The sequence below is a fragment of the Chinchilla lanigera genome, unplaced genomic scaffold (genome assembly GCF_000276665.1).
Source record: "Chinchilla lanigera isolate Chin_1 unplaced genomic scaffold, ChiLan1.0 scaffold00034, whole genome shotgun sequence".
NCBI classification, from domain to species: Eukaryota; Metazoa; Chordata; class Mammalia; order Rodentia; family Chinchillidae; genus Chinchilla; species Chinchilla lanigera.
In genome coordinates, this window is record NW_004955435.1 from 5,679,401 (window position 1) to 5,741,571 (window position 62,171).

The following is a 62,171-nucleotide window of genomic DNA, read 5'->3' on the forward strand; positions in this document are numbered from 1 at the left end:
ATATATATATATATATACTCATATATATATATATATACTCATATATATATATATATGACTCAATCACATTAATATTTATAAGTAAAGGGTGTCATTAATTTTTTTTAAAAATTACAACATCTTTTGTCCACTATAAGTAGTATAGTCTCTTACCATGAGGAAATTCCAAGGATTTAGAGGCCATCTAACAGAAATCAAGGACAAAGTACATCTAATTTTTTTAAGTAATGGAGCCTGAACCCAGAACCTTCAGAGTGAGCTACATCCTCACCTCTGTTTTCATTTTTTTTTATTTGAAACAATCTTACTAAGTTGCTAAGTTTCCAGGGTAGGCTTGAACATATAGTCTCTTGCCTCAGGCTCTCAAAATGCTGGGATTACAGGTGTATGCCACTATGCCTGACTGACAGCCACCTTCTTTATTATACAATCAACAGCTTTGGATCATATAAAATAAAACAGGTGTACATTATGTACATTATGAAGATGTACATTATGTTGATAGTCCAGAATTTTTGTTTGTTGTCTGTTCTAATCATATGAAAGCGTTGAAGAAAACACAGAGAATTTATAATTTGTGTAAACAGAAGTCTGAATAACAATTAAAATTAATTAATAGCCGAAATTTCCACTTGGAAAAGTATTTAGAAGTTGTCCACAACATGGTGCTTCTCAATAGCATAAGTAGTGAATAATCTGGGGCTGGGGATTTAGCTCAGTGGCAAAAGCGCCTGCCTGGCAAGCGCAAGGTCATGAGTTCAGTTCCCAGTACCGGAGAAAAAAGCAAAAAAACCAAAAAACAAAAAAAAAAAAAAAAAAAAAAAGTAGTGAATAATCTCACTGAAAGTGACAACAGATGCTGAATAATATGTATAACTAAACTAACAAATAATTTAAGATACTGAAAAGCCAAATGAATACAGAAATGCAGAAATGTAAGCACCTTTTGTCCTAAGAATATGTACAAAGACTCTTTACCTTTAACTTAGTTCCACAGCTCAAATCACTGAGAAGAGGAAATAGAATAGACTTTAGACTAGAGCCTAACAAAGAATCTAAGACCTCTGTTGTACAGAATTCAAGACCTAAATGGTTGTGTTACCAGTGTAAGAGTGAACTAGAAGTAAAAAGAGGACAGCAAGGAATACTAAAAAAGCCAAAAAACAAAAAAATGAGTTTTCCATAGGTCACAAATTAGGAAATTATCCCTGAGACCAAGTCTGCCAATTGCCTGTTTTTGTACAACCCACAAACTGAGAATAGTTTTTACATTCTTAAGCAGTGGAAAAAATCAGAAGGGTAGTTAATGACACATGAAAATTACATACAAAATTCAAATTTCTATGTCCATAAATAAAGTGTTATGGAATATAATTATACTCATTTGTTTAAGTATTACTGCCTTGTTTAAGTGTTGCTGCCTTCAACTGCTGCAACAGTTTAGCTAAGTGTTGCAACAGACAAAACCTAAAGTCTTTACTAATACTTTACAGAAAAAGGCCACCTTTTAGGTTTAGGAGTTATCATGGTTACAGATTTTTCAAGGTTTGCTCAGGTTCATATTTATAACCCATATGTTACTAAATATTCCTTTGTTTAAGTAATAGATTCAAAGTAAACAGTGGTGGTTCTGTGGTAGAGAACTAAAGTTACTTCAATTTATCCTGTGTGACAATTTTGCCTATATTTGTGCCTAAATTGTAAAAATAGTGCAAATTCAGCAGGAGTAATCCTGAACCTCTGTGAGCCTAGGAAACTTCAGTTAGCTGATCAGGAGGGGAGAAACTCCACCCCTTCCCCTCACCATTGTGGGAACCATGCTGAGCCTGGGTGAACATCAAGAACTTCACTGAACTGCTTGGGAGGGGAGAAACTCTGTCCTTGGCCCCCACCATCACAGCAGCAACAGTGAGCCTTGGGCACCTCCATGGTAGGAGGGGAGAAACCCCACCCACTGCCCCTCTGCCATCCAGGGAGCCTCAGTCTGGAGCAATCTGGGTGCCTGGCCCATACTCCTACACTGTGGGTTGGCCAGCCAGCATAGGAAGCACTTAAGACATGGCAAGTGTCTTTTCCAGAGGAACCCATGGTAAATCCACTCTAACGAAGGGAAACACTTTGCATACAAACTCTTAACTTATGATGGGTTCTCTTATATAATTATAGGCTTTGTTTCTGTGGTCTAAAGTACAATACAAAATCAAGTTACCACAGTGGGTCAGTTTCTAAATTGTGCTTATTACTAATTGTACTACTGGAGCTACAATGTCATATCTGTTGTAATCAGTTGTTCTCCCTTGTGTAACAATATCGGGAAGCTCTGGGGTAATAACCTCACCACAGCCCTACAGCAAAAGAATGGAGACTGAGCCTAACTGAATCCAGCATCTCACAATTAATTCAGAAGGTAGGATCTTGGAACAGACACAAACCAGGAAATTCCTACATACTGGACATATCTCTGAAGTACAGACTATTCCTAGAGAGGCCCTGATGCTAGTGGTATAGCTGCCTACTACTAAAATTCAGAAGGATCACAACAGAAAGCAAAATTTATTTTATTTTATTTTTATTTTTTGGTTTTTCTCCGGTACCGGGAACCGAACTCACAACCTTTCGCTTGCCAGGCAGGCGCTTTTGCCGCTGAGCTAAATCCCCAGCCCCAGAAAGCAAAATTTAAATAGAAAATGTCAAAATGAAGAAATAAAATGCAATCTTACACCTCCAGCCTACCCAGAACAAGTCCAGAAGACATCAACATAAAAGAAATTGGAAGTCACACATTTGAAATTGCTGAAATGATAGTAAGTGAAGTAAAGAAACAACTCCAGGAGGCTATAGAAGAAATCAAATCAGAAACAATCTCTCAGGGGGCTGGAGATTTAGCGGCACAACACCTGCCTGGCAAGTGCAAGGTCATGAGTTCAATTCCCAGTACCAGAAAAAAACCAAAAACAAACAAACAAATAATCTCTCAGTTCAAAAAAATAAATGACAACCATAATGAAAGAATTGCACAGCATATCTAAAGAAGATATAAATTTAAAAAAAATTAGAAGAGAATAGAAAAATGATGGAAACCTTGAATGAATAATAAAGGAAAGAATTTGAATGCATGAAACAGATTCAAAGAGATTCCAGGAAATTAAAAATCCCATTGAAAGCTGGCAAAACTACTTGAATGAAATTGAAGATAGACTTTCAGACCTTGAAGACAGAATTGCGGCTAAGGATCATGAAAGGAAGATCTTCTAAAAACAACAAGGAACCAGGAAATAACAATTCAGTTGCAAGGTGGTACAAAGAAAAACAGTATAAGACATAGGTTTCAACAAAAAAAAATCAGGAGTCAACACAAATGATGTAAAACGACTATTTGCAGAAGTAACAGCGAAAAATTTCCCAGGCATGGGAAAAGAATCTGACATACAGGTAAGTGAGGCATATAGAACTCCCGTTAGCCATAACCAAAATAAATCTACACCCAGACATAAAATAATCAAGATCCCAAAAATTCAGCATAAGTACAGACTGTTAAAAGCTGTTGCAGAAAAGAAACAGACCACTTATAAAGGAAAGCAGATTAGAATTATGGCAGATTTCTTAACACAAACTATCAAGTCAAGAGGAACTTCAGAGTGAAGTAGTTCAGGTCCTGAAAGAAGACAATTTCCGACACAGATTCAGGTACCCTGCAAAAGTATTTTTTAAAATTAATGGAAAAATAAGATACTTCCATGACAAAGAACAACTGAAGAAATTCATGACCACCAACCAACCCAACAAAGAGTACTGAAAGATATTCTAGAGAGAGATAAAGAAGATGACAGTCCCAAGAACAACAATACAAAGGAACTATCAAGCAAGGTAAGCAGTTAAACAGAGGGAAAAATTAGGGAACTGACAGCAGGAAAATAACATGACCAGCATAAGCCAGTACATATCAGTTATAACCATTAGTGTAACCGGCCTCAATTCACAAATCAAAAGAGACAGTCTGGCAGAGTGGATTAAGAAACACAATCCAAAAGGAAGTTCATAGACTGAAAGTCAAGGGATGGAAAACAATACTCTGTTCAACAGGAACTCCCAAAAAACAAGGGGTAGCTATTCTGTTTGCACACAATGTAAATTTCAAGCCGAGAATGATCAAAAGAGATAAAGAAGGTCACTATATACTAGTTAGGAGAAAACTACAAGAAGAAATAACAGTCATAAATATATATGCAACAAATGCAGAAGCACACAATTATATAAGACATTTTAAGAGAAACAAAAAAATAAGCAACAACACAATCATAATGGGGGTCTTAAACACCCCATTGTTGCAAAGAGATCAACTACACGAAAAATCAGCAAAGAAATAACAACTGAACCAAACTTGTGAACAAATGCACTTAGTAGAACTTTACAGAGTGTTCTACTCAACAACATCAGAATACACATTTGTCTCAGGTGCACACAGGATGGTCTCTAAAACAGGCCATATACTAGCACATAGAACATGCTTAAGTAAATGCAGAGGAATTGAGATTATCCCATGCATATTAGCTGACCATATTGCAATGAAATTGGACATTATTGACAAAAGAAGTCACAAAAAGTCCATAAATGCATGGAAATTAAATAACACCCTCCTGAACAACGAATGGATCACAGATAAAAGTAAACAAGAAATTAAACACGATTTACAATCAAATGAAAATGCAGATACAACTTACCAGAACCTGTGAGACACAATGAATGCAGTCCTCAGAGGGAAATTGTAGTGGTCAATTGTTATATCAGAAAAATAGCATGAACACAAATAAACACCTCAAGATTCTAGGAAAAAGGAGTAAGTTAAGCCCAGTGCCCAAACAAGGCAGGAAATTATAAAGACCAGAGCAGAAATTAATGCATCTGAGACAAAGAAACCAATACAAAGAATTAATGAATAGAAGAGTTGGTTCTTTGGGGATTAAGTAAAATTGATAAACCCCTAGTCAACCTTATCAAAAAAGAAAAGAAAAACTCAAATTCATGCAATAAAGAATAAAAAGGGTGAAATCACTACAGATCCTGTAGAAATTCAGAAGATCATCAATACCTTCTTTGAAAATCTTGACTATCATAGGACAAAAACACAGAAGAAATGGAGAGATACATAGACAAATATGAATTATCAAAGCTGAATCAAGAAGATATAAAAATCCTGAGTAACCCAAGACCAGTCAATGAAATTGAAATGTAATTAATAACCTGCCAACAAAGAAAAGCCCAGGTCCTGATGGATTCATAGCTGAATCCTACAAGAAATTTAGAGAAGATTTAATACCAATACTTCTCACATGCTTTAATGAAATTGAAAGGGAAGCAATTCTCCCTAATTCATTCCTGGAGGCAAGTATTTTCCTGCTACCAAAACCAGAGAATGGCCCAACCAAAAAAGAGAACTACATGCCAGTCTCCCTGATGAACATAAATGCAAAAATCTTCAATGAGATACTAGCAAATAGAATGCAGCAAATCATCAAGAAGAGTATACATCATGACCAAGTGGGATTCATCCCAGGAATGCAGGGATGGTTCAATAGACACAAATCAATAAATGTAATACACCATATCAACAGAACCAAAGCAAAAATCACATGATTATCTCAATAAATGCAGAAAAAACTTTTGATAAAGTCCAACACTCATTCATCATAGCAACTCTACAGAAAATTGGAATAGATGGTCTTTACCTCAATCTGAGCAAAACCATCTATGACAAACTGACAGCCAACATCATACTAAATGGGCAAAACCAGAAAGCTTTCACTTTAAAATCAGACACAAGACAAGGATGTCCACTGTCCACTCCTTTTCAATATAGTTCTGGAAATATTAACCAGAGCAATTAGACAAGGGAGAGAAATAAAAGGAACAAACATAGAAGAGGGAGATGTGAGATTATCATTATTCACAGATCACATGATACTCTCCATAGAAGACCCCAATAACTCCACCAAACGGACTTTTATTTTAATTACCAAATACAGTAATGTAGCTGGATACAAAGTTAACACTCAAAAATCAATAGCATTCCTGTAGACAAACAGCAAACTCATTGAGAGAGAAATTAGGGAAACCATACCCTTCACAATAGCATCCAAAAAACTGAAATACTTAGGAATCAATCTAACAAAGAAAGTAAAAGATCTATACAGTGAAAATTATGGTACTCTGAAAAAAGAGATTGAAGAGGATTTCAGAAAATGGAAAGATATTCCAGGCTCATGGATAGGAAGAACCAAGATTGTGAAAATGGTCATACTCCCAAAACTGTTACACACATTCAATACTATCCTAATCAAAGTAACATTATCATACCTCACAAATCTAGAGAAAACATTCCTAAACTTCATCTGGAACCAGAAGAGACCTAGAATAGCAAAGGCAAACCTGGACAACAAAGGCAAAGCAGGAGGCATCACAATCCCTGACTTGAAATTATACTGAAATCTACTGTGATAAAATCAGCATGGTACTGGCAAAAAATAGACCTGAGGATAAGTGGAACAGATTAGAAGATGCAGACATAACTACAAACATACTCAGCCCCCTTATCTTTGACAAAGGGACCAAATATGTTCACTAGAAGAAAGCCTCCTTAAAAATGGTGCTAGAAAAACTGGCTTTCCACATGCTGAAGACTAAAACTAGACCCATGGCTATCACCACGCACTAAACTAAAGTCAAAATGGATCAAAGATCTAAATATTAAAACAGAAACACTAAATCTACTGGAAGAGAATATAGGTAGAAATCTTGAAGACATAGGGGTAGACAGAGAGTTCATGAACAAAAACCAAACTGCACAGGAAATACTTCAAAGAATCAACAACTAGGACCTCATCTCATTGAAAAGTTTTTGCACATCAAAAGAAATCATCAACAGAATAAAAAGAAAACCCATGAATTGGGAAAAATTTTTATTCCACTGTTCCTCAGAGAAAGGACTTCTCTCTAGAATATATAAAGCATTTTAAAAAAATCAGGCCCCCCAAATTCTAAAACCCACTCCAAAAATGGGCATCTGAGATGAATACACACTTCTCAGATGAAGAAATACAAATGGCAAATAAATATATAAAAAATGTTTAACAGCATTGGTCACGTGAGAAATGAAAATTAAAACAACAGTGAGACTCCATCTCACCTCAGAAAGAATGGCTGTTGCTAGCATGGTGGTACACACCTGTAATCTTAGCACTTGGGAGGCTGAGGCAGGAGGATCGTTGCAAGTTGCAAGTTCAAGAACAGCCTGGGCTACAAAGTGAGCTCAATAACAAATGCTGGCAATGCTGTGGGGAGAAAGGAACATTTCCCCACTGTTGGTGGGAGTGTAGACTGGTACAAGCACAGTGAAAATCAGTGTGGAGATTCCTCAACAAACTAAATTAGAAGTCCCATTTGACCCAGCTATTCTCCTTCTGCATATTTTTCCAGAAGAGTTGAAAACATCGTACCACAGCGATACATGTGCACCCATGTTTATAGCAGCACTATTCAGAGCTAAAACTTGGAAACAATGCAAACGCCCATCAAATGAGGACTAGATAGAAACGTGGAATTTTTATACAATGGAGTATTACTCAGCTATAAAGAAAAATACACTTGAGACTTTTATAGGTAAATGGATGCAACTAGAGACAATATTCATAAGTGAAATTAATCAGACCCACATTTGTAAACGTCACATTGTCTCCCTAGTGTAATAAACTGAAAGAGTAACCAAAATCCAAAAAGTACAATAGATATTGTGAAAGGGAAGGAAATTCCTGAAAAAGAAGGAACAACTGGGATGAGGGAAAGGAGAAAAGAAAAGAGAATATATATATATATATAAAAGAGAATATATATATATAAGAGAATATATATATATATATATATATATAGCGCTAAGATAATTGTAATACTAATTTCTATTTAGTGAAAATAACAGTTAATGCTTAACATTTTTTGCTATTGTTTTGACCAGTAGAGCATACTTATATCTAGTAATCTGAACAACTACTTTGAAGGCAACAATATGCAGTATAACAACCATTGTTGATTTCCTGTTATCTTGTTTTGAAATTTTATATTGTATTTAATGTTTTTCAATTTTTATTCTCTTTTAAATTAAAAAATAGTGCAAACTCTGAGATATGATAATTTCCTTGTTGAGAATAAAATTTGTTTTTTTTTTTTCTTTTTGAGACAGAATCTCACTATGTAGTTCTGGCCTTGACCTGGCCTTGAGCTCAAGCTGGCCTCGAACTTGAAACGATCCTCCTGCCTCAGCATCCTAAGTGCTAGGATTACAGGCATGCACCAACACACCCGGCTGAAATTTGTGACAAATGAATTGCCGAATTTTAATAGTTTTATAGTTGAAATAAATTATTTTCCATTAGCTTATTTTTGAAGCTAACAGATTTTTAAATTTTCTTACAGAAGATGGAAAAAAGGACTAATTTTAAAAGAAAAAAATGATAGATTAGATTTCATAAAAATTAAAAATTGCTCAAAATTTTTAATATTAAAAAGCAAAAATCAGACCACACATGGAGCGAAAATATTCAAAATGTGGATATCTATCCAAAAAACCCCTCATACCCAAATAAATAATCTGACTAAATAAAACATCTCAATCTAAAGAAAAATTTGAATGACACTCCACCAAAGAATATTTATTCATGACTAATAAGCACAGGAAAATGTAATCAGCATCATTAATTTAGAAAAATACAAATTAAGGTTACAATATGGTATCACTTTATACATATCAGGATAGCTGAAGTTAAAAACATTACCAAATACTAGAAACGATGAGGAGCACCTGAAACTCTCATACACTGCTGATGCAAAATGATACAGTGCAAAATGATAAAGAATTTAGAGACCTACTGTGAAACATAAACATACCCTGTGACCTCAGCCATTTAACTCCTAGAATTTATCCAGAGAAATTTACACATAAGCTCACCAAAAGCCTTACACGGAGCATTTGTATCAGTTTTACTCACAGTAGCCTCAAAGTGGAAACAATCTAAATGTCCATCGACAACAAGACTACAACGCATTCAGTTTACATTTCTTAATTGGCTTTACTTGCAATTCTGGAACCTGAGAGATTCATTGAGATGGAGTAAAGGTTTCCATAAGCAGGGGAGATTGGCTTTATAGACAGAAAAGAGCTGAATAAAGTGGAAACAACCCAGGGACTGGCTATTTCAGAGTTCCTGTCCTTGTAAAGCGGAGATAAGGAGACAGAAAAAAGGAAAAATAACTTCAGGCTACTTTTTTGGTAATTAAAGCAGAGAGAACTGTATTCATGTCAGTTGAAACCAACCTGTTTGGGGAATTTGATTGTTACCTCTCATGAATTCTCAGGAAATCTGAGAACACCTTAGTTTGGGATTATTGCACTTTAGCCTTGGTGACTCTATTTTGATTTTCATTGTGTTGAATCCTTGTCCAAAACAATGACTTTCTATAATTTTTACTCAACACAATCTAAAGGAGAATGGATTTTTAAAAATCCATTTATGAATAGTCACACAATAAAGTACTATAAGCAATTTAAAAATGAACTAGTGATACACATTGAAAAATGGACGAATATCAGAAACATTGATCAAAAGAAGCCAGACAAAAAGAATACATACTGTTTAGGCCACGTATGTTTCCTTATGCGTGTAATCCCAGCACACAGGAGGCTGAGGCAGGAGGATTGTTGTGAGTTGGAAGCCAGCCCGGGCTACAAAGTGAGTTCAAGGCCAGCCTGAACTGCATAGTGAGACCCTATCTCAAACAAAATAAAACCAAACAAAACACATATTGTTTAATACTGTTTATTTGAAACTAATCTATGGTGGTAGAGTAGCTATTGCCTAAAGGGCATAAGCCTTTCCTAGAAAGTTTTTCTAGAACTTCCTGAAATGATAATTGTGACTGGTTGCTGGTTATATAGGAACATAAACTTGTCTAGACCTATCCAGTTTTACAGTTAAGATCTGTGAATTCCACAACCTGAATTTACTAATTCAGTGTATACAAAAATTACAATCAAAGCATTCCTAAGATTAATTCAACAAATTTCTTGCTCAACATTTTAGTTACTAATAATGCTGTATTCATTATATATTGAATTTAACATATATCACATTTTCTCAAATGATGGGATATGATCAAAAACATTTTTTCCAAGTGGAAATTACTCATGTAAAAATAACTCAACCATTTCCCATCCAATTTACTTTCATCATAAATTCCTATAATTAAATAATGAAAAGTAAAGGATATAGAATTGTCACATCAAAATTAGGATCACAGGAGATCCTAAGAGCCTGTTATTAAGAGTTTTATGTTCATTTTTCAGTTAACTCTTAAAATACTCATAATCCCAGTAAATAGGTTTAAGGTCTTTCACAAATTAGTATGTTGAGGTTTAGAAGGGGTGAAGAAATGAAATCAAGAGCACAAACCTAGTAAGTGGTAGAACCCAGTTTTCTTCTTTTTACTCCAAAACTTAAGCTCTTTCCACAGTACCTGTGTTTCAGAGATCGGTAAGAGATAGATGAAAAAGCAGCTCAAGATTTATAGAGTTAAATACAAAAAGGCCTCTTGGATTATTCACTGCAGTGAGGCCTAGGGCTTTGGCACTTCGGCTGCCCCTTGGAAACACAGGCCTACTTATCATCCCTGTACTTCCTTTGTTTCACTCAGGTACTATGGAAGCCAAGGGCTGGCCCGTTGGTCAGTTCAGTCACATTTCTATCTGTCTTATCCATCGATGCTGAAAACTGGAGATGAACCCAGGAGAAAAGTGAGGGTAAGTCAGTGCAGTACACTCCTCAAAAGCAGGGAAAAGGACCGTGTCCCTGTATTTTGAAGAGTAGCACAGGAAAAAAGTAGAGAAACAAAGGACGACAGAGAAAGTAAACTGAAAGGCAATTGAAATATACTAAAACAAGTATATTTTCCTGGAACGATCAGTGTAAAAGAAAACTGTTCCAGTGAAAAGCAAAGGAAACAATTAGGTTAAGTGCTACCTGTGAGACAGAACTGATGTTTGTGCAGGAAATAGAGAAAATTGTGGCCTTGTAAACCACAATTGTAGTAGAAGTAGTATCAACTAATTAAATTTTTTGAATGCTTGGACTATTATGAAATATATGATAAATATATTAGCATGCTCTCTAAAATGCTTATTTCTCAGAGTAAAGCTTAATTATTCCTGACTTTATTGCTAGCTATATTTATTGGCCTTGGACATTCTTTCAGAGTCTCATGGTTATGTATTAAATGAGAGGTTTAGATGAAATGTTCCATTAAAAATAATCAGTAGCATTTCTGGTTGTCTTCCATAGACTCTGGTATCTTGGTTCACATACTTAATTCGTTCCGCAAGCCTGGAAAAGATGACCACTTTTACGTTTGTTTAGGGAAGATGGCTGAGGTCATGACTGTTACCCAGTGCAGAATTTGCAAACAAACACAAAATTTTACCAAGTGCTTCTGTTTGTGAACCAAATGATTCACCAACAAGTGTTTGTGAATCCAGGTACCCCTGTAGTACTAAGACCCGTGTTAGATGGATATATATTGCTACAGTATATATATGGCTTGTATATATATGGCTTGTTAGTGATGAAACTAAAATATATAGTGTTTAGTTCTAAAATCTGACCATGATTACATTTGACTGCAAAGCTTTCAGCCACTGTGTTATCGTGCCTTCTTATGGATGTGACCAAAAAGAAACGTAGAGTGAGACGTGAATCCTCGAGTGTCAAAGAACTTCACTGGTAACTTTTCTCTTTATCCCCAAAGTCAAGCAAATGTATATTGGTATTGGAGAATTGTCTGGCTGAGTCCTGGTGAAAGGAACAAAATAAACTAATAATTTTCTCAAGGAGGATTGTATTACTATTCCATTCTGCTGGCCACACTAGATGATATTTTGCACAGGATATGCACAGCCAATGTTTTGACTACAGACCTAAGGCTAAAAAGTGATCAATTCTGCTTGATAAAAACCCTTAGAGTTTTCTTCTGTACCTAACAGGTGTTTAATGTGGGCACACCGATTACTAATAGTAAGAGTTCAAGGTTGAGCGCGACTGTTCAGGGCCAGGAGAGCCTGCTGCAGGCGATGATGCTGGGTGGAGGTGGGGAGGAGCAGCTGGTACTGCCAGCCAGGGGGAAAAATTGCAGGGCCCTCCTTGGGAAGCCAAGCCTTAGTCTCCATTTGGGGGAACTCTTAAGACACTTTCAGCCATGACAAGGCCCTTCCTGCACTATCTTTTCATCTTTCTGCTTGTTAAGATGCTCTGTCACAGGGGCTGGGGATTTAGCTCAGCAGCACAGTGCCTGCCTGACAAGCACAAGGTCGTGAGTTCAATTCCTGGTACCGGAAGAAAAACAAACAAACAAACAAACAAACAAAAAAGATGTTCTGTCACTATTTATTTCAGAGGCACTTTGACCTTGACTGTACTTCTGGACAGTATTTTTTTTTTTACTTTTGCCTTGAAAAAAGTGTTATTCCTGCCTCTTTCAAATCATTTTACTTGATTTAGTCCCTCCCTTCTTTTGTTTGTTTGTTTTTCTTCCGGTACCAGGAATCAAACTCACAACCTTGCACTTGCCAGGCAGGCGCTTTGCCGCTGAGCTAAATCCCCAGCCCCAATCCCTTGCTTTTAAATGAGTTACAGAAAAAACAAAAGGCAGCCCATTTACCAAAATATATGCACATAGTGGATCTGTAGAATTATTTATTATAATTTTCATCAACAACAAAACCTAACGCCTAATATTAGCTTATAAATGGAACAAAGGTACTCTATCCCAATCCTAGCTTAAACAGATATTTTAAAATATTTTTATTTTAATTTGTAGATACAATGACTTTTCTCTGAATGCTGGAAGAATCCCCCTAATTAGCCACAGAGAGGTCCAAATAATTTGTTCATATATTTTTAGTTAAGAGAAACATATAAGATTTTTTTCTGAGAATTTATTAAGATTACATGTCTGTTATTCATTCATTTAATTGTTATTTCAACTGATAGTCACTGAGCTCCTATTTTGAGCCAGGCCCCATTGTGCATGAGGGACACAGTGGGTGAATATAACATTCTTTGGCCTTAAGAAGGGACCAGCCAAGGGTGGGTCCCTTGTGCAGACTGCAAGTAAACACCCGTTTCAGGGAATTATGCTAAAAGACTTCAACTGCATTTGAGAGGTGAGGAAGCTGTAAGTTTACTATGAGTGAAACAGACTGGGCAGAGAAGTGAGGGAGAGTAGGAAAGAAGGCAGACAGGGCTGTGTAAATGAACAACAACAAAAAAGATATGTCCAGTAAATTTCTGCCAATTGTGAAATTCGTGTATTTTGGATGGCATTTTCATTCCTAACAATACTTTTCCTTGAGGTCATTAGAGACAAATGAATGTGTACTTGGATAATCAACAACTTTAAGTTCTATGCCATTACCATGGTGAAATAATTCTATACATCTATTTGTATCAAGTGCAAATGCACTTTCATTATTATTATTATTTTTTTTTTTGCAGTACCGGGGATCGAACTCAGGACCTTGCGCTTGCCAGGCAGGCGCTTATGCCACTGAGCTAAATCCCCAGCCCGTACTTTTATTATTAAGTGTGTTTGTTCTCAGTCACCCAAACTTAACAAAACTAGGCATGGTTTGATTTTCCCAATACAAGAAAGGTCTTTGAATTATAACTTATTTTTAAAGTAAAACTATTTCATAAAGATTGTATTGGCATTTCTTTCTACAAAGCATTAAAGCTTTTCTATAAATGCTCTTGTAGCTCCTACAAGTACTGGCAGTGTTGCTTATATAATGTCTAACTGTCGTCTGTGACACGAAGCTAACGGCACCTAAACAGCATGACCGCACCTGTTTCTGGTCACGCTGTTAACCACATCTACATCTATAGAAATACCTCTCTATAATCTATAACATTGACTTTGTTTCTTTTATAAAGGTCTAAAACTGGCCCGCTGAAACTGGCCCCTCGCACAGTTTCAGCCTCCGGCAGACTCGCTGAAGAAAGGGAAACACTCTTTGGAACATTTCAATTATTTTTGTTACAAAAACATACTCTACTCATCTGTTTGCTTCTACTCTGTCACTTTCAACGGACTGCAAGCCACCCCCTCTCCCAAACACCACCAAACAGACCTTGCCAGGTCACAGTTAACTACCAAACAGCAAAGTCCATGAACAGGTTTAGGTCTTATTTCATGTGTCCCTTGATAGCGCTCGACACTGTCACTCCGGTATCTACATTTTTGGCATCTGGGAACCCTGCCCACTTGTCAGTATTTGCAGGCTTCGTTTTCCCGTTGAATGTTGGATCTGTCTTTGTGCCTATGATGGCGACTTTTAAGTGTTACCTTGGCTAGGCTGTAGTCTGCAGTTGTTTAATCAAACACTCCTGTGGGCGCTGCTGTGAAAACACTTGTAGATGTGGTTAACAGCTGTAATCAGTGGACTTAGAAGGTAAGGTGGCAGGCCTCAAGTAAGGACAAAAAACTGGTTTCCTAGAAAAGACATTTTGCTTTAAGACTGCAGCTTTGACTCCTGCTCAAGTTTCTAAATTTCTGGTCTACTGATGGCTCATCCTAAAAATCTCAGGCTTACCTACACTACAAGGTTTCAGATTGCCAGTCCCTACAATCAGCTGGCCTGTGGGCCAGCTCCTTAAAATAAAACTTTTTAGACGCACACACACACACACACACACACACACACATGTGAATATACACCCTATTTGTTCTAGTCTTCTAAAGGCCTCTGATTATAAATCTTTCAACATTTTATTTATCGTACTTTTTTCTCTCTTTTTTTTAAAGTCTACTTTAATAGCAAGAAGTTGCAGTGAATTTTCTATTTCTACTCATGCTAAATCAAATGGGAAAGAAATACCTCTCTATAATCTATAACATTGACTTTGTTTCTTTTATAAAGGTCTAAACTGTTTCTTTATTTTATATATGTACTATATATAATAATTCCATTTTAGATTGAAGAGTTATAATAGGATTAGAACATTTTCTTCCAATTACTGCCTTATGCCTATGAAGGATATAGACCACACCTGAACTTATGCTGGCCACCTGTCTTAAATCCAAGTTAATGACAATGTTCTTTGATGGAGAAAATTTCTATAAACTGTTACTGACTTTATTCAATTACAAATGGCTTCAGCAAATATGAAAAGAGAAAATCCTTTTCTTTCTTTATTGCTTCATGATATGAGAAAAAAAAAAAAAGCTCCCTGCTCAGGAAACCAAAAATGATTTCAGTGCGTTTATCTTCTGAATTGACCAGTAGCGCCAAGTGATTTACAAATTGGGAGACAAATTACTGGTATTAAGTTCAGGAGATTTAGATCTGTCACAGAATAATATAAATAAGAGCATCTTTGACCATGCACATCTGGTGAAGCCTGGAGTTAGACACTCAAGTCATCAGCTAAATGTGCCAAGAGACTGAACTTTGTATGACAGTTTTCTAGGAAGATGTTGCTGATTACCAGGAAGAGACGAGCTAAAATTTTTTTAATATAGGATTTCAACTGACAGTGATCTTCAGGTGGTAGGTATGTTTGGCTTCATAAGGGAGGACACGCCAGAATAGGTTCTTTTTTTCACAACTCAGCCACCACTCTTGCTTTTCTGGATGGAGCCAACAGTCTTTGCATGTCACCCGTAATGCTGTCCATATCAAGCCTCCTCTAGAAATGCCGGATAGAGACAGTGCCACCCTCTGTGAGCTCTCTTTTTATAATTCACCCACTTAATTTCTTCAACTATGTCTGTATCTTTGACTCCTGCATATTTAACCTGGTCTGTTTATTAAACTCTTAATCACATTTCCAACTACTAGACATCTCCACATTGATGTCTTAGTTCTATTTTAAATATGAGCAAATACAATTTTTGTTTTGCTTTTTTCTACCTCAAGTCCTATCTTTTTTGTTACCTACCACAATTATTGTATCTCTTTACCTAACCATCCATAGAAAGCTCCAAGCTGCTCTTAATTCCTCCCTCTCTACCTTTACCTAATCAGTCTTTAAACTTGGACAAGTTTTTCCTTTTCCTCTATTACTGTCCGAGAGTTCTACTGCCTAACATTAGAAACTCCTCAATTATCCTTTACATGGACTTTGAAAGCCCTGGTTATATTGTTTTTCTAAAAATATGATTTCTTTGTTCATGTCTATCCTTTTATTTTACTCTCCACAACCCACAGAAATGTATGGGTCTGGTTATAACTAGCACACTGGATTATATTTCCTTACATACTTTGTCTTTCCTTCAAGGTTTAGTTAATAATGCTCACTAGTCTATGATAAAGACATACCCATTTGCTAGAAGCATAAATTATGTTTCTATAGAATAAAATCAGTTAAAATATTAGATTGTTGAATCTGGCTGTTTTTTTCTTGCAACTAGTACTTTTGTAGTGAGTCAAGTCATTCCAATATAGTTATTCTTTACCCAGCATCCGTAAGTGAACTTCTAAGTCATTAAAATTTATGAGACACTTCATATATTTTTTCTGAAGAATGACCATGTTTTTCACCAAATTCTCAAAGAGATCCCTAAGACTCACTGTAGTGACTTTGTGTCCTAACTGTAGTGCTCACTGACTTCAGGAGGTTGAACAAGTTTTTTTTGTTTTTTGTCTTTTTGAGACAAGGTCTCTCTATGCAGCTCAGGCTGGCTTTGAGCTCACTTTGTAGCCCAGGTTGCTCTCAAACTGACAATGATCTTCCTGCCTCAGCCTCCAGAGTGTTGGGACTAGAGGCGTGTGCCACCACATCTGGCCGAGAGCAAGTTATTTAACCACTGAGTTCCTAGCACAGCTTTCACATCTTTAAATTTGAGAATAATAAGAGTAACAACCTCATAAAGTTGAGAATACTTAGTAAGTTAATATACAGAAAGTGCTTAGCACATATACCGACTGTGTAGCTCTTGCTAGAAAAACACCTGTAAAAATAAAAAATAACATACAGAGTTAAAAATGACTGTTATTAAAAATGTAGGATGTAAAACTCAAAAGTAGGTGACAGTATAATATTTAGGGTTAGAGTTATCTACCAAGAAGCCATGATTGAAATCACACCAGTAGGAGTGGTCCCTGTGGGGCAAGGAATGTAGAGGAAGACAAGGGGCTTTCGATTAAATTCCCAATAAGGTGAGGATGGGAAGGAACTGCCGAGGAATTGGTGGAATCTGAAAATCCAGCGCAGGAATTTTACTGTAAAAGGTAAGGTTAAGACTTCCTACAGCCAGGGAAGATATGGGATACAAAGGGACTGCATTTTGTGCATTTTCTGTAGGAAGATATGCTAGTTTCCTAGTAACAAATTACAACAAATTGTTGTTGCCTTAAAAACAACAGGAATTTCTTCTCTTACTGTTCTGGAGGACAGAAGCCTGAGATTAAGGTGTCCTTTCTTGCCTTTTCCACATTCTGGCCGTTGGAGGCAGTCCTAGTCAGTCTCTGCTGTTCTGTGGCTTACAGCTGCATCATCTCAATTTCTGTCTCCTTCTCCATGTGGCCATTTTCCCCCTGTGTCTCTGTGTGTGAATTTCCCTCTTCTTGTTAGGAACCAGACACTGGATTTAATCTGATCCAATATAACATTATTTTAACTTGATTTCATCTGTAAAGACCCTGGTCCCAAATAAGATCACATTCACAGTTTCAGGTAGACATGAATTTTTGGAGGACAATCTTCAATCCAGTGCAAATTTCTTCATACTGCAGGGCACTAAGGAATGAGAGAATACTTCAAGTAGAAATGACTTTTTTCCCTCTGAGTGTTCATTAGTAAAAGAAAAGAAGATTGTAGTTTGATGCAAAAGCTTTATTGAGAAAGGTAGATATTATAATAATAAATTATATATAGTTAGCAATAGAGATACAGACACAGATATTGATATAGTTATAAAACTTAATCATAAGTTTAGGCAAATGTGGGGAGATGGAGTGAAAGTTGTCAAATACCACAGTGGAGGATTAGTTGGAAGACAAGAAAACTGCCTCTCTGAGATGGAAAGGGTAGACATCTTGCAGTTCCAGTAAGAGTTCTGGAAACAACTGGCTGTCACTAATCATACATTCCTTAAAATAGTATCCACATTAGTGTGTTGTCTGATTCTACACTGCAGATGCAGGTATTTTTTTTAAGAGATTCTTTTTTTGCAAAGAAAATTCTAAAAGACTTGCTTACAATGATAATTCACTATCACTAACATGGAAGAATCCAAATTTTGTTTTATAATTTTATTACAGAAAATATCATTTGAGGCACACCAGGAATCTATAATTTCATACTCTTTTAAGAATATTTGTGTCAGTCTTGGTGTTGCATGCCTTTAATACCAGAACTTGGGAGGCTGAGGCAGGAGGATCACTGCTAGTTCAAGGCCAGCTTGGGCTACATAGTGAGGTCAGACCAGCCTGAACTACATACTGAGACCCTAACTAAAAAAAAAGTGTGCTAAAAATAGTGCTTTTAATAAAAGTACTTAAACAATTGAAAAATATGTATGTCAGTGATCATGGATGCATATATTGCAAAGCTTTGACAGTATGAGCACGCTAGTCCGAAGACCACAATCTGAGGACTGCTATATGCAATGGGAGGGAGTAGAAGTATGTACTGGTGGAGTACATTATATCTAGAATGCAGAAGAGTTTAGAATCAATCTAAGTATTTGAATTTTATTTCATAGGCAATAGGAAGCTATGGAAGAATTCCAAGGCCATGACTTAAAAGTATGTAAAAGTATAGTGACAGTATAGTAAAAGTATAGTGACAGTGGAAATCAGTTTGGAGATTCCTCACAAAACTAGGAGTGGAAGTCCCACTTAACCCAGTCCCACTTCACCTTCTGTGTATTTTCTCAGAAGAATTAATAACATCATACCACAGCAATATATGTGCACCCATGTTTATAGCAGCACAATTTATTATAGCTAAATCTTGGAAACAACCCAAATGCTCATCCACTGAGGAGTGGATAAAAAGGACGTGGTATTTTTATGCAATGGACTATTACTCAGCTATACAAAAGATAAACTCCAGGCTTTCGTAGATAAATGGATGCAACTGGAGACCATACTCATAAGTGAGATAAATCAGAATCACATGTGTAAACATCATATTGTCTCCCTGGTGTAGGAACCTGAAAGAATAAGTAAAACTCAAAATGTACAATAGATGATAGGAAAGGGAAAGAAATTGCTCAAAGGAAGGAACAACTGGGATAAGGGAAAGAAGAAAAAGAAAGAGGGCAGGCTATCTATCTATCTATCTATCTATCTATCTATCTATATGGGGTAACTGTACTGCTGATGTCTGATTTTTGACCAGTTTTGCATGCTTATATCTGGTAATCTGAGCAACTTACTTGAAAACAACAATACGCAATGGAACAACCATGGTGAATTCCTACCATCTTGTCTAATGAAACTATTATCTCTAATGTTTTATCTAATAATTATTTTTTATTCTCTTTAACGGTTTTAGCAATCTTCCATGCTTACATCTGGTAATCTGAGCATTGTAGTTAAAGATAACAATATGTAATATAACAACCACTGTTAATTCCTATCATTTTGTCTTGAAACCCTTATCACTTTTAATGTTCTTGCTTTGTTTCGTTTTTGTTTGTGATGCTGGTATGCTGCTATTGTTCTTTTTTTTCCTCATTTACTGCTCTCTTTAAAATAAACAAATAATGACAGTTGAAACATATTTTAGGAAGGCTGATACCACATAGAGGTTTTATTTAACTGCTAACTAACTGTATTTAACTGCTATTGAATAACTCCATATGGGTGGATGTCCAAAAGTACCTTAGTCTTAACAAGGTCAAAATTGGGATTTTTAAAAACGTAATTTACCTTTCCTTGTATACTGACTTTCTGTGTTATTGGGTCCACTATTTCACATTCAGTCAAGTCAGAAACATGGGAGTCATTCATTTTTTTAATCCCATTTGGTTGTCAAGCCCAGTTACTTTCTTATGTCTGTCTCTTCATTCCTGGTACCTGTTCATCTTCTTCCTTGGATCACTGTAGAGAAAGTACCTATCACCTTCTGGCTTGGACCATTGTATAAAGTTCCCAATTTGTCTTGCTTTCTCTAGTCACTTTCTATCTCTATTTCCATTCCCTATTTGCCAATGATTCTCCTTTAGAATACACATTTGATTATGTCAGTCTCTTGTTAAGTATTTGTAATGTCTTCCCATTACTTAGGAAACTAAATCTGAACGCTTCCTCATAGTGTACAGGCTCCTTATACTCTAGCACTTGCTACTTGTCTACCTTAACCTTGCACCTCAATGCCCTATACTCAGCCCCACATTACCCACTGTATTGGTTACTTTTCTTGTCGCTGAAACAAAACGCCTGACACCAAAAGTTAAAAGGGGAGAAGTTTCTTGTTGCTCACAGTTTGGAGAGGTTTCAGTTCATAGTTGGTTGGCTCCAAGGCAGGGTGGCATGGCAGAGGGGCCTCACAGAGGAGAAACAGTTCATGGCAGGCAGAAGACAGCAAAGCAGTAAAGCAGCAAGGCAGAAACCAACAAGCAGCAACCACAGCAGTCCTCTCTCTGTCCCTTATATTCTATCACACCCAGGGTGGGGCACCCTTAATCCTAACATCACACCATGAATCAATCTCAGCATCACGTCCTTAATCCCAGCATCACACACTTTAGATAAAACCACCTCAGAAAAGGCTCATCTCTGATCACACGAGGCCTTGGGGTAAGATCTAGACACAAGCCATAAAATCCACTATTCACCATTCTTTAAACATCATACCAAGCTTTCCATATGTTTGTGTTTTTGTCTGTGTTGTCCCCTTTGCCTGAGAATTGCTTGTTATTTATAATGCAGTTTAAACATCATGGCATCTGAAGCTTTACATGTCTCCCCTCTCAGACAGAGTTCATTACCTCTTGTGTGTTTGTGTTGGTAAGCTGTGTGTGTGTGCGTCACAGTACCTTGATTACACTGAATGAAACTTATGTAATTGTCTGTTTCTTTCATTGGACTGATTTTAGACAACAAACAATATTGTCTTTATCTTTGTCTTCAATGATGAGTTCATTATTTGGAACATAGCACATACTGTGTAATAATACTGAATTAATAAGTTCATTTCTGCATGGGGACTTTAGGAAGTGGTTTTAGAAGCAGAGAGACAAATTAGGTGGAGAGTGAGCACACCTATGGCAGAGAAACAACTCAAAATTCAAGAGGTAGTATGATTTTGATGAGAGAAAAGAGTCAACAGATGAGAAAAATGCTACAAAGATTGGACTTGATGGTTGACTGATTGCTGTGAAGGATGAGAAATCAAAATAATGATATGTCCTGGAACCACAGCGACTGAGATATGAAATAGAAAAATCCAGAAATGTTTCTAGCGTCTGTAATTACATCTCCTTTTTCATTTTTGATAGTAGTCATTGGAAACCCTCCCCCCCACTGAGTCCATTTCAAAATTAATTTGATTGATCTTTCCAAGCATCTGTCTATTGGTTTTTATTTTGTTTTGCTTATTATCTGTTTCATTAGTTTATACCATTATTTCTATTGTTATGTCTTCTTTGTTTATTGTTTTTTTGTTTCTTCAGGTGTATGGTAAGGTCATTCACTTTAGAGCATTCTTCTTTTTTCATATAATCATTGAATACTACAAATCTTCCTCTAAACACTGATTTAGCTATATCTAATAGGGTTTTAATTCTTTCATTTTCACTTGGTTCAAAATATCTTTGAAATGTTTCATGATCTCATATATAACTTCATTATTTAGAATTGTTTCTTTTAATTGCCAAGTACATAGGAATTTTCATCGTATTTGTTGGTTAATAACCTCTACTTTAATGCCATTTATTTATTTATTTATTGGTACAGTTTAGATATACATAATAACATTTATCATAGGGAATGTCTACCTGTACATAATATATCTGCTTCTTCCCTTGTTCCCATTCCCTTCCCCTAACTTCATCCACTCTTCTCCTTATTTACAAAAGCTTTTTTCCCATTTTTCCCATTCTATACTCTTGTCCCTTCCTTCCTTTCATCCTCCCCTCTCCCTTGTTCCCATTCTTATTTGAACATTTTCTTCCCATTTCCAAATATCTATGAAACACTTTGGTCTTTATTTACATTTTCAATTTCTCACACTTAGGGGAAAAAAAAACACTGTATTTAAACATGTGTGTCCAGTTTGTGTCACCTAAGAGTATGGTCTCAAGGTGGATACATTTAGCTAGAAATGTCTCAAGCTTATCCTTTATGGCAAAGTAGTACTCTACTGTATTAAAAAAACCCACATCTTCTTTATATATTCATTGGCTGATGGGTATTTTGGCTGTTTCCAATATTTAGCTATTACATACTGTGCCCCTATAAACATGGGTGTGCATAAATCACTGTAGTATGATGCTTCTGATTCTTTCAGGGAGATACCAAGAAGGGGAATAGCTGGGTTGAATGGAGCCTCTAGTTTCAGTTTTTGAGGAATTTCTACAATGATTTCCACAGTGGTTGCACTCTCTCCAACAATGGAAAAGAACTCCTTTTCCTGTTGGAAAACCCCCACAGCCTTATCAGCATTTGTTATTGATTGTCTTGATAATAGCCATTCTTTCTGGGGTGAGATTGTATCTCAGCATTGTTTTAATCTGCACCTCTCAAATAACAAATGATGTTAAGCAATTTTTCATATATTTATTTGCCACTTTTACTTCTTCATCTGAGAAGTGTCTATTAATTTCAGATGCCTGTTTTTGGATTAGGTCATTAAATTTGGGGGGAAGTTCTGATTTTTTTTAGTTCTTTATTCTAGGTATTAGTCCTTTGAGGAATAGGTGGCAAAGTTTTTTCCCACACTGAGGGTTATCTCTTCATTCTGTTGGTGGTTTCTTGTGAAAGCTTTTTAATAAATGAGATCTCAGTTGTTGATTATTTGTAATAGTTCCTGTGTGATTGGGGTTTTGTTTATAAAGTGTTTGCCTACATACATGTCTTTAAAAGTCCTATCTAATCTTTATTCCAACTGATCTAGTGTTTTTGTTTTAGTATGTAGATCTTTGATCCATTTCAATCTTAATTTAGGGCATGGTGAAATGTAGGGGTCTAGTTTTAATTTTGGCATGTGGAAATCCAGCTTTGGCAGCACCATTTATTGAAAAGACTATCTTTCTTCCAATGAGGGTGTTTGGCTCCTTTGTTAAGATATGTGAGTATGTTCTGAGTTGTTTCTGCATCTTCTAATCAGTTCCACTGATCCTGGGCTCTGTTTTCTTTTCTACAGTACCAGCTGTTTTATCACAGTTGCTTTGTAGTATAACTTCAAGTCAGGGATTGTGATGCCCTCTACCTTGCCTTTGTTGTCCAGAATTGCTTAACTATTCTATGTCTCTTCTGATTCCAAATGAATTTGATGATTATTTTCTCTAATTATGTGAGATATGTTATTGATATTTTGATTGAGATTAAATTAAATCTGTGTGACAATTTGGGGAGTATGGGCATTTTCACTATCTTGGTTCATACTAACCAAGGACAAGGATAGCTTTCCATTTTCTGATATCCTCTTCAATCTTCTTTTTCAGAGTACTATAGTTTTCACTGTAGAGGTCTTTTACTTCCTTTATTAGATTGATTCCTTGGTATTTTGTGTTTTTAAGATGCTACTGTGAAAGGTGTTGTTTCCCCAATTTCTCTTTCAAGGTGTTTGTTATTTGTGTATAGGAATGCTATTGATTTTCGAGTGTTAATTTTTGTATCCAGCTATGCAACTGAATTTGGTTATTAAATCTAAAGTTTTTAGGTGGAGTGTTTGGGATCATCTATGTAGAGTATCATGCCATCTGTCAATAATGATAATTTAACTTCTCCCTTTCCTATCATTATTGCTTTTATTTCTTTCTTTTCTCTAATGGCTCTGGCTGTTTCCAGAACTATATTAAATAGGACTGATGATAGTAGACATCCTTGTTTTGTTCCTGATTTTATAGTGATAACTTTCAGATTTTGTCTATTTAGTATGATGTTAGCTGTTGGTTTGTTGTAGATGACTTTTATTAGATTGTGATAAAGACCATCTATTCCAATTTTCTCTAGTGCTTTTTATCGTGAATGGGTGTTGGACTTTGTCAAACGCTTCTTCTGCATCTATTGAGATGATCTTATTGCTTTTGTCCTGGATTCTTTTAATATGTCATATTATATTTATTGATCTGCATATGTTGAACTATCCCTGCATCCCTGGAACAAATCCTAGTTGATCATGTTGTATAATCTTCTTGATGATTTGCTGTTTTCTGTTTGCTAGCGTCTTATTGATGTTTTTGTCTCTATGTTCATTAGGAAGATCAATCTATAGTTCTCTTTTTGGTTGGATCCTTCTCTGGTTTTGCTATCAAGGTAATATTTGCTTTCAGGATGGATTTTGGAGTATTGTTTTTCTTTCAGTTTCATTAAAGAATTTGTAAAGTAGCAGCATTAGGTCTTCTCTAAATTTCTTGTAGAATTCAGCAGTGAACCCATCAGGACCTTGGCTTTTCTTTGTTTGTAGGTTTTTGATTACATTGTTAATTTCATTGACTGATACTGATTTATTTAGAAGTTGTACATCTTTTTGATTTAGCTTTGGTAATTTACATGTATGCAGTATTCTTTTGTGTTTTCCATCTTATTAGAATACAGATTCTTGAAATAGGTATTGATGATCTTCAGGATTACTGCAGGATCTGTTGTGTCCTGATCACATGTATTTGGGTTTTTTTTCTTCCATTTTTTTTTGATAAAGTTGGCTAAGGGTTTGTCAATTTTATTTAATCTTTCAAAGAACCAACTCTTTTATTCATTTTTTTTGTATTATTTTCTTAGTCTCAGTTGTATTAATTTCTGCTCAATCTTGATAATTTCCTCCCTCATCCCAGCTTTGAGCTTCACTTGTTCTTCTTTTTCCAGAAACTTGAGGTTTAGCATTAGGTTTTTTTAAATCTCAGTTTACTCTGTTTTACTGATATGGGAATTCATCACTATAAATTTCCATATGAGAAATGCTTTTCTTGTTTCACATAATTTCTAGTATATTTTTTTGTCATTATCATTTAATTTTAGAAACTGTCTAATTTGTTCTTTAATCTCATCTCTGACTGATTGGTTGTTCAGGATGGTGTTATTTAATTTCCATGTGTTTATGAAGTTTTTGTGGTTTCTTTTTTTTTCTTTTTTTTTTTTTTTTTTTTTTTTTTTTTCTCCGGTACCGGGAACCGAACTCACGACCTTGAGCTTGCCAGGCAGGCGCTTTGCCGCTGAGCTAAATCCCCAGCCCCTTTTGTGGTTTCTTTTGCCACTGATTTCCAATTTCTTTGTACTATGGCTCTTAGGATATACATGGGACAATTTCAATTCCTTTGAATTTACCTAGGCATGTTCTATGAGCTAGTATGTGCTCTGTTTTGGATAATGTTCCAGCTGAGAAGAATGTATATTCTGATGTTGTTGTATGGAACACCCTGCAGACATCTAATAAATCCATTTGTTCAAAAGTTTGATTCAGTTCTGATATTTCTTTGTTGATTTTTTTGTCTTATTGATCAGTCTATTTGTAATGATGGGGTACTGATTGCCCCCATTACAGTGGTATTAGTGCTTATTTGATTTTTCATGTCAGTTAATATTTGTTTTATATATTTGGGTGCACTGGTATTTGGTGCATATATGTTTATGATTGTTATCTTTTCAGTTTGTTGCCTTTACAAGTATGTAGTGACCCTCTTTATCTCTTTTGATCAGGCTTCAGTTGAAATCCACTTTGTCTACAACAGAATAGCTATCCCTGCTTTTTTCTGGGTGCCTATCACATGGAGCACTGTTCATAGACTGTTTCAGTCTATGAATTTCTTTTGAATTAAATGTGTTTCTTGAATGCAGCATATTGTTGAATATCTCTTCTTAATCCATTCTGCCTGTCTGTTTCTTTTGATTGGTGAATTGAGACTATTTACAGCGATGATTATAATGGATAACTATTTACTTAACCTTGTCATGTTATTTTCCCTTTGTTGATTCCCGTTCTGCCCCAACCCATTTAATTATTTGCATTGCCTGATGGATTCATTCTTTTGGGGTTCACAGAGTTTTAATCCTCATTATGTCTTTCTAGAATGTCCTTAAGAACATTTTGGAGTGCTGGTTTGTGGTCATGAATTTCCTCAGTGGTTTTTTGGTCATGGAAGTACCTTATTTCTTCATCAATTTTGAAAGATAGTTTTGCAGGATGCATCAATCTGCATTAGCAGTTGTTTTCTTTTAGTGCTTGAAATACTTCACTCCAAGCTGTCCTTGACTTTAGTATTTGTGTTGAGAAGTCTGCTGTGATTCTGATGAGCTTTCCTTTATAGGTAAGTTGTTTCTTTTCTCTTAACAATTTTTAATATTCTGTTCTTGTGTTGAATTTCTGGAATACTGACTATTATATGCTTTGGTATAGATTTTTTTTCTATACCTAATTGGAGTTCTATATGTCTCACTGAAGTCAAATTCCTTATCCATGCTTGGGAAGTTTTCTGCCATTACTTCTGAAAACAGTTTTTTATGTTGTTTTGCATCTCTTGCTTTTTCATTGACTCCAATCAATCTTTTTTTTTTTGTTTGTGTTTTCTCCAGTACCGGGAATCAAACTTACAAAGTTGCGCTTGCAAGGCAGGAGCTGTGCTGCTGAGCTAAATCCCAGCCCTGACTCCAATCAATCTTATGTTATTCTTCTTTGCATCATCTAGCAGCTCCTCAGTTCAGTTTTCATGGTCCCTTGCCTTTTTAAAGAAATCTTTCTTTTCATTGTCACTAGCTGCAATCCTGTCTTCTGTACCTGATATTCTGTCCTCACATTGGCTAATTCTGTTACATATACTTTTTTTTGGAACTTTTAATCTCTTGGATATCTGTCTGTATCTGTTTCATGGATTCCATTTCTTTTTTATGTTGGGCATTCATGGTTTGTATCATTTTCCTAGGTTCCTCTATTTTTGTTTTTAATCTTTATCTGTTCCAGAGTCACTAAGCATGTCTTTCATGATGGTCACATCTCTGTAATTATCTGAGAAATTATTTCTGATTTGATTTTTTCTAGTGCTTCATTCATGAGCTTTGTTACTTCTATCGTTACCATTTTTGAGAGTCCAGATGTGTGGCCTTTGAATCATTCCACCTTACTGACCCTTGGCTTTGCCTTTGATGAGCTGGAAATCTGGGGTTGCACCTTGCTTAAGTGTCTTCTCATTATCTATGTTTTTTTAAAGTTTAATTCCTGGTTTGATAGTTGTAAAATGTTTCTGCTAGATAGCTTTATTGCTAGTATTTAGAATTCTTAGGAGGTGACTTTTTCTCCGGGATCCTTCCAGGTGTAGCTAGTGTTTCAGTTTTGAAAAGGTTCTGCTTCTTCAAATTTATTGGAGATGAGAAGTTGCTGCCTATTTGGCCTAGCCGCTGGTTCTTTGGCACTGGCTTATAGTACTGTTTATGTCCCTTAGGCAACCTTGGTCTTGGCATACAAGGAAGAACAGCTGATTAGAACAGTTATATCACCATGGCTAAAATAGTGCAATCAGCAATAACAATAGCATTAAACAACCTAGAAAATGACAGACTATGATCATTATTAATTTGCCACATTTCACCACATGAACTATATTTTTGGTTATATATTAAAATATAAAAAAAAGTAGAAAAATGTATATAGTAAATATGCCCTTAGTATGGTGATTTTGGCAACCCATTCGGGACCCCTCCTTTCTCTCATGAGCTATCTATTCCCCACTCATATTCCCCATTCCTTTTTCCAATAAATTTTCCTATTCTTAAAAAATAGGGTGATTTTGTCCTCAGGGGAGAAAATTTAAAAGGGATTAGGGAGGAAAATAGAGAAATAGAAGAAAGGAAGAGATTAGAAGGAAGGTAGAGGACAAAGGAAGATCACACAAACTTTGGGAAAGTGGTGAAGAAGACAGGAGGGAAAGAAGAAGGATGAGATACAAAGAACTGAACAACAATGAAAAGCTAGAACTAATGTTCACGCTCATGTAAAAAGGAACAATCAAGAAAAGGAGGCATAAATAAAACAAAAAAATGGGGAAAGACAAGGTCATGAATTCAATTCCTGGTACAAGAACAACAACAAAGAAAAACAAAAAACAAAAAAATGAGGAAAGTAAAGGGGGAAAATGGAAAATGAAGAATGAAAAAAAAATGTCTACTTCAGGATGTGTCTCTGATATCACTGCTAGACAGAGTGGGTAGACAGGGTCCAGATCCATGTTGATTAATCCCAGGAAGCCTGCACATTTAGTTCCACTGAAGTTTAGTGTGGTTTCTGGCTGTGAGGCTGGGACCCAATTAGTTCAACCTGCAATACTCTGTGTAACTCCTCTTGGCTTAAACTCAGCTCTTTGATATCTTGCTGACTTGAACTTGGTTTCACCTTACCCTGACATTGGGAGCCAATAGATAGAGCCAGCCTGCACCTGCTGTGGGTTTGAAACGCAGTTAGCTCCTCTTCAAAATGGATACCAGGCAATCACCCTTTCCTTGGGGATGTCTGAACCCAAATAACTCACCAGCCACTGCAGTCCTTTGTATCCATTGCTGTGTTCCACTGGTGGATTTCTCCATGCAGGCCTCTGGGTTCACTGTTATTCACCATGTTTCTGCATGTTTAAGACACCCCTCCCGTACAGTGAGTCAGGGGTCAGGGAGAAAGTACCTCTGCAACTTCCATCTTCTACACAGAAGTCTCTCTCCTCACTCTCTCCATGGGCTTCAGTTCTCATTTCAGATCCTGGCTGGGTCCTGGGGACACATTTCCTTCCTTCTTTTCTTCTCATTGCTATATTCCAGTGTCTGTGTACCAAATCTCAGAGAGGCTGTTTCTCTGATGTTCACCCCTCCACCATCTTCCCAGAAGTTCCTTTAATGTGTGTAATCAGGGAAACAGTCTCATATACCTATGTATTTTTTTTTGTCTGTATTGAGAATCAAACCTAAGAACTGATGCATACTAACTACTGATCACATTTTAAAAACTTTCTTGAGATGTATTTTCTGACCCAGAATATTAGTTTTTCTTGCTGAATGTTACTTTGACATTGAAAAGAATGGACATTCTTCTACTGTTGGGTGACATGTTCCATATGTATAATTAGATTAATTCATTGATGATGTTTTAGAGTTTTCATACATTCATTTTTCTTTTTTTACTTAGTAGGAAGGAGCATTAGCATATCCAAGTATAACTGTGGGTTTCTGTTCTTTTCCTTCCAGTTCTGTTAGCTTTAGTTCCATACATTTGAAGTTCTACTATTACATGCATGCACACCAAGCGTTTTATGTCTGCTTGATTAATTTTCTTCTTTATTACTGTAAAATGTCCCTATTTATATCTAATATATTCCTTATTCTGAAAACTACTTTAACTGATATTAATATATTGACTCTAGCTTTCTTTTGTGTAATATTTACAGGATGTATATTTCTATTTTTGTACTTTACCAATCTCCATTTAAGGTAAGTATCTTATAATAACAGAGTTAGATTCCACTTTTTAAAAATCCAATCTAAGATCTATTTTTAAAGTATAGTGTTTATGATACTTACCCATAGTGTAATTATTGATACTGTTTGATTTATATCTACTGTCTCACTTTTTATTTGTATTCCATCTGATTTTTTCCTCTTTCAAAAAGTTTATTAATTTAAAAATGTTATTGGCTGATTGATTTTTTAGTTATTGATTTTAGCTACAATGAAATATAATAATTATGCACTATTGCCATATGTTTTAATTCTATATATTTTCTAAATGTCATGATATATTGGTTTAGATACTTCTAAGGAAATGAAAAATGAGAAACCTGTATCTTTTATGTGTGTTGTATGTTTGTACACAGTATTTTCTATTTCTAGCACAGATCATTACTTGTTGTAGATCCATATCTATCTGATTTCATTTTCCTCTGTCAGAATCACCTCATATGCTGAATTATCTTTTTGGGGGGCACAATATTGGCATTTGTAATCAGGGCCTTCACTTCAAGCTACACCCTAAATCCTTTTTTTCAATCTTTTATTTTGCAGACCAGAGCTCCCTAAATTGCTAAATTGTCCAGGCTAGGCCTGAACTTTTGGTCATCCTGCCTAAGCCACCCAGAGTGTTGGGATTATAGGCATGTACTGCCACACCCCTTCTGTTACATTTCTTTGTGTATGGTCTGTCGATGATGAATGCTCTCAGCTTTTGCTCATCTGAAAGGAAATCTGTAGTTTACTTACATTTTAGAAATGTTTTGCCTCACTTTTTGCTGAGTTCTAGGTTGACTACTTTGCTTTGTTTTTTTCCTTTCAGCACTTAAAAGAGGCCTTTCCATAACATTCTGGCCTGCATGGTTTCTGATAGGAATCAGCTGTCAGCCTTCCCTTGGTCACTCTGAATACAATGTGCTTTTCCCCCATCTAGGCAATTAAGATTTTTTCTTTATCCCTAGTTTTCAACAATTTGATTATGTATTACCTTAGAGTGATTCTCCTTTGTATCTTTCTTTAAAGTTATTTTAATTCACGGATTTAAGTTTATAGCGTTTATCAAATGTGGACAAATTTTATCTGTCATTTCCTCAAAAATATATATACTTTTATAAATTTTTATGATCTTCCTTCTAGTATTACAATTATGTAGAGATATTGCCCTATAGGTCACTGCCATCCTATTTTTTCCAAGTTTTTTTTTTCCTGTAAGCCTTATTTTGAATAGTTAATATTGTTATGATTTCAATTTCAGTGTCACTGAATTTTCTTCTGAGATGTTTTTCTGTTAATCCTATCTTATATATTTTTCATTTCAGATATTGCCTTTTTATTTCTCTAAATTACATTTGAAGTTTTTAATACCTTAGTATTTCTTTCCTCATCATCTCCATGTTTTCCTTTGCATCTCTGAACATATTTGTGAACCTAAAATAGCTGTTTTTAAGGTTCTTTTCTACTCTTTCCATGACTGGCTTCATTCATAGTGGTATCTCATTATTCACTGTTAATTGGCTCTGCGAGGCACAATGAATACTCAAAATGAGTAACAAAACTTTTTTTGGCTGTCAGAGGTAGCAAATCAGAAGGCAGTAGACACCAACAAGTTCTTCCTTGTGGGTTGAGTATCAAATAAAGAATGAGTACTGGGACAAAATTTCCATGTCAAAATGTGCGCAGTGCCAAATTCCTCAAGTTTCAAAACACTCAAGTACCAGGACATGCCTGTATAGGTATGTTCCTAGTTGATGAAATTTGTAACTGGTTATGAATTATAATGTCTTTGTATGCCTGATTATTTTTTGAGTGGAAGCCAAACTTTGTGAATTTTATTGTTGTGCAGTGAAAGGTCATTGTTGTTAGTTACTGGATTTAGTTGTATTTCTGTACAGAGGGCTGGATTTGTCTTGGTGTGAAGTCAAGTAATTTGTATATCAGTTTTATCCCTTCAAGGCTTGCATTGCTATTGTGGGCCTTTATTTTGGAACTAATTTAAGTACTACTAGCATATGACCCTTCTTTCAAAGATCACAATTCTGTGCTGCCTTTTGTGCAATATCTGAAACTATTGTTTCGTACACTTTGTGTAGTTTTCTACTTGTTTTCAGTGGGTGGGCAATGAACATTTCAGGAGTTTTAAGCTGTCTTGGCTGCTATAACCAAACACCAGAGAATGGGTGGCTTATAAACAGCAGTAACTTACTTCTCATATTTCTGGATGATGAGAAGTCCACAACCAAGATACCAGATTTAGTGTCTGTTGAGGGTCTCCTTTCTGGTTCACAGGTGGTGTCTTCTTACTGTGCCCTCACATAATAGAAGGAACAAGACAGCTCTCTGAGGCCCCCTTTTAAGAGTGCTAATCTCATTTATGACCTAGTCACCCCTCCAACACCACACTTCTTAATACTATCATATTGGTATTTAGATTTTGACATATGAATTTTGAAAAGACATATTCAAATTATAGCAGCAGGTGATGTTTCACATACTGAACCAGAAATCTCTTTTGTTATTAATACAATAAAAGTTTTAAAAAATTTTTTCCTTGTTATTTATTGGGTGTACTAAAATTTTATCATTTTTGTCTAATTTAAGAAACTCTCAAATTTCTTCTTGGCTTAGTCACATACTTCCAGTGGCAGGTATCATGGAACAGATCTATACCATAATATGACTTCTCAGCCTTCATCTTTGTGTTATGATTCTGGATGAATCAGTTTACAGGGTTATAGGAGTATTACTAGAAGCCAGTGTTGAACTCATTTGGTTAGTTATAATTAGTTCACAGAAAACTCTGCTGACCACATTAGCACATCCCACTAAATCCAAGGTAAGACTGCCCCTAACTAACCTCTCGTCTGCTGGATCTTAAGGTATATGTGTCCACTTCAACACTTCTAACGTGAGAAGAGGTAATAAAGAAGTCATAAATGAAAAGAGACACTGTTCCTAACGAATCATACTGAGTATTGCAAATTTTACAGAAGCGTATGATCATTCAATGCATTGCTAGGGTTTCTCTCAGGGATTAAGGGCTTGTGCGAATGAGACTGGTCATTTGTGCTTCACCAGTGGCACAGTAACTGTGCCTCTAACTTTCCCAGGGGTGGTTTAAAAGCATAGCCATTCTGTGTTACATATGGGCTCAAAATTTTGGAATTCTTTATTCACAACTATAATCTTGTGCTGAAATACTAATTTTTTAAGCACTGAAAACAGGAACCAAGAGATGTGTTCTTGGTGTGACTCTTACTTCAGGTGTCTAATACAGACAAAATCAGATCAGTCCTTAGTTTCTCCAGCCCTTTGGAAAAAATTGAGTTTAATAAGAATTTGGGTTAAGAAGGAAAAAAATTCTTTGTGAAAAATAGAGGTCACAGTGATTATAAAACAAAATAAGTTAAGCAAAAATTTTAATTCAAAAGTAGAAAGTATTCATTTGATTTTACTTTTATATTTAGTAAGTGGTAGAGTTCTTATTTGTTGTCCCATATCCTCCTCTCTTACTCGTAATAAAGAAAATGTAAACTTGACTTTCACAACTTGATTTGCTGCAATGTAGCCCTGGCAGTAATTGAGGTTTTGTTAAATATTATTACATGTATTCCATTTTAACAGCTTTGATGTCAATTGTCTATTAATATTTTTCTCTTTAGAAAATGCATAGAATCTTTTTTCTTAAGGAAGTGTTTCTTTTTTTATTTAAAAGAGCAAAAGAACGACAACATATCAATAGGGGGAGTCATTGAATTACAGACAAAGTGGTAGGACATTATCAATGGTTGTTGTTTTACCTATTGGTATCTTCAAGACAGTTTCTCAGGAAAACAAATAGACAAATAATAGTGAATTACAGACAGAAATGGTAGGAAATTATCAATGGTTGTTGTACTATACTTTGGTTTCTTCAAAGTGGTTTCTAGGGAAAACAAATAGGGCTATACATGAGTGAATGTTTTGCTCTTTAAAGATAATTTTATCGGGGCTGGGGTTTTAGCTCAGCGGCACAGCGCCTGCCTGGCAAGCGCAAGGTTGTGAGTTTGATTCCCAGTACCGGGAAAAAAAACCAAAAAGATAAAAAAAAATAAAAATAAAAAAAAGAGAAATCATTTAAATTTCACTTAAATTGTAGTTAAAGCCCCTCCCCTTGGTTAGTCATAAACCAGAAGAGAATTGTAAAATGGGAACAGAACAAACAGGACAAATTGGGAAGCAGGCTAAAGGTTAAACCACAATGGTTATCTGGGATCCAGCTGACCTACAGCTTCGGGGAAAGGTAAGGCTTGCGATAATTATGTGATGTTCTTGTAAAATTCCCCAAAATTAGGTAATGGTTACTATGGAAACCTAAAAATGTACTTAATCTGAAGGTGAGACTCAGATCAGGATGGACATCTTCTCTGGCTCCTGGTCAGAGACTGTCCATCAGCCAGCTCTCCAAAAAGCTTTATTCGTTCCGGCCTTTTCAGTCTTTCGTGAGTGCCTGTCTCATTGGACTCCTTGCCGTATCACTGGGACAAGGAAATTCAGTGCTGAGACTGGAAAAGTCCCAAGTGGAGCAAAGTGAGTTGGTCATCCTCCACTGGCCTGGCCCAGCACTGTCCCCTACACCTCTTGTCTCAGCGTATCTGCAGCTTAGTTTATTCAACACTGGCAGCCTTCTCAATACTCCAAGCCTTAAAGACATAGTAAGTGGGAGAGCTGAGATCCGAAAATGCGTTAGCAAGTACCAAGTGAGGATGTTAAGCCTTTTTGAAATTAAAAGCAATATCAAGTTTTCAATTGGAATTTAAAACACTTTACTGATTAAAAATTTTGAGAGCAGTATAGGAAGCCAGATGGCTAAAGTGAAAGGTTTATATAATGTCATAGGTAAAGCTGAAAAGTGGATTATTTTTTTACCATGGTCTTTTATCAAAAGTGTGTGTGTTCACATACATGTGTGGATTTGTGTATGGGAAAGAGGGTTAAGTACTCTAGGAAATTTTTGGAGAAATTAGTAAAGGTAAAGGAGTAATTGAATATAACAGCGTAATAACTGAAAATAATTAATAGAATATTGTTGGTTCTTTTTTAAATCATAAGTTTAAATAGTTCCTCAGTTTTTTCACTATATTTGTATGAGAACCTAGTATATAACATAAGCTATAAACCCAAAACAGACAATTGGTTATTTCTGATTTAATACATCAGTATTTCACAAGGAAATTTGAGACACATTGGATAATTATCAGAAATAGGGAAAACAGAAAATGACTACTCCATGTCTTTATATTTGTGCAATTAATATTTTTATAGAATCCTAAATGCCTTAGACATTTTCGATTTTCTTTTGCTTGACACCTTATGATAATTGGTCTCTTTTGCATTTGATAGCATTGACAAAATACATTGTAAACACTGACTTATATTTTTCTCTTTTATGTTTTTATGAGTATATGTTTGCAGTACATAATGTCTACATTCCTTGTGGGGAGCTGGTACATGTTCATAACACATCTTAATTTCTTTTTTATCCTCCTTCCCTCCTCTTGATCCCCTTTACCTTGAGAAAGATCTATCCGCATACTTCCTATTATCTATTATCTTTTATTTTGATCTTTATTTATATTTTGGGTTTCTTATATAAGATAAACTATGCAATATTTGGTCTTGCATATCTGACTTATTTCACTTAACATTATGGCCTCAGGGTGCATTTTTATATGTGGTTCCATAAAATGTAAAGTTCCCCTAATAACCAAAGAAATGTTTGCTAATTTAAAGCCCCCTCCAACACACATACACACTCAGAACAAATTAGCTACTCTTGAGACTTTCTCAGAACAGTTTCTCTAGTGGAAATGGTACTTTCCCTTTGAAGTTCCCCACTAGAATAAAACTATTTTGAGGGAAGCGTCATGTTCCTACTTCTGCCTTCATTTTCATATACACTGCTAAATGCTTAGAAGTAAGTCAGTGTGGAACTAATTCTGAGGCAAAATGAAGGGAACAAAAACAATGCAGCAATAGAGTTTTAGTGTGTAGGTTTAAATTTCTGAATCAATATCAAGGTACATATCAGATTTTCAAAAGTATAAATTCTATTTCATGACTTCAGGGGTTTCTATAATCACATGTGTAGTCCATAATTACTAGCATAGTACAGTATAGAGAGTTAATAAGAGAATCAATACAGAATTATTGACAGGTTGACCAAATCCATTCATTCAACAAGTATTTATAGCATGTCTCCTATTTTCTATGTATAAGACACATTTGTAATCAGTAGGAATATTGTGAAATATGTACTAACATTGTAGAGTCTACTGTATAGAACTTAAAAAATAGCCTCAGAGAGTTTAGATTTAATACAGGAAATAGACAAAAAATATGTAAATGCATAGTATATCAGCTACAAGTGTTACAAAGAAGTTAAAGAAGGCCTTCTCAGCTTAGGGCGTGAAGCAGAGTTGGAGGAGGGCAGGTCTGCTGCTGCATGGAGAGGCCTGAAGGAAATGAGGAGATGAAGGAATGGCCCTTGAAGGTATCTGAGGAAGAGGTGTGCTAAGGTCCTGAGGTAAAAATGCGGAACATATATGAGAAATAGTGAAGAGACTGGTATTGGAGGAGCAGGGAGAGAAGGGGAGGGTGGCAGGAGATGAGTTCAGGGGATTGGAGGCCAGGGTGGCAGACTCTGTGGGGCCTTGCCTAATACAGTAGAGACCTGGGGAATTTACTTTCAGTGGGATGACTTTGGAAGCAGAGACTTGCTTTTTTTGATTCAAATGCTCGTTGATCATTTCTCAAATTATCATCTTGCTCTAAAGTATTTTTCATACATTTTTAGCCAAGCAGTCCTGAAATTTTTGTAAACTCCTGGTATATTATTGATACTTTTTAAATAGCATAGAGCCTATTCTATTAGCTGTAACTTCAGTTATTTATTGAACATGAATTTACTTTGGAATGACTATATTCCAGGAATTAAGCAAGCTGAAGCAAAATGAAGAAAACAAAACAAAAAAGGCAGCAGTATAGTTTTACTAGATAGGTTTGAATTTCTGAATCAGTACCAACGTCCATAGCAGATATTCAAATGAGTAAATTCTAAACTCACTGGGAATATAAAGGTATAGAGGACCTTTCTTCAAAGAGCTGAATATCAAATAGGGGAAACAGATTTATAAATAAATAATAGCAAGATGATATGCAAGTGCCTAATACATAGTCAATATTCAGTAGATGCTTGTTAAATGGGTGAATGATGCTATTACTGAGAATGAAATGATTATCTCTGTCTGAGAAAGTGATGCATGGAGGAAAGATTCATATGTGACCCTCAGTTTCATGAGAAAGGAAAATTGTCGGTCTTGTTCACTCCATCATCCAACCCAGAATCTAGCAAATAGTCGGTGTTCAATAAAACTTTATTGAAAAAACAAATGAGTGCAGAGAGAGTTGAGCCAAATGTGAAGGAGAAACAAGATTTGTTTGGGCAGCACTTGCACATTATTGGCAAAGAGAACAATGTATGGAAAAGGTGTAGACAGGCAGATGTGGGAATGTATGACCCATATCAACCTTAAATTTAGATTCCAATATAAAGTACTCTGTCAAATCTACATTTGAGACATCATTTCTGGTGCATAATGAGAGCCTCTTTTGAGTGCATTTCATATGAATCTATATATCTACAGCGTTATTGGTGCATGTTTCTACATATTATGCAGTTGAAATATTTACATTTTAACACAAATACTTCAGTGTTGTTTCAGTTCTTGCAAATAGTATATTTTTTAAGCCAGAGCAACTGTGAAATCAGAACAGATATCACTGTCCTCCCAATACAAAGATTAATTCACTTGGGTACACTCAGTGGGAAAAATAATTACAGATTTTGCCAATAATAAAATGTATTATCTTGTCCACTCATTTTGTAGTTAAACCTTCATCAAGGTATAACAAGCCCGGGAAGTGATTTCAATGGAATTACAAAAGAAACGGAATAAAATTCATTTAAAACTGGTTCACACCAGCTCTCCTGCATGTACTATTAACCGCTAAGATCAAGTCACAAGACATTATTTGGAGGAGAAAGGGTTTAGTGAACCCTAGAAATTGGGTTTGATTTATGCCAGAAAATCTGCCTTTTCACTGCTTGAGATTTCTATGGAAGAAAGCCACAGCCTTTCACCAAATGGTTTCTAAGGAAACCCCTTATAGCACAGCATCTGAAAACAATTTGGTTGTTAATGAGAAATGGTTCTCACGGTGGGAAAGTGTTGACTGAAAGAAAAGCCTTCTGGGTTGGCAGTCAGTCTGTAAAAAGTGTTTACTGTTTTACAGTTATGTTTATGAAATTTCCACGTAGCATCAAATTTTTAGGTCTTTTTTCACAGTCTCTTTAACTTGTAAACATATTTCTAACAAGAAGCTAAGGCAGTAGAAAAGTTTTTGCCCTGAAAATGTAGATACTTGAACTTGCAAATGTATTCAAACAAGTTACATTCCAGAATCTGCCCACTCCATTGAGTTTTTCCATCTGTTTTGGAATTCCAATATTTTAGAATTCATATATTAGCATTAAATTATAACTAAATTAAATTATTTTGCATAGAGTACAGCTAAAAATAATAAAACACTATAAAATTTATATATTTTTAAAATGCCAAACAGCACATGAAATTTTCAAAATGTACTGTTTTGAAATGAATTATCTTTATTTTACATCTTTTTAGTTCTTCCCAAAAAGAAAATAATTGCAGTGTTTGAATAATAATCATTTTGTAATAATTTCAAGATTTAATTTTAATACAAAACGAAGCACTAAACCTCTGGTTAAAAAAATAAATGCTGGGTATGTGCTAATTCCTCTAAATGTACCTACTGAAATCAGATTCCACAATAACCAACCACACCTACATTTTCTAGATAATCTTTAAGTAATAAAGCCAAAGGAAGTTCATTTAGGAATTGCAGATCGATTTTTGTCTCTAACATGATTCAGGAATTTGAATCTCCATATAACAGGAACCAAAAAAGTGAGTACTGGAAGTTCAGAGGAGAACATTTAGAACATTTCTTGCCCCAGGAACACTGTACATTTTTGCGTCTATGTGAAAATGTAAGAGTTGCTCAGTCCTTTGAAAGTCCTGGCATCGTTTTGCTCGTGGTTGCCGTCGGTCCATCTGTGCCCGCGTTTGCTTTCTGCTTCAGACTTTTGTGCAAGTCGGACTTGCCAAGAGTCTTGTTGTTGTCCTCGGTTGTTTTCCTCATTTGACCCCACCTCCTTTCTTTCTCTTCTCTGCTCTTTGCGCTTCCTCCACTTTGGACAGCTGCTTTCACTGGAGGCTCTGCTTTGGGCAAGGAAAAAATGCTGCCAATGAAAATAGGAAAAAGAAGCAAATAGGAAGAATGGCAAGTGCTGTCCTGTGCTGCAGTCCTCTGGCTGTCCACTTCGGGGGCTTCCATCCGTTCGCTAGTAGATTAGGAGCGGATCTGCTGCTGGAGGCTGGCTCTGAGTGACCAGAGATTATCCGAGAGACACTTTGCCCCTCATCTTAGAATCAACAAATCCAAAAGTTGTTTGTGTTGAAAGAATTAGGACGGTGATGATTTATATTGACTTAACCCACTGCACCCCTTCAGGGCGTATAGTTAGATTTGGCCAAATCTATGCTGTTGTCAATAAGGCTGGTTATAATCAGAATGATACATAGAATATTATTATGACATTTAAGAGGGAGGGAATAGGGCTTTCTATTATCTCATTCCTTACAATACACAGAAACTCATAAATATTAATTCATGAACAGAATGAAGAAAATATTTTTATAAGCAAAAATAACAGCAAGAAATAGTTTATAGGTGTTGTTATGCCAGTGTGCTTGGTTTGTGTTGTTTAATGGGAACTTTTTCGAGTGGTTTAAGACGAGAAGAGATGTAATGCTTGTCTTCACGAGTAAGAACATCAGGAGGGTTGACTGATGGAGCTCTCGAGAAGATATGCTCATCACAGAAATGTAGTTTCTGCCTCAGCACAGTTAACTTGGTTCTATTTCTCTTTTTCCTTGTACCCACTATGGCACCACAGGTAGCTCCCGGACAGGCAGAGCGTGTAACTGTAGATCTCTGTGTTAGAAAGAAATTCTATCTCTGTAACCCTGTTGACACCTCACACTGTCACATATACAGGTGAATGTGGAAGGTACTCAAGTGAAATATTTCCTCCCTTCGACCCTTGTCTGAATACCATTAATTGTTAGTATTGGAGCTGACCACAGGAGGGGCCGGAAGCACATGTAAACAAGAAAAAGAAGCAACTGCATTTGCTGAGTCAAGATCCTGGTCAAGATCGCATTTGCTTACCTTGGAACACTTCTCAAGATAAATTCAGCTCAGTATTGTAGGTAAGTGACTGCTGTGTGCTGGACTCTTCACTAATAACTATAAACACTAAGATTAATAAGTGTCTTTCTCAGGCAAGAGATCACAGAGTAGAATCACGATAACTTCTCCTCTCAGAATTTGGGGTTTTAGATAATTTCCCTGGATTTTTGGGTAGTGCTATCTTCTTCATTTCATAAAGTTTTAACAAATGCCCTATCTGATGTTAAAGTAGCAAATCCTGATAACAAGTGAAACAAGAGCCTCCACCTTCGAGAAAGTCCCACTTTAGTGGAGGGGAAGGACATGTAGAAGAGAAATTGTAAAGAAAAATTTAGAAAAATGAGTACAAAATATTCCTTCTGGAACATTTAATATCTGCAGCTGATAGACCTTGCTACTTAACAATGAGAATCCATGTAAGGTGTTTAGCGTGTACCAGAGTTTTGGGGCATACTGAAAGCACACAAAAGGTGTTAATTATCTTATCTTTATCACCTTCACCTTTCCTATTTCAGTTGCTCATGCCAGATATTAAGTACAAACCTAGCCTTTCCATATTTGCCCTCTTTATTTTATTTTAATTTTTTTTTTTGTTTTTCTCTGGTACCGGGAACCGAACTCATGACCTTGCACTTGCCAGGCAGGCGCTTTTGCCACTGAGCTAAATCCCCAGCCCCTTCCCCTCTTTAAAGGTCCCACTAACGAAAGTCCATTTGCTTTCCAGGTGAATGAGACTGTGTATGTTAGCACATCGTTGTCACTTGTGTTTTTCTACAGTGGCTAAGGGTCACGCGCGGGCGTGAACACAAACGAAAGTTCCATAGAAAGAGGGGACTCTATTCTTCTTCCTTCCGTTTCCATTTCAGCAGCTTTGCTCTTTTTGGAAAATGAATATTGAGTCTTTTATTGTGAATCTTACAATGAATCCTCATTTAAACAAGGTAAGGTTTAGTAAGTTCTGCTCTAGATGACTGATGCCACTGTGAATGTTCAATTAGCTTTTAAAGCAGTGCCTTCGAACCTGCACCACTGCTACTTAGGGCTGGATAACTCTTGTTGTGGGAGGGCGGTCTGAGTATTATAAGATGTTGTTATCACCTACCCACAAGATGACAGCATTCCTTCAGTCAACGAGAAATGTCTCCAGACATCGCCAAATATTCCCCAGGAGTAGTGTTCCCGGTTGAGAAACATTGCGTCTGACCATCTGACCACTGATTTTAAAATGCTGGTACCATGCGAAGTGACTAAGGGTGACCTTTCCTCTCTGTGGAGGTCTCGGTCCGCCATGCTTTTTCAGTTATTCGCTGCCTATGCTAGGGAAGAGCAGAACAGTGGAGTAAGGTGGGTTTTGCCCTGAAGTAGCTTTTACTCTAACAATCTGAAAATCATGTTGATTCCTTAATTTTTGGGAACATGCGAGGTGATTCTTTGAGGTAGTACCTTCAGCCTCCTAGGTAGCTGTTATAAATGTCTAAAACCAGCCATTGGAAACCTCTGTAATTTTGTGTTTTTTTGTCTTGTTGAGATAAGATCTCTCTATGCAGTTCAGGCTGGCCTTGAGCTCGCTTCATAGCCCAGGCTGCTCTCAAACTTGCCACAATCCTCCTGCCTCAGCCTCCCAAGTGGTGGGATTACAGGCATGCGCCACCACACCAGGCTTCCTATAATTTTCTGAAACTTTTTCACTGAAAAGTTGATTCTTGCACAAGCAATGTTTTGAAATTTGTTGTTTTGTTAGTACATACTTTTTTTTTATGCTTAAAGTTTTTTTCTCCAAATCCTTTATAAACCAACACTTGTGTTATGGATTTAGGGGATAATAACAGCACCTGTTCTGATACATAGAGATCTTACTGTTTGGACAGCTGTTCACACTTTGAACATTTGTACAAGCACATTCAATTTTAAAAGAATAATTGTGTGATAAAACATCTTCAAACTGTATAATTGAAGTTAACCTAAATGTTCAATTTACTACTATGAAGTATGTAAAAACTTTAAAAACTATTAACCCTGCTTTCCTATAACTAAACATTATGATTTACTTAAAATCAAATATAAGACAACACATATCATTTAATGTTGAATTTGCACTGATAAGATATTGGGAAAGTTAGCTATGTATTAATGAAAGAATTAATTTCCAGAAGTATAATATTTCCCTTGCATTTATCTAGTCCTTTACAAAGTGAGTCAGTGAAGCTGTATTAAAAATACAAATTTTTTTTTTATTTTTTTATGATACTGGTAAAGAAGCTTCAAGGAGATATATAGTTACTCTTATTTTTAATATTACCATTTTCACTGAAGTCTTTTCTATAAAGATTTTTATTTTGCAACTCTAGAATTGTTTTCATGTATACTTCTGTATACATCATTTTATCTTAGGCTGCTGTTTATTGAGTGCTTACTAAATGTCAGCAGCCAGGCTCACCACCTTACATACACAATGTGTTTGCTCTCAGGACCTCATCAAAAGTTATACAGTAAGGTCCCAAACCTGAATCTGAATCCAGGCTCTCTCAACCCCAGCACTCTTGTTCTTAACCACTATAGCACACGGCTCCGTCGTGCAACCTGTTCACCATTGTTTGGACCCCGAAAGAAGTAGGTACTTGTTATCCAGGCTGTCTGCTGCCCTTAGATGACGATGTAGACATTTTGGTCTTTACATTCCAAAAACACTAGGCTAGTTTTGATTTGTTGAAATGGAATCCAGTGATCTATCTTAATCTTTTACGGTGACAAGGGCAAATTGAAATCATCTGATTTCCAAACTTGAGAGGTTTTCCTATTGCCTCAGTTGTTCTCCACCTCTAAACTAGATAGACAGATGTGTGGTACAAATATAACATTGTTCAAAGGACAATCAGATCACAGTCATGAAATAGTCATACTTAAATGGTTCAAGATAGCTCGCTTTTGTTTTGCTATTATAAATTTTGTAAGTCATATGACTAAAGCAGATTTATTAGAGAATTTGGAAATGGATGTTTTAAAAACAACATTTTTGTATAATGGAAAACATTTTGATGTATTTCCTTATTCACTTTATACTACAATGATCACTGGTTGCTCCTTGATAAAATATTTAACTTATAAAGTACAAAGCTGGGGCTAGGGATTTAGCTCAGTGGCACAGCACCTGCTTGGCAAGCGCGAGGTTGTGAGTGTGATTTCCGGTACCAGAAGAAAAAAACAAAACAAGACAAAAAAATAAATAAATAAAGTACAAAGCTGCACATGTATTATAAGTTGCTCATTTTTGGAACTAATTTATGTAGCATACTTGCGTGTGGATGTGAAAAAAGAATATGACAGAGATCAGTGAAAAAATAAATCATAGTCTACAGGTGTCTGATCTATAAATTTTCAAATTTCAAAACAGGACAGTGAGTCAGTGGTTCATTTAACTGGGATACCTAGGCAAGGATGGGGAACCAAGAATGCTATTCCTGTTATTCTCATTTTACAGATGAACTAAATAATCAAAGAGAGGTTAAAGAAGTCTCCCAAGGCTGTATGGCTGGGAAGTATCATCTATGAGTCTTGAGCTCAGCTGAAGCCCTGCGGATCATGTTCTGTACTCCTTTCCAGGTTTCTATGGCTTTGTTTGAAAAAAATGGTTCCTCATAAAATTTCACATGTAGGACAAGGCTTCACACTGATTGCACTCTCAGGATATAACTACTTCCAACAGGTACTGTGAACATAAGATTACCTATACATTTGAGATGGCCTTTCTATACCAGAATTTGGTTCTAGGCAGCCCAGCACATGTCTCTACTGCCAGGCTAAGTGCCCGATGTGCTCTTCTGTCTAACAGTCTCTACATACCTGCTGCAGAATGAATCAGTGGAAAATTTTTCTTTTAAAACATATTCCTGACATTAGGCTAACAGTGGAAAATGCAGTTTTCCTTAAAGAAATACCTCTTATAAAGGACTTTGGTGACACAGTGGTTCCACCAGTATTCTAAAAGGCACCGTGGTCTGGTGAAGAGGTCAGTGCACTGTCTAAAGTAAATCATTTCTTGTTCTTGACACAGCAGATCTGAGACTGTCAGTTTGGGCCTCTACTGTAGAGATGGTTCCTAAATGATACACAGATATGAATTGTTGAGACCTCAAGTCCTGGTTCCTTTAGGATCCCTGTTAGCTGAGAGCAGCGCAAAGTGAGGATCACCATCTTTAGGGTCCACGGGCCTGAGGGTGAGTTGTAGTTGTGAGGTGCAGTAGTGGCATGACTGTCATATGATGCAATTCCTTAACTGACTCACCTGAACATGAGAATAATTATTCCTACCCATAGGATTGCGTTCTGGGTGATGGAAAAAAATGGTATGTCCTGGCTATTATTAAATAAATTATATTATTTTGTTCTTTTTAATACCTGCAGCTGAGGGTGCTTGGTTGTAGGCATGAAAGGAACAGAGTGAAAAGAGGAAGAGAAGGAGGAGGGAAGCAAAATGAAATAAAAGTGGCTAAAATTTTAAAATTTGACCCTTATTACTGAAATATCGATACCTCAATGTTCTTATGACCAGATTTTTATATTTCTCTGGGCTGCCTTTCTTGACAGTTTATTCCCTAAGAATAAATGGTGACCCTTAGTAAGTCTAAATTTATACCTTACCGTTACCAATCTAACCAACATAAAAAGGGGAAACTTTTCTCAGAAATACATGCAAAAGTCTTGGCTTACTTTAATTGGACCAAATATTGCATATCTCCATTCCTGAAACAATTATAGGTCCAGAGGTGTTCAGTGTTCTGATAACATACCTACCTAGATAACATATCCAAACCCAGAAGACATACCCACCCCTGGAATCAGGGATAGTTTCAGCTCCATCCAATGCATAAAGATGGGAGCTACAGGAAGCATGGTTCCTGAAAGAAAACTGGAGATAGTATTACCACAGGAAGGGAGAACCAATATTACAGGTGGCAAAACCAGAAAAATATCCATTGTACGGTGTCAGCTACCTAATATATATTTTGGGTCACATACAAACTCCTATTAAAACCATTACATTAAAAGTAATCACAGGGGCTGGGGATTTAGCTCAGTGGCAAAAGCGCCTGCCTGGCAAGCGCAAGGTCGTGAGTTCGGTTTCCGGTACTGGAGAAAAACCAAAAAAAAAAAAAGTAATCACACTATTTGACAAATTTACTCAGAAAGTACAGTGAGATTTCCTGGAAATTTTATGAGCCTTAGTTTTATTTTCAATTTTTTTTGGAGTTATCCTATCAATTCCTTTACTCTTGACCAAAATATTTCTGATCAGAAAAACAAATTGATGTCTGATAAATTTCCTTAATCATGTTCCAGAAGAAAGAACAGATTTACTTCATTTAGGCTGTTTAAGTTCTTTTGTATTTATTTTTAAGCTCCTAATGGCTATATGGACACCACCACTCCGGCTTTTCTTTTTTCGGTTTCGTTCTAGATGCAGTGATAGGGTGCGCGTAAGGGCGCTCCGCGGGCCCCGGAGTACGCTGTGAGCTGAAGTCAGGGGCAGGGACAGCTCAGGTGTTGTGAACTGTGCGCTGAGTCCCCTTGTACCTTCGCAAATAGTAAGGTATAGCGGCAGTGGGGGGTGGGACTGGGAAAGATTAAAGTGTTACCGCTCCAACACGTGAATCACGGCGGTAAAAAGTCCTGCACAAAGGTACTGAGGAGCAAGGTCTGCAGACTCCACTCAGGCCAATAGCTGCTTCGTTTTGTAAGTAAAGTTTTATTAAAACACAGCACCACTCACTTGCTTACTCACTTCCTGTGGCTGCATTGGTGCTTTCTAGTGCCAAATTGAATACGTGACAGAGCCCCTCTGACCCCTAAGACCTAGAGTACTTACAGTCTGACCCTTTGTAAAGACAGTTTGTGATACCTGTTCCAGAGCAAGGAGGATATGGTTCGGGTTCTAAAAGAACTGCTTATTGAACCTGAGTTTAAAACACATTGTCTACTATCTTAATCACAAGGAGCACTCGAGAATAACAGTAGCCAGGTCTCAGGAAAAAGTTGCTTCCCTACAAAAGGTTCTTCCAGGGCCAGTGCAGGAGGTGAAGAGGCAGAATCATGCATTTTTTTTTTTTTTTTTTCCAGAGTCACTCTTCTTGCAGTGAATCCCTCATCTAATTGAGGGAGACACAAGGGGCCAAAATTTGTACTTAGTCAACATAGAGAAGAGCTGAGAAAGAAGACACACCCCATTCCGCTTCAGAGGTACGGGGCCGTGAATCCCCGCTTTCCTTTTGTTGCTACCAAGGAGGAATGGAGAACAGCCTTGGTAAGGAAGCGGGTCACTGAACAGGGGTATTTTCTGCCGGCACAGGGAATGTGTTATAGAGAGGAGGGAATCAATGGAAAAGGAAGACTTTGGGCCAGGCGCGGTGGTGCACGCCTGTAATCCCAGCGCTTGGGATGGCCGTGAGTTCGAGGTCAGCCTGAGCTACATAGTGAGTTCAAGGCCTGGCTGAACTACGTAGTGAGACCCTGCCTCAAAAAAAAAGGAAGACTACCACTATGGCCTTTACTTAGACATATACTTCAGTGAAGCTAAAGGTTCCAAAGTAGTGTCTTCAAGGGCTAATGTACCTGCGGGGTCCTTTTCCATTTGCGTGTTAACCGGGCCCTCACGGGGATCCTTCTCCCGTTTGTGTCTGTGCTTATAACGCTGTGCTTGAGTGTCTACAGACGGACTCGTCAGTCTTATAGCTTAAATCAATCGCTCTTTCCTCTGTGTTCTTATTTCATCTTATCACAATGCAGTAGTCAGCACACCTGGCCTAGTATTTCAATTATACGTGCACATGAGCTCTTCTCCATGCTAGGCTTTACTTTAGAGCAGCATTTAGCCTTATCCCAAATTTAACTGTTCCCAAATCCTTGATAGTGAATGTCTAATTGTAATACCTACTGACTAATATTGGTTTAAATTAAATGGCATTTATTATATCCTGATAAGATTACAGCAGATGTAGGGCTGGAGTTGGCCATGGCTGATATAAGTTCCTCAAAGGAATCAGCCACTTAGGATCTTTTGGTTGCAAGAGATAAGCACTTGGGTAGCAGAGACATCTTTACTCACAAGAATAACTAGGTATTTCACAGCATCAAAGGAGTCACTGAACCCGGGCGCTTCAGGGACGTTAGGAAGTGGGACTTTTCCGAGGACTTGAGCATCAGGAACTTGTGAACCTTGTGACCTAGGAAATCCCAAGGGACTTCCAATCATAATTTAAATTCCTAAGCTTCTGTTTCACCTGGTTGATTTAGGAGTCCAACGCTGTGATTAGGAAACAAGATCTTTACTTTTAACAAAAACAGCACAAAGTAAGAGGGAAAAGTAGTGGACAAACTAAAACAAGATTTACCACAGTAACCTGAGGACACACTAAGCCCCCAAGATGTTCTCTCAACAGAGTACTTTTAGAGATGACAGTGAGCAAATAAATAAAAGTATAAATGACTTTGGCTTAGACATAACATAGACTAAGGCTTGGGCCACACTGGAGAAGCAGAGGAAAGAGTGCACAGAGAGAAGCGACACTGGCAGAGAAGACCGGCCGTGCCTCCGCTACCGGGTGGCAAGGTGGCTTCATGTCTTAGTGGCTTCTCTTGCTTTTCTTAAACTTGCCAATGTGTGGTTCAGTTAGCGCACCTTAACAACGGGGTCACACTCTGCGTGACGCGGGGTTAGGTGATGTCACCACTGTGTGAATATTATAAAGTGAACTCACACAATCCTGAATGATACAGATCAATCACTCAACGTGGCCCTTTAATGTGAATGACTTCTTTTTTTGTTTGTTTGTTTTCTTATTTTTTCCGGTACTGGGAATTGAACTCACGACCTTGCGCTTGCCAGTAAGGTGCTGTGCCGCTGAGCTAAATCCCCAGCCCCTGTGGCCCTTTAATGTAATCAAAAGCTACAGTAAACATGAGATGTGTGAGAGAGCTGCCAGAGTGACAAAGCTTTTTTTACAAGTAGAAGAAGTACTTTCTAAAATAACAACAAAAAGTAAGTATATAACCCAGTAACATGTCATTCATTACAGTTACCAAGTTCGTAACCGTGTGTGTTATAATTTTATATGACTGGCAGCACAGAAGGTTTGTTTACATAATCATCAACACAAACATACGAGCAACACACCCAAAATAGATGATGATGACTGTGACGTCACTAGGCAATTGACAGGAATTTTTCAGCTCCACTGTAATCTTAGGGGACTACCATGAAGTCTGTTGTTGACCCAAATAGGTGGGTGACCGTATTTTCCTTCTAACTGTTCTGTCCTAGGATAGCCCTTCAACTTAGAAATCAGAAATATTTAATTGTCTCATGTTTCAGAATATTCAGCTATAGGACAATTGGAATTAAAATTATCTTAGCTATCAAAGAGTAAATGAAATCAGATGATCTCAGGCAATACGTGTACATGTCATTTGCCAGGTCTGCCATTTGGTAATGATAATGATAGTAGTGATTTAAGGTATATTTCACATTTCTGAGGGCCAAGCATACATACACCTACACACACACACACACACACACACACACAATCTTATATGTTCTCACAAAACTCCTGAAGTATGGATAGAATTATTAGTCTAATTTTACATACAAGAGAATAAAGATATAGACAGGATAAACTATAGGGTCAAGATTCAAATTCCCTAATTTAACATCCACTCCTCAATGTCTTTGTTTTGTTTTTTGAGACAAGGTCTTACTATGTCGTTCAAGCTGGCCTTAAACTCACTATGTACCCTGAGCTGGCCTAAACCTGCAGTGATCCCTGTCTCAGCCTCCCAAGTGTTGGGATTATGGGCATATGCACCATCAAAGCCTCAATTCTTGAAAGTGCAAGTGTTTACAAAAGCTCAAGAATTAAGCGGTTTACAGGAAATCTGAGTTTTTTTAATACCTCAGGATCAAAATTGTGTCCTATTTTTCTAGTCAAATCTTAGAGTTACTCTGATACCTCCATGGAAAGGAATTTCTGTCTCTACCAAGCAGGAAAAGTTGGCCAGGGGTGGCAGTGCAATGCTGTAACCCCAGATATTCAGGAGGCTGAGGTTGGAGAATCATGAGTTTGAAGCCAGCCTACAGAACTTAGTGAGACCTGTCTCAAAAAAAAAGAGAAAGGTTTAGAAAGTATGTGTATGGGTTACTAGTGATCACAGCTCAGTTCAGAGACCCTGGGTTCAATCCCCAGTACTGGGGGACAAAAAAGTAAGATATACACGAACAGCTTCCCGAGCAGCAATAAGAATGCCCAGTACTGACCAACTGCAGCGCGGTGGGGTTATGATTTATGAGCACTCCGTGTTTTTCAATCTCACTACACACTGAGAAAGGTACTCTCCACAATCTGATAAGGCAGGTATTTTATTGTTTCCATTGTAATTGTATATTGTTATATAACAAAATGGTTAGAATGCATGTGCTCTGTTAAACACTTGCTTAATAAAAACTAGTGATGATGGAGCAACGGTCTCTCTGCCTGCTGTAGCCCTTGGGAAAGGTGTGGGAAAACAGTGCTGTCCTCTGGTAGCAGAGCTTCTGTCAGCGATGGCTGCGCTTGACTTAGTTGTTCCTTCTCAGAATGATTCAGTCTCAGAATTGTTCTTTAACCTTTTTTATTCTGTTAAGAAAAGTTTCTACGAAGTGTTTCTGAAATACACAGTGTAAAGGAGCATGAACAATCCCCCGGTGAGTGCAGTGCAGAAGACGCAGGTCCACAGCCGCCACTGGCCTGGCCGCTGCCCTCCTTTTGGCCTGAGCCGGCGTCGACAGAAATACAGGCTGGAGGGGAGGCGGATGCCAAGAACCTGTCTCCTTTTTACCTCGTTACTCTCTTTCCACGGGGTTACTGTGTCTCTTTTGTAGTCCAACCTGAAAATTACTTTGAGAAGGACAGATACATCCCCGGGCCAGCCTAGTAATGCATTAGTTCCCCTGCTTAGGTGGAAAAAAATACTAGTGAACCTTGAAATATTGAGCCTGAGGGTCAAGTATTTGAAATTCTTTTCCTTTGTCACTGAAATTTTTGACATGTTGCTCTGAAGCCATAGCATTAGATTGCACTTAGTTCTGTGTTGCTTCAGCTGTGAATTTGGCTCCTACAGGCATTCTATGATATATATATATAAAAAAAAGAAGTGGACAAAATGGTTCCATCTAATTCCCCCAAAATGGGACCTTCACCTTGGTAATGTATTGTCGGTGACAGTTACTTAACTCTTAAGGCCAGTCATAGTGGGACAGGATACTGCATAAGCCAAAGACCACATAAATTATCAATGTTAGGTACCAAAAGGGTGGGGAGGAAATGGGGTACAACCTCTTTTCTCTCAACTGTTGTAATGTTTTGCCTTTTAAAAAATCGGTTTAAAAAGCACACTGAGCCCAACTGATGCAGGTGCAACTATAACAACCACAAAGAATTAGGTTTATTGAAACATGCAGCCCTGTTAACCTTTTCCCTTCTCCGGGGACTGCTCCCTGCAACAACTTCTCTTCTTTTTTTTTTCAAGTGTTATTATTTCATGTGATTATATCAAATTCAGTCTATTGGAGATTTCTACCTCCCCTGTAATTTAGGTTTTATGCAACATATGATTACTCTGTTATTAAAAAAAAAATCTAGCTGCCTTCCCTCACTGGGAGATTGTCTGGCATACTTAATGTTCTTACATAGAAATTGAGATGAAAGAACAAATAAACCTAAGTAAACTCAGCGTTTTAAAGGAGCGCCTTTAAATGTGAGGGCCTTGTCAACTGGTTAAAAACTAAAAGTTGGTTTTGTTCTGAATATCCTTGCTGGGCCCATTATGTGTTAAAAAAAAGGGCCACAGCCCCTTTGCAAGGCCTCTGAATGAACCCTATTCATTCCCTACTTGGAAATGTCTCTGTAGCCACAAAGAGAAACAATAGTTACAACCTAATTTCTTTGGCGCCGATATCAGCAGAGGAAAAACCAGAGAGACCATTCTGAGAACTCTAGAAGCTTCTTTTGGTGATTATATAATTCTGCATTCATTGGTCATATCTGTGTATTTAAGTACATTCGCTAAAAGATTATAAAGTCTTTCAGTCATAGTGTAATATCACATTTCATGTGTGAAGTAGTATTTTCTCAATGAAGTGCTTCAAAATAATTTGCTTCTTATGGTTGCTAAAGTCTAAATAGGGGCTGGGGATTTAGCTCAGCGGCGCAGCGCCTGCCTGGCAAGCGCAGGTTGTGAGTTCAATTCCTGGTACCGGAAACAAACAAATAAACAAACAAAAAGTCTAAATAAACACACACAGCATGTGTCCTGAGGCTTTAAGAAGAAAGTCTGTGTTTTTTATTACTGTATTTTTAAGTTAGATGAGAATTCAAAACTACAGACAAATCCATTAATTATTTTCCACAGGTACCTGTGGAAATCAGCGAAGGGTATAGATCTGGAGTTAGTAACGGGGATACCATGCAGGTTAATGTGAACTCCAAGTGATATCTGCAAACGAATGAGAGGCACAGAGCACTCGACAAGCTTTTGTGAGGGCAATAAGGCATGCTTTGATACCCGGGTGCAGGCAGAGAGAGGGCAAAGAGGCCATCCCTAGGGAACAAAGAGAATCAGGCTTCTTTATAGGGCTTGAAGGAAAACGAGGGACAGTAGGTGGGAAGATCTTAGCAAACTTCAGGGGTCAAAGTTCTCCAAATGTCCGTGCCTCAGTGGTAAACGTCCTCAGGGCACCCTGTGTAAATGTTTGGATGTTTTCAGGTGTCCTGGCTCTCGGAGGATTTCAAACGACCTTATCTCTTTTTACAGCACCCTGTGTTTGCCAAGGGCGACAGGGACGGTGCTGAGCTGAGTTTTCCCTGAGAATAATGCCGCTGCTGACAAACAAATAAAGGTTGGTTGCTGGGGAAAGGTTGCTGGGGAAAGTCATGTCCGAATTGATCCTGACAGTATCTAGTGAACTTACCAAAGTGCAGATCTGACCCGGGCAGGTCGTTCTTCCTTGAATGACCCATTGCCCTTAAAGGGCAGGCCGCTGACCTGGTTCCTCTTCCCGTATGGTGTCCTTGCTGCATAACCTGCTCAGACCTCTCTCTTACCAACCCCATTAATCTGACCGCACTTACCCTCAAGTCTTAACTTAGGATTCCTTTTTTTCAGGAAGACCTTTAGTTATACTAACTAATTAGTTCATAGTTACTGTATCTGAAACAGAGATGGGCCGGAGGTTTAGCTCAGCGGCACAAGCGCCTGCCTGGCAAGTGCAAGGTCCTGAGTTCGATTCCTGGTACCAATAAAAAAAAAAAATCGAAACTCAGATTGTATGGGGATTAGTTGCTAAACATTTAGTACCAGACTGTGAAGAACTTTTATACTACTCTTTCAAGGTTTTGAAATGGAAAATGATGTTTGCTCTCTTTTAAAAGTTTGGAGGGTATATTGGCTCTTAGAAGCCACCTCATTAGTGGTCAGTGAACTAGAAAACATTACACTGATTTTTTTTCTCTTAAGTGATGATATCATCTTCACTCTCTAAAGCACTGTAAAAGAGCCCTCATTCTGATTACACTTTTTAGAGACCAGCTAATTCATTACTGAAAAATATCAGCTGCCAGTATTTGACCATTGGTTGCAATTTACCAGTGAGTGATACTAAATCTAAGATCAGCTAAAATTTGAAGATCATTAAATTATTAAATAGTGTGCATAGTACAGTGGTTCAGAGTGTAGGCTCAAGAAAGATGTAGTTTAAAATTCTCTTGCTACCACTGACTAGGTGATGGGTGTGGACGAGCTACTTAGACAACTTACTTCGCAAAGGAAACTTGAACGGAAGGCTAGAGGTTGTGGCAAGGAAGGTGAACCCTAAAAGCAGCTCACCAAGCACGAGTGTCTTTGAATTTGGGATGTTCTCTAAAAATTGATGTGATCTTGCATTCTTTTTCGTAATAAATTTCTATTCATTTTACAAGAGAAATATCTTTTAAGTTGGAAGAGGGAGTTAAGTTGGTTGGTGCTTATTGCCTCAAATTTTCTGTACAATTATTTCCCTAAGAAACCATTCTGTGTTTATCCTATGGCTTCAAGCACTTTTTCTTTTTATACTTTTATGGTATAAAAGCATGTAAACAGATTAAGGAAATTACCAGGAAAGTAAATATAAAATCTGAACAAAGTTGAAGTTTTACATTATGCTTTAGCCGTTGCTTTACTATGTTTACCCCAAGAATACAATGTTCTAGATGATTTTTTAAAAGTCTGGCTCAACAATGTTATAAAATAAACTTTTCATTTTCCTCCCCTCACCACGCCTGAATCCAGATTACCCGTCTTTCTGGCTCTCTCAGAAACCTCAGGGAGCATGCTGGCTTCTCCCTTTTGTCTCCCCACATATGTAATCTTTTCCCACAGGATTCACTTTACACACATAATTCTTTCTATCCTTGCTTTTCCTTTTTACTTATTTCCTGTAATCAGCAGTTCGTTTTAAGAATTTATTATTTCTTGCCTGTGATACCACTCAGTTAAAAAACTTTACTGTATGTGTTCACTTTCCCCTTTCATTTAGCACATGAACTATATATATATATATTTTTTTTCCTCATCAACAAGGAAATTTTCAAAAGAGGGCCAGGCATGGTGGTGTACATCTGTAATCCCAGCACTCGGGAGGCTGAGGCAGGAGGATTGCTGTGAGTTCGAGGCCAGCCTGGCCTCCAGAGTGAATTCAAGCCAGCCTGAATTGCATAGTGAAAACCTGTCTCAAAAAAGACCCAAAACAAAACAAAAACGATATCCAAAGGAGCTTTCCCAATACCATTTCACACTGACCTTCCTTTCCAGCCTAATCTTTTCTCACTATCTTACATGGCCCATTCTCTACACCAAAGCGACCTGTGGACTCTTCCCTGAGATCCTATGGGCTAAACTGTCTGCAGGAGTCAGCACCAGCTACTCCCACTGTCTATCGTTGCTTACATACTGCTAAATCTCACAAGTTTTCTCTTCCATAAATCCTTGTTTGCTCATTCCAGATAATTATATAGGATTTAGTCCCTTTTATTTGTTCATGGAAGAGATAAATGTCAAGTGATAAATTAATGTTGGTCATTTAGCAAAGACTAGGACTGAATTGGTACCATGTACCGGAGGCTGTAATATAACACAAAAGCGAAACTGATAACTAATTCAGTCCTGGGTTTTCAAGGGTCCCTGTAGTGAGTTAGTGCACTTGGGAATCAGGCACAGCCTCCCTCCTAACCATGGAAGATTTAGACAGATCTGAAGAATGAAGAGGAGCTAGCAGTGTGAGCTGGGAGGAGATTAAGGCGCTTGGGGAACACGAAAGGGTGTTCTGGGTAGAGGGAAAACCACGTGCAAAGCTCCTGAGACGGGAATGAACCGGACAGTTGAAATGCTGAGAGAAAGCCAGTGTGGACAGCCAGGTCGGACATGGTAGGAATAATGGAACAAGGGGAACTGAGATATTAGCAAAAAAGAGATTGACAGCCCTGGGCTGGAAGGAGGGAAGGTACAGAAAGCAGGGAAAGTGTGGAGGAAATAGAATGCTTAAAGACAATTTATGAGTTTGACAAAAGGATGCTGTGATAGTTCTTTGGGGAGTCAACTTGCATGAGAAACGCTTGGTGGGTTCGTTTAGCACAGTTCTGGACCTGTCTGGGTGACTGCCTCACCGAAGAGGAAGACCCAGACCAGATGTGAGCGCTACCACCCGGTACACGTGGCATCCAGGCTTGTAGCCCGGATGGAATAAAAATGGAAAGAAGGAGGTCTCACTTCTTCTGTGGAGCAGGATGTCCGCTCTCTGCCATCCTCTCTGGACTCCAGGTTTCCAGTGTGGACGCTTCAGCTTTGCAGAGCAGACTTCTCAGCTTCCCGGGGCATACTTTTCCACCTTCTAGTGCAGACCTTTTCAGTTCTCGCTATGGATTTTTGCAAGACTTGGCAGGAACTTCAGTCCTGTGACTTTTACTGGATTTTCCTGCTCTCTAGTATGCAGATGCCTTCTTTTACATCTGACTCTACAGATGCCCATTGTGAACCTACCTTGTAATCCTTTATATGTCACACATATAATCCTTTATCTATCGTATATTTTACTATATTACATCTGTTCCTCTAGTGCACTCAGGTATAGATGGTGATAGGAATTGAACCAGCCAACGGGAAATGTAGAATCTTTTGGTCAATGAGTCTTATAACTCATTTCTCAGCAAACCCTTTAATACCTGATTTTCTCCTATATTCTGTCGTATTTTATTGTTGTTTATGTACTTTTCTTATTTTATGCTAAATTATAAACTCCCTATGTACTATGAGTTTGTACTTATTATAAAAATATGGATACATTTTTTAAGTAAAGAAGTCTTTGTTGCTATATTTATAGAATTCCTTTCTTTAATCACTAAATGAAGGGCTGCTCCTCACATTCATCTAATTTGTCTTTTGGCAAATGTTGAAGCCACAAGCTATATAACACTGGCAAGCATGAAGAACGGCACCAAACTGAAAATACTAAATACAAAATAATATTTTAGCTAATAGATCTGGCTACTTGCTGGAGTTCCTCTCTTTTAAAATGTAGCAAACGTCACAGGTCTAGGCCCATTCACAGATTGAAGAGAGGGAAGGGAAGGCAAACAAGTAGTGTTTGGGTTCAGTAGATCAAATTTCGTCACAGTTCCTTTGTCACTGAAATTCTCTACATTCTTCTACTCCAAAGTGTTTTTGTTCCAGTGGGATTGCTTCTCACTCTTCAGAATGAGTATTTTCATGAAGAAATCACTAAGATGATAACAACCTACACAAATGACATTAGGTTCTTTTCACTTAGAGCCTCTCTTAAATACACCTTTCGTTTTCCTCTACACAGACTTCACTGAGTCTCATGTGTATTTTTTTGTATATTTACCATATATAGACATGATCAGGATGTCATTATTTTTCAGTTAGGTGTTCGATAAATTCACCTGTATTTATTTTTAACCTCATTTTTAAAATTAATTACAAGAAGACATCATCCTTATGGTATGAGACCCAGAGTTAGTAGGAAATGATATTAAAACTAACTCATAAAATATTGGTGATCATCATCTTCTTCTGTTCTCCTACTAGGGACTTCCGGAGGGTGATTGATTACTCCAATGAAGCTGCAATACAGGTTCCAAAAGGATGTGGTGCTCATCATACTGGAAAAGCCAAAAGATTAGCTGTACTCTCTCTGGGAGAAGCCATCAAAGACAGCCCCATGAAACAGAAGAATCTCCGGATCACCAAAAACTGTGGCTTCACAAATACTGTTCAGTCCCGTCTGAAGTCCTGTATATGACCTGGAGTGGAATGCACAGTATGCCTTGTAGTCAATACCATCTTTTTGGAGATTCAGTGGTTTTTTTTCTTTTTTTTTAGGAAAAAAAATTGTAATGTGTGAGTTTGAACGTAACAAATAATAGTAGAGACCTCATTACATATTTTTATTCGTGCCTGTCCTTGAGTTGTCCATTTGTCTTTATGTCTCCACGTGGAATGTGTGTTTCAGCAGTTTTATATAAAGTAGATCTAGACTTCTCTGCATCCTGTAGAATAAAGGGCGGTTTTTCATATTTCTACCTTTGATGAAGGGAAAACCATGTTCCCAGAGCAATAGATAACGCTCTGCTTTTCTGCCCTTCTGATTATGGGAGGTCCCCAAGTCTCACGCTACCTATGCTTTGGAGATGGAACATACCAGAGGGATGAGGATCCAGCCTTCAGCTCTATAAGTTAAGAAACTCAGTTGATCTACTAACTAAATCTTGTTTAATATCCAAAATACTATGGTCTAGGCAGTATAACTATCTGAACTTATCTGACTATAATTTTGAATAAATAATATGGCATCATACCTAAGAGAATTTTCCATATTAACATATCAATTACAGAGATTTATAGTGAAGAGATTTCTAAGCCTTCAATGAACATGGTATATAGAGAGAATAGACTAGAAGTAAGGAAGACTGACATTCTTCTTATGTTTCTGCTGCTATTACCTAGGTATATTTGAAGCTGTTTAAATTTTCTGGGCTTTAGCCAAGAAAGGAAACAGTAGAGAGACTACCTATCCTTTTGAGAGTATGATACAGAATTTGTATGCATCATTTCCCCTCATATACCTTACTGAACTGGTCTTAGGAAGTCAGAATGGAGGTTACAATATGTGGTCTTCATCTGAAACAGAGAATTCTATTACTCAAGAACATGGACTACCAGAGGACAACTAACAGTGTTGTCTGCTGTCCTCATTTATCAGGAAACCAAATGCTCTTTCAGAACCATTCTCCCTGCCCTGCCCTGCCTTGCCCCAGCAGATGTCTGCTTCAGCCTGAATTGGGTCAGATGTTTACCCCTAGCTGTAAAGAAGCTGGAGAAGCAGGAAACAGATTTGGTATCACTGACTTTGACCAAAATTGCTCAAACTTTCTTGGTTCACAGGTCCCTCGGGGTCTTAGTAATTTTTTTCATGGCACACACAAAAAAAGTTTAATTTACAATTTAATAGCCATATAAAAATACATAAATTGAAAGAAGAGTAATGTATTTTTTAGTCTTCAATAACCACAGTAATGGTATATATATATATATATATATATGATGTATATGATATATATATGTAACTGCTGGACACTCTACAAGTTCTCAGGCCTTAGGATGAGACTGGGCAATACCACCCTCATTTCCTGCCATGCTTGCTTTTTAGTGCAGCAACTGCTGAAAACCCAGCTTTGCAAAGATAAGTCAGAGTCTAAAGGAATATAACGGACCGTGACTTAATGTGGAGCTCAAGCTAGTAGCTGGCGTGCTGGTTAACAGCTGTTGAGTCCCACTGTTTTCCTTGAAAATCTGAAATATGTTATGAGCGCCTGCCCCGCTGAGTTCCCTTTGACGCCGAGGGGAATGGGACACAGTGTGGGAACCGCAGACTTATACTAATCGTCCTTCATCGTCCAGGGCTGGACTCACTGCTCCCCAGAGCAGAACTGCACTTTGCTGGGACTCAGAAAATCCTAACACCAAAGTCTGGCACCTTGGAACGCTGGCTACTTGGTGCTAAAGGAGATGAGAGGAGCTTGGAAGTGAGAGCTCCCTCTGAACTTCTCCTGCCCATCCAGCTCTCAACCCTTTTTCTTACCTGAGTTAGAAGTTTTCTTCCCCAAAACGAGTCAGAAAAACCCTCTCTTGCAAAGCCAGGCATGAAACCAAAAAAACTTTCTCCCTTCTCCTTTCCCAGTGGAAGACCCCCACGTCAGGGCCCTGCCCCGCACCGAGGAAGGGGCCTGCAGACCCAGGGAGCAGGAGGAGTCCGGACAGGGAAACCCTGCTGAGTCGCCCTCAGCTTGTCACCAGTGAGCCCTGGTGACATTTCGTGTCATTCCATGTCACTCCTCCCCAGCCATCTGCTCTCAGCAAACCTAAGCGCACAGACGGTGCTCTCTGGGTCTCTCTTCATTTCTGAAGGCTCATGCACAATTCTGATTAAATAAATTCCTATCCTTTTCTCTCGTTAACCTATCTTTTGTCACAAGAGTGTCAGCCGTGATGCTTGCGCTTGAGGAAGTTTATCGCAGTGCACTGTACCTCCTCCTTCTTTTAGAGAGGAAGAAGAGAGAAGGAAAATAATTTAGGAAACTATTTCTGTCTCATTCTGCCCCAGCTAGACTACATGTTCTGGTTTGTTGTTGTTATTATTGGTTTGTGGTGCTCAGAGCTTTCTGCACGGAGCTGTAGCCTCAGACCTTTTAAAAAATTATTCTTTTAAATTTTGTGATAGAATTTCACTAAGGTGCTCCGTTGTCTGGGCTGGGTTTGACTTACAATCCTCCTGCCTTACCCTCCCAAAATGCTAGGGTTACAAGGCATATCCCACCAAACCTAGTTACGACATGCTCCTGGATACTGGTTTGCATATAGCACAGCGTTTGGTACTTAGAGCGCAGTACATATTTACTAACCAGATGAAGAAACAAAGACTATATGATTAATGGAAATCGATCAATTCTATGGAATGCCAAATTATAGAACATTTGTTACCTTTCCAAGTTTCTGTGTGAATCAAGAACCGAGGCTATGTCTTCTGTTTTTCTTACGGCCCAATGCTTATGGCAGGAGATAGAAAAGTTTCAATTGGAAGTTTCGGTGAGAGCTATTCTTTTTCCAAACACCATTACAAAGGAGTTTCTTTACACTGATGATGAAAATTCTTATTAGTGAACTCTAAATATAAATGTCTATGCTGGCTGTCAAGAAAGAAAAATAATCTCCTTCTCATGTAATTTCACTAGGAGCTAAGGCTTTTGTTTTGTTTTCTTTTTACTATATCACCACCAGAAAAACTGACCTAAAGAGAAAAACAAACATTTTTATAGAGATATGAAAAAGGCTGTCTCTACAGTCATTAACTAAACATTTTAAATAATTATTGATCATTATATAAAGCCCAAAAGTGACTTTTTAAAAAAGAACTCCAACATTTTTTAATTATTGTAGACATTTTAGCAAAATTTGTCTTTCCCCTTTTTCTTGTTCTTAGATCAAATTTACTTTTCTTTCATGGTTTTGCAGTGTGGAAAGCCATTTCAGCTCTTTGCCTTGGGTTTCCCAGGTTGCAGTGTCCACCCTGTACCTCTGTGACCCTCTGCAGGAAAATATTCTACCATGTTAGATTATGTCTAGATCTAAAAATTGCCCATGGTTGTTTGGTTACTCTAGTAACATATTTAGAAAATTTTATGTCTAGATCTAAAAATTGCCTGTGGATATTGGGTTACTCCAGTAATATATTTTGAAAATTATTCACATGTGTGTTTCTATTCGTTATATCAAAAGTATTTTGAGGAGAAAAATTATGAATACTTAGAGAATTGCATGGGGGCTAGTACTGAGTAGACATCCAATATGTAATTTCTGAATTAGTAACTATTTTTATCACTTTTTTCCCATGAGCATGAGCACAGTGCTTTGTTCATCATGAGTACTTATGCAAACATTTTTATTTTGTGAGAACCCAAATCATTTTTACTTTAATTCCTGCAGGACTTCTGAAAACTAGAGAAAATTAGGACCTATTCTCCCTTTAGTGGAAATGGCAAAATACAATTATTTCTAATGATTCATATAAAATCTTAAATTTGTACTATATAAGAAATAGTTTGGTTAAAATATCTTTAAGACATGTTATTGAAGAATGTTCATTCAAATTTTGTTGCAGTTCGTAACACATTTTTTTTCTTAACCAGTTTAAGAAAAAGTTTTCACTGAGCATTTGTGGATGCAGATAATGTCCAGGTGCCATTTTTATGTTACAATTTTATGTTCCTGAATTTTACTCTTAAAATACATTTTTATTTATTTCTTCTGTGCTTAAAAATAACACATGCTCATCACAGATAATCAAGCCATTATAAAAATATTTCACAGAAATACCAGAAATCTGTTGATAATACAGAGTATATTCCTACATTTTTTTCTACAGATTTATTCACACAAATAATATTTTATGCAATCGAATCACAGTGCACATGCTATTTTGGTTTCCTTTTTTTTACTAAATAATGTATCTAAACTTTTAAGTGTGAAATATTTTTCAAGACTAGCAAATATAATCCAAAGAAAATGAAATTAGTATATTGAAATTAATTTTCATTCACAAATAAATTTGCTGCCATATTCACAATAGCCAACATATGGAGTCATCCTAAGTGACTTGCAGAGGCATGGATAATTAAAATGTGCTGACCATGCCTGAACACTACTGAGGCATAACAAGAGTGCAGTCCTGTCATTTGGAGCAACCTGGATAGAACTGGAAGACCTTACATTAAATGAAATAGGTCAGGCACAGAAAGACAGACGCCACATGTCATCACTTACAAATGGCACTGAGAAAGCTGATCTCACGGCAGCATCGAGTGGTGCTTAGCAAAGCCTGAGAAGGAAGGGAGGGATGGTTAAGGAGCACGGCAGAGCTGTACAGGAAGAGTAACAGTAGGATGACTTATGGTGGACCACGATAATTGAATATGTCAAAACACCTAGGAGAGAGGAAGTTGAATGTTCTAACACAGAGAATTGGTATCCTAGGCAAAGAGAACTGCTGCCAGGTCTTCAGTAGCATGGTACTAAGTTCTTGGGGGACGAAAGCACTCTGTGGGATTGTGATTACGTTTCAGTCTTTCTGTGAGCCTGTTCTTCTGGACTGTGAACATCACAAGTGTTTCTTAGTCTTCCACCACCCAAGGTGGGATCGGGTGGTGTTCAGTGTTCTGCTTTCCTCAGATCAGTTAACTTCTGTTAAAACCCAAACAGGGTAAGTCCTGATCAGACAGTATCTCCTGTCAGCAGATCTTGTGTAGAAGACCAGAGTGCTTTGGTATATATCAAAGTGATTTCTCTTTCTCTCTGCCTTCCAGAAGCATGAACAGATTTTTTTCCAATATTTTCTGATAACACAGTCAGATAGTTGGTGATGAAATTCGTAAAAAAAGAAGATCCCCTTACAGTTAGTTTCCCTAGGGCTTTGAATCCAATGATGTTTTCACACTCCACCTCTAGCAATTCAGAAATTACAGTTTAGGTTTTCCACCCCAACACTGGTCCCCATGGATATATAGTGATTCTGTGTATGTACCTGTCCATCTCGCCTATTCTGCGGTTAGAAATTGACCTTGTGGCCTCATTTCTTTTATGACCCCAAGAAGAATTGTTGATTTCTCAGTTTGTTCAGCTTTTTACTTACAACAGAGTGATATCTTCTAAGCTTTTTACAAGACAAATGGGAAGCAGTCTTAAATTTACTAATTTTCAGGAATAAAGAAGCAATGAGTGTTCACAAAACAGCTTTTTTTTATTTTTGGACATATTGGTCAGCCCATTCTTTCCTACCAATTCATGAAAAAAAATTTCTAACTTTAAAATGATTAAATTAAATGTTAAGTTGCAGAAGCTACTAGTTGCCCACTAGCAGTTCTTGTGGTGGTCTAACCTCCTTTTTGTGGCCATCTTTAGTGGACATTGCATTTCCAACTTG

The 62,171-nt window shown here is 37.2% G+C and overlaps 1 long non-coding RNA gene across 1 annotated transcript; it reads left to right on the forward strand.

Annotated features, from left to right (window-relative positions):
• Positions 1-11,730: 11,730 nt before the first annotated feature.
• On the forward strand, positions 11,731-56,782 carry LOC102008451. Its single transcript, XR_001234882.1, has 8 exons — positions 11,731-11,819; positions 39,866-40,080; positions 40,785-41,001; positions 43,539-43,763; positions 46,175-46,358; positions 47,940-48,092; positions 51,899-51,983; positions 56,225-56,782. It is a non-coding gene; the product is annotated as an uncharacterized LOC102008451 (long non-coding RNA).
• Positions 56,783-62,171: the final 5,389 nt, after the last annotated feature.